Source organism: Phascolarctos cinereus, unplaced genomic scaffold (genome assembly GCF_003287225.1).
Source record: "Phascolarctos cinereus isolate Bilbo 61053 unplaced genomic scaffold, phaCin_HiC Scaffold_5;HRSCAF=322, whole genome shotgun sequence".
NCBI lineage: Eukaryota > Metazoa > Chordata > Mammalia > Diprotodontia > Phascolarctidae > Phascolarctos > Phascolarctos cinereus.
The window spans coordinates 179,485,575-179,557,663 of NW_027555958.1; the positions used below are offsets into that span (position 1 = coordinate 179,485,575).

Genomic DNA, 72,089 nt, shown 5'->3' on the forward strand with positions numbered 1-72,089 from the left:
AAAAAATTCAGAAACTGTGGAGAATTATATGGCTTATCTGGGGTGGAAAATATGATGATGAACATGTGTTGTATTCAGGCAACTAATGTATCAATGAATATTCTTAGTTAGCCCTTAAAGGCATCTCATGTTTGAAGGGTCCAGAACTCACATTTCAGGGAGATACTGTGTTTAGCTGCTTCAACAGACAAGAGTGAAGAATCAAGTTGTTTCTTTCAGTTATCTCTTGGGCAAAGAAACATATGCCCGATGCACAAGCTTAGATTGATTATTTCTATTTAAGATCCATCATTGAATGTTTTATGGAATCTTTTAAACTCTTCTTTGTTTTTTTCCTGCATTGCTGGTTAGAAAAGGGACACTTGTTCAGACAAATATCCTTCGGATTATAAACAAGCTATCTGAGATTCCACAGAGTTTAGGGACTATATCTAAGGAAGTATAGTCATAGTTTTTTGGTTTTTTCAAATGATGTTGTTAAGGAGCTTTGATAAAAAGGATTTTTTTTTAACTTAAGCAAAGGGAAAGGAGTGAGACCTATGCTAAGATCTATACATCTGCCTATACATCTCTTTGAATCAACATTGCCCACTGCAATACAATATTTTGTAATACAGCTTGGATTTTGGGGAGATTTGCAGTGAATATCTGGTTTGTCAATTTCCTCAATCAATTCAGATAGACTGCTAATAAATAATTTTTAATCTAAGAAACTTCCCTGGGGTCAATCAATCAAGAATTTATTAAGTGAAAGAAAACATAGACAAAAAAAAAACTCAAGAAAAATAAGATTAAAAAAAGTATGCTTCAATCTATATTCAGACACCATCAGTTCTTTCTCTGGGGATGAATGGATAGCATTTTTCATCCTAAGGTCCTTCAGAGTTGTCTTGGATTGTTGTATTGTGAGAACAGTTAAGTCATTCATGGCTGATCATTTTACAATATTGCTGTTACTTTGTATCCAGTACCTTTCACTTTATGTTCACCTATGCAAGTCTTTCCAGGTTTTTTTTTTCTGAGAGCATTCTGCTCATCATTTGTTATAGTATGATAGCATTTCATCATAATCACATACCACAACTTGTTCAGCCATTCCCCAATTGATGGGCATCCCCTCAATTTCTAATTCTTTACCCTCAGAAAAGAGCTACTATAAATATTTTTGTAATATAAAATTCTTTTTCTTTTTTTATCTCTTTTGGGATACAGACCTAGTAGTAGTATTACTAGGTCTAAGGGTATGCATGGTTTTATAGCCATTTGGGCATAGTTCCAAATTGCTCTATTGAATGGTTGAATCAGTTCACAATTCCACCAACAATGAATTAATGTCCCAATTTTTCCACATTTCCTCCAACATTTGTCACTTTCTCCTTCAATCATTTTAGCCAATCTGATACATATAAATAATATTTCAACTTTGTTTTAATTTGTATTTCTCTATCCATAATTATTTACAGCATTTTTTCATATGACTATAAATTGTTTTGATTTCTTCATCAGAAAAATACCTATTCATATTCTTTGACCATTTATCAACTGGGGAATGATTCATATTCTTATAGAATTGACAAAATTCTTTATATATTTGAGATATGAGATCTTTATCTGAGAAATAATCTATAAAAATCTTTCCCCAATTTTCTGCTTTCTTTCTGATCTTGGCTACATTTGTTTTATTTGTACAAAACCTTTTTAATTTAATGTAATAAAAATTATCTATTTTATACCTCACTCTGCTCTCTATCTCTTGTTTACTAATAGTGTACCTATCCATAAGTCTGATAAGTAATATGTTCACATTTTTTGTGATATGTCTCTTTATATCTAGGTCATACACCCATTTTTACTTTATCTTGGTAAATGGTGTAAGATATTGGTCTATGCCCAATTTCTGCCACACTATTTTCCAGTTTTCCAACACTTTTTACCAGATAATGTATTCTTATGCCCTTAAGTCTTTACACTTGTCAAGTTTAAGGTTACTATATTTATTTGCTGTTGTAAATTGCATACTGCCCATCTAACACATGGAACTTCAGAAGTTAGCGTTGTGCACTATGACTCAGGGCTCTCTATTGTGTGGTGAGGAAAAACCCTCTAATTGGCTTCAAAGCTAGAAGGACTGATGACTCAGAAGGCACAGTGCCAGAACTGAGCTCAAATACAAAAAGGATTGATCTGTCCCTCCTTAAGCTTGTGTGTGTGTGTGTGTGTGTGTGTGTGTGTGTGTGTGTGTGTGTGTGCGCGCATGTGCGTATTCCTTCCTGGAAGCGAAGGAAGCAAGAATTGCTTTGAGTGTTGGATTTTAGGAAGATCATCAGATGACCTGTCTCCAGCCAGTCACCATGTGTGTCTGTGAACAACACATAGTGTCTCTGTTTCTCTTGAACTTATTATTTCCTGATATTAGGTGGATAAGTATTCTAAGAGGGGAGTACCCAAGCAACTGGTGAGAGTAGGTGATCCATCACAAAATTCCTGCTGGTTACCAGAATACTTAGCAATAATGAGCCAGGGAAACAGAGTGACCTGTGACTGAGCTGTGGTTTGATTGACTTATCTGCTAAAAGGCCAAGCCCAGCAATAAGTCAGCCCAGCTGAGCACAAGACTGCCTCATTCATTGTTAACACCATGATCCAAAGTAAACCTATAGAGACTCCTCAAAGGGAAAAAAGAATTCCCAGGCTCAGAAGATATGTTACACCTCAGCCTCTTGTGTTCTCCACACATGTCTGACTATGTTTTCACCTTGTGTGTATACAAAGGGAGAATGTACCCCTGTTCTGGAGAGGGTTATTTTGTGACTATCAAAAATGCCATGCCTTTTCAATAATTTTTTTTTTTGTAAAAATTAGTTCATATCACCTGTTTGGTTGATATTGGAAATTAGATGGGGGTTTTTAAATTACAGTACTAGAAGTTCTAGACTCTCAGCATTATCCCTAGAATTCTGAGGGGAATTCTACTCTCTGGAAACCGAGTAAACACTTGCTTTGACTCCGTCTCTAACATAGGAGATAGTCTTGTTTATTGACACCAGTACTATAAATAACGAGTGGTAAGATGGGGGCAAGGGGAAGGTTCTACAATATTATGAAATCTTACTGTGAGGCAGGAAGTATGATATATTCAGAGTATAGTTGACTGGATCATAGCTCTATTCCACTGGTATAACCAATGTGTGTCTTGGATTTTGGGATTCAGAAGATCCTCCACCCTCTTCCTTTAACTCTCTTTGAATTCAATTCATGGCTTCATGGGCGTTTGGTGAAAGCATTGAAATGTATTACCATGTTTTAACAGTCATTATCCTCTGTGATCCCAGGATGCTATAGCATGATGGCCAACTGGGCAGAGAGAACTTGCCTTTGGCTTCTAGTACCCATTGATACCAAAGTTATTGTTAACCCACATTCCATGAACTTCCAATAAATACATAGTCATGCACTAGTCACTTGCTTCTAGTCACAAGAGGTATTAGTAAACAGAAAGTCATTTGAAGTTTCTGTCTTATTTTGACTGTGCCCAAAGTGAGGCTTTGATGGGTAAAGACACACAATTAGGTAATTTACTCAATAACACTGTTGTCTGAAAACTTACTAATGTCATGGAACTCTAAAGGCTTTTATCAAATCTATACTAGTTTGTTCACCCCCCCCCGACGTATGTCCTGACAACTATTGGATTTAAGAAAGAGGGAAAAATATGTATCTCTACAAATTCCCAGTTAATTAAAGGTTCTGCATGACATGAATAATATCTCTCAAACAGACCTATAATGGAAAATAGGTAAAAAGGAGACTTGTTGGCAGATGGTTTTCAAAAAGCAAATAAGGGTGAGAAGGGAAAAAGTTGGAAATAAATTTTCCTGATTTCTGTCTTTGTTATTTTGCTCTATTGTTCCTCACCCCATTGCTTTAGAAATAGATAAAAGGACATGATGAAATGCAGTTGTGAGAATTTAGTGACTCACAGAAGTCTGGAGAAAGAATCCAACTATCACATTTTCAGAAAAGTGTTTCTTTTCCATTCCTTCTTTCAGGATGTTTTTGTCCCTCACTATTTCATTGCAAACATCAATCACAAAATTCAAAGACAATGAAGAAAATCTCTCTCTCTGTGTCTCTGTGTCTCTGTGTCTGTGTGTGTGTGTCTCTCTCTCTCTCTGTCTCTCTCTCTCTCTGTCTCTCTGTCTCTCTCTCTCTGTCTCTCTGTCTCTGTCTCTGTCTCTCTGTCTCTCTCTGTCTCTCTCTCTGTCTCTCTCTCTCTGTCTGTCTGTCTCTCTCTCTCTCTCTCTCTCTCTCTCTCTCTCTCTCTCTCTCTCTCTCTCTCTCTCCGTCTCTCTCTCTCTCTCTCTCTCTCTCTCTCTCTCTCGACTTGCCCAGAGTCACACAGCTAGTAAGTGTCTGAGGCTGGATTTTAACTCAAATTCTCCTGACTCCAGAGGTGGTGCTCTGTCTACTATGTCACCTCACTGCCCCAAAGAGAAAAATTTCTTGCAATGGTATTTGACTGTGAGGTTTGGGTGAGCACCAAATTAGTTCTTCTGTCTGTAACATTTTGCCAACATGTTGCTCCTTTACCTGGGGAACAAGTGATGTCCTGAGGAAGAAATGGAAGCTGAATTGGTGTGACTGTCAGCAGTTGTGATGAAAAGAAGGTTTGGGGCATCTGTAAAGAGAATATTCAAGTAGACTATCTCTTGAAAAAGGTTCTGTGTTGCCTGTCTTTATGAGATGACATTTAAAGGAAAGTACTGGTACATTTTGGGGTTGTTGTTTTTTCAGATCTCTGCATATTAAAAGGCATCTCAAGGGATGGATGGTGTGAAGGACAGAAAAATATGTCTGTGGTACAGATGGAGAAGTTGACAGGTACTGTGCACTGAAGTTTGTAGAATATCAGTAATATTGAGGGGAATCCATCACTTTGGTATTGTTGATGAACTTTCTATCTCTACTTAAATACACTATATAAAATAGCCTTTTTCTTAGCATTTCAAAAAAAGTCTATGAAATACCTTTCTGTATAGTCACATAGAGCATTTATGCTAAGAATATATGCAGATTCTCATACAGTGGAAAAGAATGGAGTTTCTGGGACCAAAAGACCTGAATTCAAATCCCATCTCTGATATTTGCAACCTATAGGACCTTGGGCAAGGCACTTAATCACCCTAGGCTGAGGTCCTTTGAGCTCTAAGTATAAGATCTATACAGTGAGCCTATGTATTCATATCAGATCATAGATTTACTGATGGAAGGGATGTTAAGTACAATATTATATAATATATTATATTTATATATAACATACTATATTATAAACAATACACACAGTATATATACATATACGGTGCATATATTATATAATATATTGTACATATAGTATATATTGTACAAATATAATATACTATACATAGTATATAAAGAATATATATTTTGTTATTGTATGTATTACATTACTTCGTATTTATATTATGTATAATATATTTATGAGATATGTGTATATACATGTGCATATATACATATTCATACATATTTATTTATATATTCATATATGTATATATTTGTGTGCATATGTATGTATGTTTGTATGCATGTATGTGTGTATGTATAGTCATGAGAAGCACTGGACTTGAAGTCAGGAAGACCTGAAATCAAATCCTGCCTGAGACACTTACTAGCTATGTGACCCTGAGCAAGTCATACCTTCTCTGTTTCTATTTTTTTCTGCAAAATGAGAGTTTGGGACCATATAGATACATAATATATAGACAAAAATAATATTCATTAAACATATTATACATAATATATAAATACACCGATACATATGCATATATTTATGTATATTTTAACTGATATACAGCTTAGAACTAAATGTAGCATCCTATGTGGCAAATGCATTTTAATAAAGTTTCAATGGAAATGCATTATAGGAGGCTCTGTTTTAATTGGGTGACTAAATTTTTTTTCTTCCCTGAACTTATATATATACATATATGTATATTTGCATAATATATATATATATTCATGTAGACATATGTATATCAAGATTTGATATGATACCTGCTTTCCAGGAGTTAAAGTCTCACAAGAAGATACAACATACACATATGAAATAAGTAAGATTTCCACACAGAATGTGATAAATGCCAGAATGCATACAAAAGATGATGCATCAGTCATTATTAGACAGCTAGGTAGTACAGTGGGTAAGATTGCCAGACTTAGTGTCAGGAAGGCCTGGTTCAAATCTTGCCTCTGATACTTATTAGCTGTGGGGCCCTGGAAAAACCATTAAACCTTTTCTAGCATTCGTTTCTTTATCAGTAAAATGGGGACAATAATAGCACCTTCCCCACAGGGTTGTTGGGATCCGATAAAGTAACATAAATTCACTTTGCAAATTTTAAAATGCTGTATAAATGCTGTCTATTATTATTATGGAAAGGGGTGTGGACTGGAGTAGTAGGGGAAGGTTGGAGGAATGTCATGGTACTTGAACTTGTTCATTGTGATGGGTAAATTTAAATAGCTAGCAAGAAATGGTATAAGGAAGTTTCAGATGGGGAAAGGATGCCATAATAATAATAACTCATGCTTTTATACACTTTAAGCTTTACAAAGAACTTTAAATATATTGTATCATTTAAGCCTTGTTAACAACCCTGCAAAGTAGGTATTTTTATAATCCTTCTTTGGCAGATAAAGCAACTGAGTCTCCAAGAGTTTAAGTTATTTGCCCAGGGAAGCAGAACCATAGATTGGGAGTTGGAAGATTAGAAAGTCCAAATGTCTCATTAAAGGGAACAGAGCTAGAGAGGTTGTAACTTGCCCAGGGTCACATAACTAGTAAATGTCTGAGGCAGAAGTTGATCTCATGTCTTCCTGACTCCAAATTCAGTGCTTCTCTAATCAAGGTTTAGTTCTGGTGTGAACACCCTTTATAAGGGAGCAGAGAGGTTGAGACAATGATAGTAGCCTGGCTGGAATGGAAGGTTTATGTTGGGACAGAGTGGAAGATAAATAAACCTCTTACTGATAACATTCTGAAGGCCTCTTAACTGATCTCTCTGCCTCCAGTCTATTCATTCTCTCATTCATCTTTCATACACTATCAACATAATTTTACTAATATGTAAATTTGATAACATATTCTTCATTGAGTGTTGTCAATGAATGTGTGGAAGAGACATTCAAGGTCACCTATTCCAAACTTTTATAGAGGGGAAACTGATGCTCAGAAAATATAAGATAGATGGTCCCAAAGCTGGTCAATGGCCTAACCAGAACTTGACTCTAGTCTCCTGACTCCCAATCCATTGACTTTCATTATATCATATTATACCTCTGCTCCAAACCATTTAGTAGCTATAGAGTGAAAACACTAACTTGTTAAACAGTCATTCAAGGCCCTCCATAATTTGACTCCAGTTTTGATTATGCTACTCTCCTTTATGTATGTCAACATTCAGCAAAACAGGATGTGTTGTTCAGTCATTTCAGACTCTTCATGACGCCATTTGGGGTTTTCTTGGCAGATACTGGAGTGGTTTGGCATTTCCTTTTCCAGCTCATTTTACAGATGAGGAAAACAAGGCAAAGAAAGTTAAGTAATTTGCCCAGAGTCATACAGCTAGTAAGTGTCTGGGACTAGATTTCAACTCAGAAAGAGGAGTCTTCTCAACTACAAGCCCAGTGTTCTATCCACTGCATCACCTCGCTACCCTAAAACAGGACTAACTACCTCCCTATTCTCAGTCTGCCCTCTCCAGCTTCTTACATTTGTGGAAGTCATCCCCTCAGCCTGAAATGCACTCTCTCCATGTCTTTGTTAAAATATCTTCCTGTAAGTCTTAACTGAGGTACCCCTCCTTCTTCAAGTTTTTCAGCTAGAAGTGATACCACTACTGAATTATCTTCATTCCTCTTCTCTGTTCTTACTACTTTTAAGCTCATTACCACAAGTCTTATCTCCCTATTAGATTGTGGATACAAGGTCTGTTGTTATTTCACCTTTGTATCCATACTACCCCACAGTGTCTTGCATATAGTAGCCGCTTCATGGATCTTTGTTGAAATAAGCAGATGTGAACCCAGAATGATTTCTTTAAGTATGTCTGTGACATTATAAGAAGAGATGGATGACCCAGAAAATTGCTAATGTTTTACTGATTTCTAGAAAGTCTTTTCCCTTGATAGAAACTAATTCTGAAACTCTTGTGAAAGTCTGTCTCTGTCTCTATCTTTTCTCTGGATCTATCTCTTGCTGTGTCTGTCCTTCTGTTTCTGTCACTGTCTTTCTGTCTTGTCTCTCTGTGTCTGTCTCTGTCCTGTCTCTGTCACTGTTGCTCTGTCTCTCTGTCTCTCCCCTCTCTTTTTTTCTTTCCCTCTCTTTCTCCCTCCCTACCTCTCTTCTCTCTCTTCCTGCTCCCTCACTCTCTCCCTCTCTACCATGAAAGATGAGAAATCTCATTCTTGGGAAGCAGAAGGAAATTTGACAAGTTAGCAGGAGCTTTTAATTTTAAGAAGAATTATTTATTCCTATGTTTAATAGGAATGTATATGTACAGCCTATATCAGATTGCATGCCATCTTGGGGAGGGAGGTGGGGAGAAAAATTTAAAACTCAAAAGCTTATGGAAGTGATTGTTGATAACTCAAAATAAATTAATAAAATAAATTTTAAAAAGAATTATTTATTCCAAATTCAGAAAGTTTCTAATACTTCAGGTAGAAGTCCTCTTCTTTCTGTACATTAAAGATAATCACAACCAAGCATGACAAATGCAACTTCTATGATAGTAAAATAAATGAATACATAAATTTACTACAGGAAATAACCGCACTGTGATCAAATAGTAGGGTCACAAACAGCATTTATAATGAGAAGGGGGCTTTCTTTTATTGGATCTGTTGAGAAATAGAGGGGACATATATTGTGAGCCAGAGGAATGGAGACATTATTACAGTATGTTTTAATGCCATACATTGCCTAATGTGGTTCATTAGAGCTCATCAATGGTATAAATAAAAAATGTTGGCATGGTGGCCATAGCAAAAAATGAAGAATGAAGACAAGGGAAATTTTCCAGGGGCCCTCAGAGGCTGTGCTATGCAGGTGTTTCAGCCAGTACCAAATAGCAGAAGCTACATGTGCACAAAGTGCAGGCTGTTTTTTCTACTTAAGAGAAGGCAAAATGACAGGTGGAACATCTCTGATCTCCAGGTTGTCAAGCAGAACAAAGTATCACTTGAAAGAATAGGGGAAGCACATGATAGACTCAATGAAATCATAGATTTAGAACTGGAAACAATAAGTAAAAATCAAAGAAGAAAAATAATCTAGAGGCAGAGATGCTAACCTGTGTCGAGAAATTAGGGAATATCAGAAAAGGACTAATAAACATGCAAATCTACATAATAGCTTCAAAGCACTTTCTGTAGGTGATAAAAATATATTCTCTTAGAAGGGAGCACCTTCATTGATAAATGATGAGTGCACAGGTGACAACAGGAAAGAAGCCATCCAGAACTAGGAAGAGGAAAAAGAAATGAATCATGTGGGTAGTGACTCCCTGCCAAGGGTTATTTAAGCAGTCCTGTGTCACACTGATGCAATAAGTAGAGGGTAGGCACTCTTTCTGACACGTGTATACTGTCTCATGATGCTTGTCAAATCTAATGACTGCTACCAACTGCTATTGATCTGCCTGGGGACAAATTATGCCAGCTGAAGTACTGGTAGAGATTATGAAGCTCTGGACAAGACTCTGAAGTACTTAGGTGCACAGGCAGAGTTTTCACTATTGCTGCTGATGAAATATAAAGACTCTAGCAAGAAAAAGCAGGTTTGAGAGGCTAATACCTGATTTAGAATATCATGTCTTAGAGGAAAATTTGAATTTCTATTGTTCAGTCTTTTCATTTGTCCAACTCTTTGTGACCCCATTTAGGGTTTTTTTTGACAAAGAGACTGGAATGGTTTGCCATTTTCTTCTCCAATGAAGAAACTAAGGCAAACAGAGTTTGTGTGACTTGCCCAGGGTTCCACAGCCAGTAAATATCTGAGGTCACATTTGAACTGAGGTCTTCCTGACTCCAGACCCAGCACTCTGTCCATTGTTCCTCCTAGCTGCTCTTGTACTGTGGTATAAAATATAGGAATTGTGGGTCTCAGTCAGATTCAACAAAGTCCTAGAGACTTCATGATCTTATCAAAGGGGTTTTAAACCTAAAGTAGAGGAGACAGACTACTCACAAACCTTTATCAAGACAGGTGCCAAAGAAAGGGGAAGGGATTATACAGAAAGAATAGCAGTGCAAAGGACTAGCAATTCACAGATGTTCTCCCAGAAAAAAACTCAGTAATAAAAACCCATGGCTATAGAATGACTCTAGACATATGTGCAGAGCATGAGTAATAAATGAGATGACCTAGAGAATTTAACCCAAAGAAGTACACTAGACCTAACCAGTATCAAAAACAACAACTTGATAGGACGTGATTCTATTAGAATATAGCTTTGGAAGGATATAATGGCTAACATTTATATAGTGTTTTAAGGTTTGCAAAGTGTTTTATGCGTGTAACACATCTCACTCCTCCCCCAGGGTTCTCTGGTACCGTTTAAGGGCATTTAGGGATGTCTAGGCTCTTTGCCATTGGCTTCAGCCCCCACCAAAGATGTTCCTTCAAGTGTAGGGAAGTCCCCTATACCCCAGTTCCATTTCAATCAATCAATAAATATGTATTAAGCACCTACTATGTGCCAGGTGCTGTGATAAACACTGGGGATATAAATAGAAGTAAAAGACAGACCCTTCCTTCAAAGAGCTAATAATCTATCCACTTAATAGTCACATTAGCTTTTACAAAAGACCATTTACCTGAAAGGTAAATAAGAAATATACAAATTCCCCGACACAGGTAGGACATAATCTGCCCCCACTGCATCTCACCTCATGTCTCTGGGGAAGGGAAAAAGATTAGGTTCAAAGCTTAGCTCAGTTCCTATATATGACAGTTCCAAGTCCAAATCCAAAATTCCCTTGAGCTTGAGTCTCAGGAACACTTCTCAGGGCTTCCCAGCTGGGCTGGCTGGCTCTAACATCCCACCTGTAATACTAGCTTCAAGGAAACTATGGCTCCAACTCCTGTTATCTGGTGTAGATTATTGCCTGCATCTAAAACTGAGGACAAAAAAAAATAGAAAAGAAACAGAAACTCCGCTAGCCAAAGGACCTAAAATGAGAGAGGGATCACTCCTTCCCCCTCACCAGTCCAGTTCATGAAGCTGTGCTACAGAGGAACTATGATCTTCACTCTCTGAACTCAGCAGGAAAGAATACATAAGAAAAAGAATGAGATTAGCCTAATTTGGCAGTTTTAAAAATAAAGCGTGTTTCACATATACTCAGTCAAAGAAGGCTATTCCTACCAATAGGGTAGGAGAAGATAGAAAAGCAGAGTGCCTCCATATTAGGTGATATGGACATGTTCCAAGGCTCCATTCCATTTTATATAGACTTTTATGTTTATTTATATATGTATATGATGTGCTGTTCTCCCACAAGAATGTAAGTTCCTATAGGGGAGAGATGATTTATTTTCTTGTCTTTGTATCCCAGAATACCTTGCACATAAGTGCTTAACAAATATTTGTTGAATTGAATTGTTGGCTTTTCCTCCTTTCCTCTATTTAGGTAAGCTACTTTTTTTTTAATTGCAAAACTACCTAGAAACTACACCATTTAAAATCAACCAAATCCTACCAAAAATCATATTATGATATTAGAGAGCAATGCCTCCCAGCAATTGTAAACTGGATTGTCTATTACTAAAGGGTAAACAGAGTTTTACCGGTTACTGGTATACTAACTTTCTCCACAAAAACTAGCAGATTTGTTGTTGTTGTTGTTGTTGTTGTTGAGTGGTTTTTCAGTCATATCCAATTCTTTGTGACCCCATTTGGGGTTTTCTTGACAAGGATACTGGAGTGGCTTGCCATTTCCTTCTCCAGCTCATTTTACAAATGAGAAAACTGAGGCAAAAAGGGTTAAATGACTTCCCCGGGATCACACAGCTAGTGAGTGTCTGAGACCAGATCTGAACTCAGGAAGATGAGTTCTCCTGATTCTAGGCCAGCACACAATTGATTATGCCACCCAGTTGCCAAGCTAGCTGATGAATGCTAAAAATAGTCACAGTGAATGACATCTGTGGTATCTGGGCCATTTGGTATGCCCTAGGCCATAAGACATCCTGGCCACATGCCATTAGAAATCTATAATTGGAAAGTATCAAATACATTTTTTGCTTCAAGCATTTTAGGACTATCATGATATGATATTTTAGGACTATCATGCAGAAAAGGGATTACCCTTTTTCTTGGCCCCAGATTACAAATCTCCCAAGAGTAAAAGTTACAAAGAATCAGATTTGGCTCAGTAAAAGAAATCATTAGATTTCCTAATAATTAGATCTATCCAAAAATGGAATGGACAGCTTGTCCATTCCACAGGACTTGCTTTCCCCCCAGTGGAGCTCTGAGTAGAGGGTGGATCATAACTTGCCATAGAAATTATTGAGGGGATCCCAGCTAATGAATAAGGTGAAATAGATAACATCTGAAGCCTTTCCAATTCCTGAAGTTCTGTGATTCTGATAAGCAGACATGGAAGGAATTCAAAACAGTTGTGGAAGATGGAGAAAAAAGTCAGAAATAATTCTGATTTTTTTTTCAAGCATTCATGTCTACATGAGTGGTGACACTAAGTGGAAAGAGCAGCCGTCAAGAAGAGGAGCAGGTTTTGAGGAAAATTAATAAGTTCACTTTGGAGAAATCAGTCAATATTCCCCACCAATGGGAAATTGAGTAGGTCTAGGTATCCATGGATTTGGGGAAAAGATTTCCCAAATCTCATAGAACCACTCAAAGTAACAATGTATATATTGGGTATAGAACAATTTTTATTCCACCTCATAGAAGGTGAACACACAACCTAGAGGACTTATAGTAACCTATAAGTACTTGATTAATTTCCCCTTTTCCCTCTGGTAAGTCCCACCTTCCTCCAAGAGCCTCTGGAATCCTCCTGGTTTACAGCACCACCTTGTGATTAAAAGGGGGAAAAATACTTGGGTTTGTTAAGGCAGATAGTCCTCAATTAAGTTACTTTTGCATCTCAAAGATCAATCCAGGAGTCAAATCTTATGATACTGCACTGAGGATATGGACTATTCCAATAATGAAAGGCACTGGAGAACTACACAATCTGAACAATATTCAGTAATAAAAGAAAGTAAGATGCAGATCTTTTGTTCCTCATATCATAGCTTAAATTGTTCCTCTAACTCTGGGAGCCAAATTTTCAGTCCCAGTAAGTGGTTGTCCAGTCTCTGCCCGAAGCTGGAAGTTCTTTGTATTCTGACCTATGCTCAAAACAATGAAAAAGGCAAAAAGTCAAGTCTCTAGTAAAGATTTCCTCTTATATGTCTAACACAACAGAGTAGCTTCTTAGCAAGACTCCACATAACCAATTCATCCCCAATCACCCATCCTCCTTGAAACTCCAAGAAACATGTCCAAACCTACCATAAGAAAAAGTACCACACAAAGGCATACCCACTCTATCAAGTATCAGGAAACTACCTTGAGCTATACTCTCATATGGTACTACCATATAGTACTACTAGGAAAGATCAAGAACCCACCCACTTTGTAGCCACAGGCCTGGAATCACAGAACTAGGGTCTTCTTCTTGCTGCAAAAACATGTCATGGGTATTCCTAACTCTAACTCCTGGCAACACAACTGACTTAAAGAAAAAGAAAATTGGAATTCATGCACTGGAAAACTCAGCTTATATAATACTAATGTGGTCATTAAAATGGTTATTAAATCATGAACTATGTTGAACATTCAGCTCCTTCTCTCTCCCCAGAGTAAAGCTTTAGAAAAAATGTAGTAATCGTTTATCTGTTCTCATCTTATTAATAAAGCAAATAAATGTGAGAGTTTACTGCCCATTTCTTGAGTGATAGCTGCTTTCGGTGGTGGGTAATAGAATGGTGGTGCTGCCAGAATTCTATCCACCCACACCAAACACTTTCCTATGCTGCCACCTTTTGCTGAAAGTTGTGCGCTGTCTCTGATTTGTTCAGTAAATTAACCAGTTGAGGGGGCATAATAAACTATTTGGCCACCAGATGTTATTAAGTCTACCAACAAGTAGTCTATTTCCCCTTTCTACTTCCTCTGCTCCCTCTGCAGTATGCAGGTGGCAGAGCTGCCTTCTCAGGTTCAGTAGAGGCCTAGAGACAGGATCTTGAATATACCCCAAAATTACCAAAAATCTTAAATACCTCTCATCTCTGTTCTTCAAGTCTATATCTCATGATCTCATTCTTTCTCCTGCCTTATTCATATCCCCCAATTCAAAAGATTTAACAGCTTACTCTTTTTAAAACTGTTTTACTGATTTCTTTTGTTTATATTATAGACATTTATTACAACTGTTAAGATTGCAACCCTTGTGACAAAGAAAAATAATCAGGTTAAAATATCTAATACAGAAGCTTTATTTAATCATGTAGATGGTCTTCTGTTATGAAGACCCCTATTTTACTTCTCTGAGGGAGAAATTATATTTTGAAATCTCTCTAGGACCTCGATTGGTTTTTCCATTACTCAGAGTTCAATTTCTTTTATGAGATTTTTAATTTACATTTTATGGTAATGGCAAATATTGCTCTCTTACTTCTGCTTTTTCCCCCCTCTGTATCAATTCATACAAATCTCCCCATGTTTCTCTGAATTCCTCATCTTTGTCATTTTTCCCTAAACAATATTCTGTTTCATTCATCTATCACAATTTTTTCAGCCTTTCTCCAGCAGGAATCCTTAGTACAACATACTTGACAAGTGGTCACCCAGCCTCTGCTAGATCTCCAACAATAGAGAACTTGCCATCTCTTGAGATAGCATTCCACTTTAGGAAAAAGCTTAAATTGGTCAAAAGTTGTTTTCTGTTTCCTATCATCATGCTTAAATTTGCTTCTTTGACTTTGCTGAACTTGGATGAAATCTCAAAGACCAAACTGAACAAACCTAATCCCTCTACCATATGACACACCTTCGGGTCCAACTCCCTCATTTTGTAGATTCAAGAACTGGCCCATAGGACTGATATGACTCAACCACTGAAGTTTAAAGACTATCTGGGACTAGAACCCAGGTCTCCTGACTTCCTCATCCAGTGATGTTGTTGGTTTAACTGCACCATGATGCCTCTCATTTTTTGTCTTACAGTTATCCCTTCCACATCACAGGGGGTCGGGGTGCAGTGACCCCACAATCTGAAAAATCCACATAAAATGTTTTGGCCCACCCTTCATACCAGAGAATAAGTATGAATTATTATGGTATTAAAAGATAAATTATGTTGATATTATACAACACTATAGATATATTTTATGGATTTCTGAGTTTCTTAACTTTTTCTGTGTCATCTGCTGGCCTCCACGTGTCATCTGTAGCTTCCACAAAACTTCCAAAGAACTCTAATTTCATTTCTTATGGTGACCTGTGATGTACTGAAACTGAGATGGGGAAAGTCACAATGTGGAAAAGATAACTCTATTACAATATTCATTATAACAATTCAATCCAATCTGACATGAATTGGTAAATAGCTTATAATATGTGAGGCACTGGACATAAAGAGAAGAAAAACAGCAGTATCCCTCAAGGATGGGATACCAGCAGAATACTTTGTACACAGAAAGGAATGTACATGGCAACTGAAGGAAGAAAAAGAGAATATTAATAAACAGGGTGATCAGGAAAGGCTTCCTCCAGAAGGTGGAAGTTAGGCATTTTAAGAGGTGCAGGTGAAAAAGGAATGAATTCCAAGACATGGTAGCAGAAAATGAAATGTTGAATTATGGGAACAACGGGCAGGCTAGTTAACTGGAAAGTCCTGTGAGTGAAATGTTACAATACAATAACAAGCTTAGTTCAGGAAATGGCTTTTATTTTTGATGCAAAGAAAAAAGTTAAGAGCTCCTAGCTATTTTCTTTCTAAGCTCCAGACCGTTTTCCATATCTTTTTCTAGTTTATGACCCCAGAACTCCCATGTCCATGACCCAAAAAAGGAACAATTTTATTATCTTATCAAGTATCTAATTAGAATCATAGAATCACAGCATCAGAGACCTAGAGCTAGAAGGGACCTCAGAGGCCATCTAGCCCAGCTCCTTCATTTAACAAATATGGAAACTGAGGCTTAGATTGGTTAAATGAGTTGTCCAAGGCATACAACTAGTAAGCATTTGATCAAGACTTGGACTCAGGTCTTTCTGACCCCAAGTTTAGCATTCTATCAGCTATGCTTCTACCCACTCTGCTTGGATATCTCTGGGAAATTTATTTTGCCCAGAGGGCTATAACATTAACTAATCAATAGGCAAACAAACATAGCAGCATGTTTTGTTTTGTTTTGTTTCAGTGACCTCCCTGAGGAAATAAAAAATGCAAAACAATTGCATTATTACATATATATAATATATATATCATATATACACACATACACACACAAATACATACATATATATATATAATATATATACACATATACACATAAATCATTAACCTAGGTGACTATTTTTTTGACCAAAACAATTCACTGAGATGGACAAAAAGTCCAAGAAACATAGCTTCTGGTTAATTACTAATCAATTTATTAATTGTGGCCAGCAAATAATAAATAAGTTGAGATCAGCAGTTTCTCTCTATGACCAAAGATGCCCCCTGGAGAACACTAAATGCTTAAATGTCTTTGGAAAAGAGGGTGTTCCTGAGGGTGGAAATCAACTCTGGTTAATAATCATTGAGGGGGTGGGCATATTAATGAGGTGATGGGCAAAAAGTCTTTAGTTACTCCTGCTGAGAATGCAACCTGATTATGAGATTCAGCCACCTCTAGCAAACCGGAAAAAAAAAGAATCCATATCTAACCAGACTACTGTACTTGGATTTCCCCTTCATAAGATGGGTCACCCTAAATTCTAATGAATTCTAATGGAAAGTTCCAAGTATGGGCTTATTTCCCAAGGGAAGGAACCTGTCTAGACTGGATTCTGTTTGTAAGGTCTCCTAGTTGGGTAGGGTCCCACCCAAGATCAAGAAGCATGTACCCAGAAGATTTGGACAATCTCATCTATCTGCAGGGTCCTCAGAGACTGGCTGAGTAACCTATAGGGCTGGTTTCTGAATGAGAAAATAGGAAGGGAAAACTTTAATCCTAATTTAATAATTGTTTAATAATAATAAGAGAAAAATAATCATTTCTCATTAAGAATCCCAAGTAGCAAACAAATCCTGGGGGAATAAAAGTTATATATAGAGGAAAGTTAAAGGATGCTTTCTATTTTAACCTATTAAAATTTTATTTTGAAATTTTATGTTTTCAATACTCATCCCTCCAAACAATGGAAGAACAGACCACTAGTTAGAGACAGAATATGGAATAGTTGTTCTAATTTAAGATCCATGTCTCCTTTTATTCCCTTTATAGCAAACATTCTTTAAACAACAACAACAACTTTGTTTTAATCTTACAATTCTCATATACTTAGCTTCCCATGACTCACTTCACCCATATTACACTAAGAAATGAATACCCACAATTCCTCTTTCTTGGAGATGGCAACAAATCTTAAATGTACGAATGCTATCTTTCACTGCAGCCTAAGATGTTTGCTCTCTTAACTCCCATACACATTGTTAACTTATTGAGCTTGTAGTCTATTAAAATAATAGCTAGCAGTTATATAGCACTTTAAGGTTTACAAAGTGCTTTACATATCTTATCTCATTTGATCTCACAACAACCCTGTGAGATAGGTGCTATTAGCATTCCCATTTTACAAATGAGGACACTAAAACACAGACATGTTAAATTACTTGTCCTGGATCACACAGCTAGTAAATATCTGAGGCAGACTATAAACCCAGATCTTCTGGACTCCAAGTCCAGTATTCTATGTTTTACACTGCCTAGCTATCTAGAAAAAGCTAATCTTTAAAAAAAAAGTGCTATATAGCCATATGTCTTCTCAGTACCAAAAGGACAAGAGAAGTAAGACACTTTCTGTGAGCAAAAATAACAGAAGGGTATTCCTTAACCTAGAGGCAGCCCCAGGCAGAAGGAAGTATCTCCCTCCAATTCCTCCCTCTCCTCAAGCAAAAGCAATGTCTGTTATTTGTACCAAAAGAATAGAGGATGGCCAAGAAAAAGGATATACCAATAGAGTCTAGAGCAGAAGTTCTCAAACACATTTGGCCTACCACCTCCTTTTAATAAAATTACTAAGCACTCCCCTGGAAATCTACTTTCTTTTTAACTCTTTAATGTTCTTTTTAAAATTTGCATCATTTCAAAATATATATAAAATACATTTTTAAAAAACAAAATTTCTTAAATTTAACAATTTATTGTAAATTTGTGGGTTCTTTTCCTTCATTGAAATGTTGATGACACAATATTGTGTCATGTAACCGTATAGTATCGTACCATAAACAAGTCGTTACATGCACAAATTCCTGCTGATGCATGCCGGACTTCCTGACAATGTGTGACATATTCGCCTGCCAACACTTGTTTGTTAAGACTTCTCGCCAGGCTTGACCAATGGTTGGTTATAACTTGCCTTTTGTGCGCTTATTTGGAAAATAATATAATCACTACTACTTCAGCTCTGATATACAACTAATGAAGCATGTACAAATGGTTTTTCAAAATTTTCTTATCTTCTCTTCTTTCCTTATGCTCCCACCACCCCTTTATTTTTATTCAACATCCCCCCCCAATTGCACTAGAGGCTACTGCCATTCCCCTAGATCATTCCAGTCCCTCCCAGTGGGAGGTATCACCCACTTTGCAAACCTATAGGGAATTCAGAATTAGTACAATCCCTGTGTTGGTTGCCAAGGAAAATTTTGATTAGTGTACCGTACTAGAGTATGGAGGTTGATCAGGAAGGTGTGCTAAATGAGCACATTAAGGTTTAACATTCTCCAATATAAATTCATAAGGCTGTTCCATGTCAGACTTCTTGTTTCTTGGCCTGTGAGTTTGGAGGTAATTGCTCTAACTTCAGTATATAATTCCTCTTTTGGTTTGGTTTGGTTTTGTATTGCTTTAAAAGTTAATGGGGACTGGAGAAAATGTTCAGTTTTCCATCTTGTTGGTCATGTGACCACAAAATCCAGCACATTTTTAAAAATCTTAGACATGAACTTTTATAAGGCATGCTATTCTTCCTACAACTACTCTACCTTTCTAGGAATACAAATCCTATACCTCTATTAAGTCTCAATTCATTTTTTAAATTTTATTTGCTTACCCTCCCATTCTTTAATGATCCTTTTCTTTGGTAACACTTACATACCAACCAAAAACTAGCACTTAATCTCATCTTGCTTTGTAGTCTTCTGTAGTAGTTTCACATATAACAACAATAATAATAACTCACATCTATTGTTGAGGGCCACTCTTAAAAGTCCAATCTGGGTTTAAGATTCAGGACAGTTTGACCTTTGGCTTAAACCCAAAGGGCTCAATCAGTTAAGAAGAAGGGCTCTCCAAATTTCCCCCTGCTAGGAGGCTCCTGAGACATTCCTTCTCACTCTTTGAACCTTAGATTTATGTATTCACTCCTCTATACAGGCACCAGGAAAAAGCCTTGGAATTTACAACCCTATCTAGGAACTCTGATAATGAGGAAATGTATGTTGTCACATCCTTAGCAGATGTTTCGGGGAGTGTGTCACGGAAAGGATTCTTTGAAGTTAAGTTATATTTTCTCTATATATCCTGTACCCTCAGATGAATAAACTGAGTCAGTCTCTACTGCTCCACCTGGCCCACATCTCACATTTATTTCGCACCTTTCCATTCAGTGTACTATCTGCTTACTGGCAGTAATCTATATCATGCCTGAAAGTTTGCAAAGCCCTTCATCCATGTAACTTGCAGGTGTTGCTTGTAGAAAGCAAAGTTGACTGACCAGTACTTACTCCTCTCTGCCTCCTTCCAAGGAAGGCAATTGAATGGAATCCTAGACCATGCCTTTCTCCTCCCATTAGAGCCAACTGGAGTTGGAATTTTCTCTTCTGGTGCCTTCTAATCAACACGCATATGGAAAGAAGAGAGAAATTGGAGAAAGTGAAACCTTCTTAATCTTCTGATCTTCCGAAAGGGACTGTTCAGTTCATCCATCTTACTCATGATCAGAAGCTCAAACCACAATAGGTGAACTTCATCATAAGGGGTAGCGTCCCTATTTTTCTGATTACTCTCATGCTCTTCCTTTTGTCTTCTCCTGTGATGCCAACAAGGGGAAGTCTCAGCTATTATCACTGCTGCTGCTCAGCATTCTTTCCTCTGTTCTACTTCAAAAGTCCTCTCTCTTCCAGACTAATTTAAAGACGATTGCAGATCAGTATAATCTCATCCATCTCAGACCAATCCAATTTGTATGATATTTCTTTCATCTTTTCCCAGGTTAGGAAAAGGAGAAAAATGCTAGAAGTCCCAGGTTGCTTAGTGTAGACCAAAATCATGATCTCTATTCCTACAAGAAAAATCAGTCTAAACATCTGTTACATGGGGTATTCCAAAAGTCTTACTCTAGTTTTAAACAATTAAAGCTAAAAACTGCACTGACACTTGTGGGACACCCTATATATACATTAACTAATTTGATGTTCACAACAATCCTATGAGGGAGATACTTCAATCATCCTTATCCCTGGATTAAAGATGACGAAACTAAGCCTTAGATTGTTGCTTGGTCATATGGCTTGGTCATTTAGCTAGAAGTATTAGACTACAAGTTTCTCAAGGCCAGGGACTGGTTTTTTGTTGTTGTTGTTGCTGCTTTGTTTTGTTTTGTTTTGCCTTTTCTTTGTATTCTCTGTGTTTAGCACAGAGCCTGGAATATAGTAGGTGCTTAATAAATGCTTCTTGACTATCAGAGATGGAATATGAACTCATTTATTTCTGATTCCAACTCATATTCTTTCTCTAATCACATGTATATCTTGTTTCCCATATATATGTATATTTTTCCAGCATACAGTTTCATATATATAGTATGTATATATGTCATATATATATGTATATATATGTATATATATATACATATATATATGTATATATATATATATGTCTGTATATATGTGTTTGTGTGTGTGTGTGTTTCCCATGTATCTGATAAGATACTTTCAAAATTTTCTAGGTCAAGACCATCAAATTATTCAGTTGGCAAACAGTAGATGGCTAATAAATGGTCTTGCACATGTCAATTTCATGAAGTATTTTATAGTGGAAAGCATGTTATATTTGGAGCCAGAGAATTTTAGTTTAAATCCTGATTCTGCCACTTGCTACCTCTGTGATTTTGAGCAAGTTGGTTAATCTGTGCGCCTCAGTGTCCTCATCCATAAAATGAAGGATTGGACTAGATGATTTCTAAAGTACCTCCAGCACTAAATCTATGATCCCAAGGATCTGATTCATTGCTATGCTTATGTGTGTAAACTGTGGGCAGAGTGTCCCAAAAATCTTAGTTCAGTTATAAGTTTTAATAATGTCAGAAGTATAAATGCTAAAAATTTATGAAATATGTCATTTGAAAGTTTAATTATTTAAATTTTTACTTATTTGATTTTGTGAATTTCAATAATAAATGGCAAATTTTGACAAATTGATTTATGCTGTCTGTCATTATGCATTGCTCACACAACAGTTTCTGGTTGATACTTTTTCAGATCAATGACTCACTAAAGGAGTTTCTCTTGATTGGTCACCTCAGTCACCTGGTCTTGCTCTATTAGAATTTTTCTTGTGGCATGATGTTAAAATTACCATGTATAGATAAAAACCTCATTCTTTCCATGGTCTTAAGGCTAGGATTATAAATGCAATCCTTTCAGTCACTGAGCAGTAATAGATTAAGTTTTTACAAGGTTTAAAAATTGACTATAGCAATGTCTAGAACAAAATAGTGGTAATGTTGAATTTAAAGAGTCCCATTGATATTATAAAAATATAAACAATTAACCTTTTAAATGTGGTTTTTGTAAGTTTGTAGCATTTATATTTCTAAAGTTATTAAAGCTTAAAATGCACTAAGATTTCTGGGATGCTATTTTGTTCTTAACTGTTCTACCCTCCCCCTTTCAATACCTGTGGTGCCCATTAGAGTAACTGACACACAACTGGATTGACTGACCACTTAAAGGAGCTAAATTTGGGATGTCTAGGGAAAAACCTCGTACACTGGAAAAATTTTGAACTGCAGGGTTTGTATTTGAAAGAGCGAAGATTTCTGGGAAGATTTCTCAAGCTCACTCTATGTACCCATGTACACCACTTAGAAAAGATCAGACACTTTCCTTTATCAGACAACTATTGTATAGCTGTCTCACATCTCTATGGCCTGAGAGGAAACACAGCTGTAGATATCTAATATGCAAAGAACAATTAATTGCCCTAACACAACCTTATGCATCTGCAATATTATTACAGACTTTGGATGTTCTTAGTTGCTAAATGCTCTCTCTCTCTCTGTCTCTTTGTCTCTGTCTCTCTGTCTCTCTGTGTCTCTCTCTGTAGGTGTGTCTCTATCTCTGTCTCTCCCCCCTCTCTGTTTCTATCTGTTTTTTTACCTTTGAATCTGTCTCTGTGTCACTGTCTGTTTTTCTATCTCTGTGTAGGTGTGTCTCTCTGTCTCTGTCTCTGTCTTTCTGTCTGTCTGTCTCTCTGTGTTTCTCTCTGTAGGTGTGTTTCTATCTCTGTCTCTTCTGGTTTTTCCCCTCTGAATCTGTCTCTGACTCTGTTTTTCTATCTTTGTGTAGGTATGTCTCTCTGTCTCTCCTTCTCACTCTCTCTCCCTCTGTGTCTCTCTCTCCCATCTCTCTGTCTCTCTCTTCCTTCTGTGTCTCACCTACCCCCGCTGTCTGTCTCTCTGTCTCTCCCTTCATCTTCTCTTCTGTGGCTCTTCCCCCTCTGTGTCTCCCCCACCCCATGTCTTTCTTGTCTTCTCTCTGTATTTGTCTCCATCTCTTTCTGTCTCTCTCCCTCTCCCTCTCTCTGTCTTTGTCTCTCTTTCTTCTTCTCTCTATCTGTGTGTGTGTCTTTATCTCTCTTTCCTCCTTCCCCATCCTTCTCTGTCTCTGTCTGTCTCTCCCTCTGAATCTGCCTGTGTCTCTGCCTCTGCCTCTCTGTGTAGGTGTGTCTCTCTTTCTACTATTCCTCCCTGTCTCATATATCAGCTTGGGAGTAGTGAGTTACTATCTGGGAAATTAGGACTGTCTTCTTTAAATAAAGAACCTGATTCCTTTATTTCTTTTTTGGTGAGGCAATTGGAGTTAAGTGACTTGCCCAGGGTCACACAGCTAGTAAGTGTTAAGGGTCTGAGGTCAGATTTGAACTCAGGTCCTCCTGACTCCAAGGCTGGAACTCTATCCACTGCACCACCTAGCTGCCCCCATAAATGTTTTCTTTTTCTTTTTTCTTTTAGGCAATTGGGGTTAAGTGACTTGCCTAGGGCTACACAACTAGTAAGTGTCAAGTGTTTGGTCTGAGGTCACATTTGAACTCAGGTTCTTCTGACGTCAGGGCCAGTGCTCTATCCACTGGTCCATCCAGCTGCCCCCCTTTATTTCTTTCCAGTAGCATATTTTATTTATTAATTTATTTTGATTTATCAACAATCACTTCCATATGCTTTTGAGTTTAAAATTTTTCTCCCTCTTCCTCTCCACCACCCTTCCCAAGATGGCTCAAAATTTGATATAAGCTATACATTTACATTCCTATTAAACATATTTTCACATTAGTAAAGTTGTAAGTAAAAATTAAAACCAATGGGAGGAACCATCAGAAAGAGGAAACAAAACTCAACAGAAGAGGAAAAAAAAGACAGCGATTCAACTTTCACAGTTATGGTTACTATCTGTGTCTTTTTCTCCATCCTTTTCCACCCCTGTTTGTGCTTTTCTTTCTCCTCTCTCCCTTCCCCCACTCACCAGTACTTTGCTTTTGACCACCACCTCCTTCAGTCTCTCCTCCCTTCTATTATCCTTCTCTCCTCTCTTCCCCTTTACCCCCACCCTTTCCTCCCTCCCTTCCATCCCCCCTCCCTTTTCTTTCCCCTTTTCCCTCCTACTGCCTATGGGGCAAGTTAGATTTCCATACTTAACTGATAATGTTATTCCCTTCTTGAGCCAAATCTGTTGAGAGCAAGGTTTAAACAATGCTCACCCCCCTCCCTTCTTTCCCTCTGCTGTAATAGGATTTTGTGTCTTTTCCTGTAATGTAATTTACCCTTGCCTGCCTCCTCCTTTCTCAGTAAATTTTCTAAGATCAGACTAATCCACTTACTTGGATTCATTTAACTCACTTGATTAGATTTTTTTTATCATTACATCAAAGTCAACTAATATCCACCCTATTTATATGTATACTCCTTCAACATGGTATAATAACAATACAGTTCTCAAGAGTTGCAAGTGTCATCTTCCCTTATAGGGATGTAAACAGTCCGCCCTTATTAACAACACTTTGTATCTTTCTGTCCCATTTACCTTTTTATGTCTTTCTTGAATCTTGTACTTGAAGATCAAATTTTTTGTTGAGCTCTGGTCTTTTTATCAGGAAGATTTGGAAGCCCCCTATTTCATTGAATATCCGTCTCCTCCCTTGAAAAATCATGCTCATTTTTGCTGGGTAGTTGATCCTTGGCTGCACTCCAAGCTCCTTTGCCTTTATGGAATATTATGTTCCATGCCCTGTGGTCTTTTAATGTAGAAGCTGCAAGGTCCTGTGTAATCCTGACTGTGGTTCCATGATATTTAAATTGTTTCTTTCTGGCTGCTTGCAGCACCTTCTCTTTCATCTGGTAATTCTGGAGTTTTGCTATTATGTTTCTTGGCATTGTCAATTTGGGATCTCTTTCAGGTGTTGAGAGGTGGATTCTTTCTATGGTTATTTTACCTTCTGGTTCTAGGACTTCTGGGCAGTTTTCCTTTATGATTTCCTGAAAGATACTGGGAAGATTTCCAGGCTCTTTTTTTCATCATGATTTTCAGGTAGTCCAATGATTTTTAAATTGTCTCTCCTGGATCAATTTTCCAGGCTGGTTGTTTTACCAATGAGGTATTTTATGCTTTCATCCATTTTTTTCTTTTTTTTTTCTGTTTCACTGATTTTTGCTCTTTCATAGAGTCATTACTTTCCATTTGTCCAATTCTAGTTTTTAATGGATTGTTTTCTTCTGTTAGTTTTTGTACTTCTTTCTTCAATTGGCCAATTGTATTTTTAAGGGATTTGTTTTCTTCGGTGTACTTTTTTCCAGTTTGCCAATTGTGTTTTTTTAGAGACTTGTTTTCTTCAGTGTACTTTTTTTCCAATTGGCCAATTGTATTTTTTAAGAGCTCTTCTACCTCTCTCATTAGACTTTTAAAATCCTTCTTGAGCTCTTCCAAGAAGGCTTTTTGGGCTTCAGACCAGTTCATATTCCCTTTTGATGTTGCAGATGTGGGTTTGTTGACAATGTTGTCATCTTCAGAATTTCTGTCTTGATCTCCACTCTTTTTATAGTATGAATCTATGGTACATTTCTTTTTTACTCATGGTTTATTTATTCCCTGGCCTTTAAAGAGATTGAGCTATCCTGCTGGGGAATAGCGGGCACTGACCCAAGCTTCTTGTGTTGGGAGCCTAGGTCTTGGTCACTAGCTTTGTGTGCTGGGGCCTCTTATGTTGGCAATTGGAGACTGTAGGGTTTTGGCAGCTTACCTCCTGTTGGGCTGCAATCAGCAAGGCTGGAACTTTCAGGCAATTCTAGGTTGCCTGCTTTTCCTTTCCTTTAGCTTTCTTCAGCTCCTTTTAGATGGGTGGTACAGAGTGTTTATCTGCCTAGGGCCCCTTGCAATGCGGCCTCCCTGGTTTCTGCTGATGCACTAAGAGATTCCTTTGAGGTAGAGTGCTGAGGGACTTGGTGGTTTTCTGAGCTGGTTTCCACCGGTTCCCCCCACCCTCACTGAGGCACTCTGAGGTCCAGGTGTTGGTGTTTGCCTACTCTACCACTTGGGCTTCAGGATCTCTTCCTGGTGTTTTGACAGCTTACCTGTTGTTGGGTTGGAATCAGCAAGGCTGGGGCTTTAGAAAGGCTTTAGGTTGCTTTCTTCTGCTCCTTTCAGATGAATGCTGCAGGGTGCTTATCTGCCTGGGGCCCTTTGTAGTGCTGCTTCCCTTAGTTTTGCTGAGGCACTGGGAGACCTGTTTGCTGGGCTGCTGTACTTCTGTTCCCTGTCTTTCTTCTAGTTCAGCTGTTCCAGGGTTTTTTTTTCCTAGGGTGATATTTTCTGGGTTTTCAGAGGTTGATAGGGGAGGGTGAGAGCAACTACCTTTTTACTCTGCCATCTTGGTTCCGGGAAGCGCCCCCCCCCACCTTTATTTCTTAAGAAATAAAAATGGATAGGTGGCACATTTGGATAGAGCACAGGCCCTGAAGTCATACGGACCTGAGTTGAAATCCATCCTCAGACACTTGACGCTTAACTAACTGTGTGACTCTGGGCAAGTCACTTAACTCCATTGTCTAGCCTCCCCCCCAAAAAAAAAAACAAAAAAAGCTGAGTCTCTAACATTTAAATCTCTTCATTTTCTTTACTGTATGATTCAGCTATATCAGCCTACCTGACAATCCCTGAAAACAATGCCCCATTTTCCATCTCTATGCTTTTGTACTAGTTGTCCCTCATGCCTAGAATGTGCTCTCCCCTCAACTCTACCCCTTAGTTTCATTCAAGATGCAACTCAAATTCTACCTTCTGCAGGAAGTCTTTATCAGTCCCCCAGCTACTAATGCCTGCTTCTCTGAGATTACCTTCTATCTATTCTATGTATGGGCAGCTAAGTGGTACGTTGGATACAATGCCAGGCCTAGAATTGGGAAGACTCACCTTCCTTAGTTCAAATCTGGCTTCAGACACTTACAAGCTGTGTGACCCTGGGGAAGTCACTTAACCCTATTTGCCTCAGTTTCCTCATCTGTAAAATGAGCTGGAAAAGAAAATGGCAAACCACTCCAATATTTGCAAAGAAAATCCCAAAATAAGGTAATAAAGAATCAGCCACAACTGAAAATTGACTGAATTCTGTGTATATCTTATCTGTACATAGTTATTTATATATTGTTTAACTCATTAAAATATGATTCTCAGTTTTATCATTTGTAAACTGGTATCAATAATATGTATTCTACCTACCACAAATAACTGAGGTTCACATCAAATGAGATAACATATTTGAAAATGCTTTGAAAACCTTAGCAATCAATATAAATATATTTCTCCCTCCTTAAAAACTAAATGCCATTTTCCAACCCTGTCTCCTACAATTTTCCATAAATTACTATCATTAGCCAATCTGTATTAGTCATTCCTGAAGAGTTATCCATGATTTGTCCCCAAATTTTCCATCATTAAACCAGAGTGATTTCCTTTTAAGGAACCCATTAGGGTAAATTATAAATTATTAAAAAGTTGTTAAGAGGTTCTATTACAAATTTTTATTTTTTTCTGGACTATTATTGACCTGTAGCTGTACATTTCCCTTTCTAATATCCAGTATGAATTACTTTTCACATTCAATAAAACATTCCCATTACAGAACTGTAACAATGACTAGCCACATGGAGTATGATTAGATTATACAGCCCCTCCATTGTGTGTATAATCTGTGAAGATGCCTTCTTTCTTTTGCAGAGGGCTTTGCAAAAGGGGAGAAAAGAACTTCCCAGCCAAAATGGCTACTTGAATACAAATAGAGTAAATGTCTCATCTACTCCAACAAAACTCTAAAGTTTTTTGTTTGTTTGTAAAGATTTTGCCCCAGTTGACTGCTTCCCTAGATACATTCATTTTGTTTGAGAAAAACCTTTAAATTTCATGCAGTTATCTGTTTTATATTTCATTGTTGTCTCTAGTCTATGTTTAATTAAGGATTCATGTACCATAATAGCTAAAAGCTGGCATTTATATAATTCAGTGAGGTTTAAAAAGTGCTATACAATTATCTGATTTTATCCTCATAACAACTCCCATTTTCCATATGAGGAAATTGAGGCAAGCAGCAGTTAAGGGGCTTGCTCAGGGTTACACAGCTACAATAATATGATGCATGATTTGAATTCCGGGTCTTCCCGATTCCAGGCTCAGCACTCCATCCACTGGATTACCTAGTTACCAATAAACTAATGGTATAGCACTTTATGGTTTGCAAAGAAGCTTTGAGATACATTTATTTATTTATTTACTCATTTATTTATCCATTTATTTATTTATTCATTCATTCATCCACTTATTTATTTAGTTATTTGCTCATTCATTCAATTATTTATTTATACAATTATTTACTTATTTATTTGTTTATTTATTTGGCTAGGCAATGGGGTTAAGTGACTTGCCCAGGGTCACACAGCTAGTAAGTGTTATGTGTTTGAGATCAGATTTGAACTCAGGTCTTCCTGAATCCAGGGCCGATGCTCTATCCACTTCACTACCTAGCTGTCCCTGAGGTACATTTATTATCTCACTATAGAACTGTGAGTTGTCAATTGTTCTTACATCCATTTCAAAATAGGAGTCCTAAATTTTCTGGGACATCCCTTAGGTCAAGCCAAAGGAACCACCCCCTTGAAATTTGTTTGGAGTCCCTCAGGTTCCACACGCAGGAAAGAAAGCACGTTCCACATCTCTAACTACCTTGTAATTATATAGGCTATTCCCCATATCTGGGAATGTTCCTCCTTAACTCCACTTCTTAAAATCTCCTGTGTCCTTCAAGGGCTGACTCAGGTTTCATTTCTTATGAGAGGCCTTTCTGATATATTTAGTTTGTAGTCTCTCTTCAGCAGAAAAATTAATTCAATTTTGCTTTATATGTATTTTTCCATGTGCACATCTACACATGTTTTTTTCCTCCGGGTAGAATAGAAGCTTCTTGAGGACAGGAACTAATTTTTTTTAAAAGCCACAGCACCTATATCAGTACATTGAGTCATTTGAACATACTGTATGCTTAATAAGTTCATGCTAAATGGAATTAAATGAAATAGTGTTCATGTCTATGCTTCTAAGCATGTGTTGACTAGGCTACTACACATGTTATAGGGGAAAAGTCTTCACTCAGGCTAAAAGATGTCATTTGAACTTTTTTTTTTAGAAACATTCATAAAACCACTCAGCTCTTGCAAATGTGAACTCAGAAGGATGAATCTATTGAAATGAAAGAAGTAGGATGTTCTGTAGCCCTTGATATAGTTTGCTGAAGAAAATGTGATGATTCAAAGTGTATTCTTAGAAAGAGGCTTCTCACTGCGAGACTCCAGGAACTGCAATCTAAAGCTATTTCAATTTCAATACAGCAAACATCTTTTAAATGCTTACTATATGAAACACACTAACCTCAGTCCTGGAGATATAAAGGCAAAATGAAAAACAATCCCTGTCTTCAAGGAGCTTATTATATCCAATGGGGGGAATAAAACATTCACAGTCAGCCAGTTAATATGCATTTATTAAACACTTACTATGTATGAGCAGCTAAGTGGTGCAGTGGATAGAATGCCAGGCCTAGAGTCAGGAAGACTCATCTTCCTGATTTCAGATCTGGGCTGAGACACTCACTAGCTGTGTGACTCTGGCCAAGTCACTCAACTCTGTTTGCCTCAGTTTCCTCACCTGTAAAATGAGCTGAAGGAAATTGGCAAACCCCTCCAGTATCTTTGCCAAGAAAACCTCAAATGGGTTCATGAAGAATTGGATATGATCAAAATGATTTAACAAGGAAAAACCTCCTGCAGAAGGTAGGATATTAACTGAGACAAGGGAAACCAAGGAAGCCAGGATATGAAGATTAGGAGAGAGAATTTCTGGCATGGAAGACACGAAGAGACTTTGAGAAGGGGAAAAGCACTAATCGGGAGACAGGATCAGGAAAAAATTCTCTCTCTCTCTCAAAGTATTTGATTTTAATCTTTAAGAAAGTTAAGGTTTATAAAAGGTAGGTTTGAGAAGGAGTACATTCTGGGCTTGTAGGACAATCTGTTTAATGTAAGAAATTGAAGACTAGATTCTGGGAAAAAAAAAAGTAGGCAATACATGACTGCTATGTAGAGTGCATGAAGAGGAATAATCTGAAATAAGTCTAGAAAGGCAGGGTAGAGGCATACTTTAAAAGACTTTCAATGCCAAGATGAGGACTTCCTGTTTTATCTTAGAGGCAATAGGAAACCCCTGGAGATTCTTGAACAGGGAGTGATATGGTCAGATGTGTTTTTTTAAAAAAAATTTTAGGCAGTTGAGATTAAGTGACTTGCCCAGGATCACATAGCTAGTGTCAAGTGTTTGGTCTGAGGCCAGATTTCAACTCAGGTCATCCTGACTCCAGGGCTAGTGCTCTATCCACTGCACCACTTAGCTGCCCCCAGATGTGCTTTTGAAAGATTATTGTTATGAGTGATTACATGATTAGAGAAGGAAAGAGTGGTATAAAGGAGACCATCTAAAAGGATCTTGCTAATAATTCAGGTAAAAGGTGATGAGGCCCTAAACTAGAGAGGTGATCTTGTGGAATGAAGAGAAGGGAATAGATGTGAGAGAGGTAGTGCAGGTAGAAAGACAAGACTTGGGAACTGACAAGACATGAGGATGACTCTGGTTTGAGTCTGGTTGAGAATGATGGCAACCTCAGTAGAAATAAGGAAGTTCAAAGTAGGCACAGGTCTAGAGGAAAGGGTTTTGACTTGAACAAGTTAAAGTTGAAATACCTATGGGATATTCAGGTGGAAACATGCAGGCTACATAGACTGGATAGAGCTCAGGAATGAGATTGGATATATTGATCTGTGATTCATCCTCATAGAAATTCTATAACCAAAATTTAGAAAGAAGCACAGAAAAGCAGGGTAGCTTTGAAAATATTGTGTAGTATTTATTACACATTTTTTTTTCAAAAATGAGTAAACAGTATGATATGGAAATTTATAGTTTTATATTGAATCCTCTATTTATGTTGTTCTGTGTACATGCAAATGGTTTTTTTCCTCTTTCTATATTTTAAGATTAAAATGAATAAAAAAAATTTTTTTAAAGGAATTCTATAACCAAAAATGAAAGGAGAGAGAGAGAAAGAGAGAAGTGAGAAGAACATAGCTATTCAGAACATACACAGTGATTGGGTAAGACCTGAATAATGATTGAGCAGGGAAAGTTCAGCTAGATAGGAGAAGAACCAGGAGAGAACAGATTGTCATGAAAGCTGAGGGTGGAGATAATATGAAGGAGGAGGAGGAGGAGGAGGAGGTGTTAAAAAGTGTCAAAAGCTGCAGAGATATCAAGAAGGATGAGGACTGAGAAATGGATAACATCAGGAACAGAATGAACAGGGAAACAACAAGACATGCTTGGACAACACAGAACACTCCATTTTTTTTCTGGGGAAGAGTTTGAGTGATAAAGCTTAAGGGCAAAATTATGGATGACATTGAATAACAGGAAAAGAAAATGGAAAAAATACAATATCAGTCAATCTAATGGAAAATATCTTTTCTCAATAGTAAAATTCAACTAGCAATGTCAAATTTTTTGAAGAAATTAATTGGTTGCTCTTCCTCTTTCAAATTTCTCTGACTTAATGAATAGAAAGATGAAAGAGAGAGGGAGACAGAGAGAGACAGAAAGAGACAGAGAGAGACAGAGACAGAGAGAGAGAGACAGAGATTACACATCATTGGCTAAAAGTATAAGTACACGAACTAAATTGTAAGCTCCTTGAGGGCCAGGACCAAGTCTTAAACTTTTTACCTCCCTTAGCACCTAGCATAGGGCTCTATATATAGTAGACATTTAAATAAATGCTTGTTTACTTATTTGTTGGTTATTAAACTATTGAGTTCCAAAATAATACAGGGCACTTAATCTTTGGAAAGTATTTTTTCACTTACAGTACTTTACTGAAAGAAACACATTTCTCGGGGTGTGTGTGTGTGTGTGTGTGTGTGTGTGTGTGTGTGTGTAAAAGAAAAAAAAGAATTAGACTTCTTCTTCTCTCTGTCTCTCTCTCTCTGTCTCTCTGTCTCTCTCTCCCCCCCACTGCCTCCCTCCCTCTCCCCCTTTCTCCCCCTTTTCCTTTCTCTTTCTCTCATTCCCTTTTTTCTCTCTTATTTTCTCTCTTTCATATTTAACAAGGTAGTGACTTTTTTCTTTTGATTGTGACACCCTTCTTTGTTTTCTTGTGTACATAGCCCATATTTTCATGATGATTGCACATTACTCATTTTTACACCACTTTACATTCTAGACAAAATAGACTACTTTCTGTTCCCTGTATCTCCTGCTTCTATGCCTTTGAACAGACTGTACCCCCACTTGCTGGAATCTTCTAGGCTCTTTCAAGATTCATCTTAAGTACCACTTCTATATTCTTAACCCTCCACTTGCTTACATCTAGACATTACTTTGTATTTACTTTGTACATATTTTTTTGTTATTCTTATATCCCCAAATCCTAGCACAAAGCACAGAGTGGGTACTTTATAAATTCTTTTTGAATGAATGGATAAAGCACACCCAGACTATTGACCACTATAAAAGCCCATTTTAAAAAATATCAATAACATGGGAAGTGAGCCAGTCATGTATCAAGTCTGAAGGAATGAATGAGTGAAAAAAGAGTTTGTTGAGTACTTTGGTGCCAAGCACAGGGAAAATAAATACAAAAGTCAAAAAAGCCCCTGCCTTCAAGATGCTTATATTCTTATAAAATATAGATGACCTTGATATATGGGCTAGCTATATATAAAAAATGAGAAACATGAGATAGACAATCCAGGTGCTACATTGGTACTTACAAAATATTATAAGAATTAGGGAAGACCTCCATCATGATGGGCACAAACTCTATGGAGAATATAAGGAATAAGAATCACATGGGATGAGGGATTATTGTCTGGTTGGTGGAAAATACAAACCCAACATAGGATAAAGAATTGAATCAGGAGAACTTGGATTCCCTCTTGGTTTTTATACTCGTCAAAATTCCCATCTTAGATGGGGGATGAAATCTTTCCCCTCCCTTCACCATTCCATGAAATTCTCCAGTCTACTTGAGTACAGAATTGAGCCTTACTCCCACTTTATCATTCTCCCTTTTTTTTCATCTCACCTTTTTCCCCTAAGGTACAAATCCCTGACCCAGTGAATTTAAATTTGATCATCCCCTTATCTTTCTTCCCACCACAATGTAAAGCTTTTTTTTTCTTTCTGTCAGAGTGAAGGAATATAATTCTAATGTTACTACCCACTTCATATAAAATCATTCCTCCTGAATGAACTCTCATTCACAACTTACATGTAGGAGTCACATTTGCACTGTTTCTTTCTGGTCCCAGTATGGTCCTAAGAGTTAGAGTCTTGACTTAGGAGACAAAGTCAAGTGAAAGGCTGTTCTGGTGAATTATTTTGGTCATTCCAGTCTAAAATTGTCTTTCCTCATCTTGGTTAAGTAGTCACAGAATATCTTGGGAATAATAATAATAATACTAATAATAATGTGTTTATATATAGTGCTTTAAGATTTGCAAAACACTTTACAAATGTCATCTTATTTGACTTTAAATAATCGTGTGAGACTTTAAATAATCATGTGAGATAGGTGCTATTACCATCCCCATTTTACAGACGAGGAAACCAGGTCTGAAGAGAGGTTAAGTGATTTGCCCCAGATCACATTGCTAATAAGTTTCCCAGAAAGAATTTGAACTCAGGTATACTAATTCCAAGTCTTGCTTGGAATTTATCCATTATGCCATGCAGCTGCCATACATCATATCATAGGAAATAGGGTCTAACCTTGGATTAGACTTACTTCTGCTGCATATACTCATAGAGTTCAGATTATTTTACATTCATAGTAGGAATGTTCTGTGACTTCAACATTTTGTATGAAATTTACCCTAATGGGACTTTTTAAAAAAAGTTTAATAGTATTTTATTTTTTCCCAATTATATGTCAAGACAATTTTTAGCATTCATTTTTACAAGATTTTGAGTTCCAAATTTCTCTCCCTCTCTCTCTCTCCTCCCCTCCCCTATTCCCAAAATGGTAGGTAATTTAATGTGGGTTATGCTTGTGCTATCATATAAAACATATTTCCGTATTAGTCACAGTTGTGAAAGGAGAAACAAATCAAAAGAAAAAAACATGAAAAGGAATAAAGTGAAAAAAGTGTGCTTTGATCTGCATTCGGAGTCCATCAGTTCTTTATCTGGATGTGGATAGCATTTTTCTTCAGGAGTCCATTGTACTTGTCTTGGATCATTGTGTTGCTGTGAAGAGCTGGGTCATTCATAGTTGATCATCACACAGTGTTGCCGATACTCTGTACAATGTCTTCTTGGTTCTGCTCATTTCACTTTGCATCAGTTCATACAAATCTTTCCAGATTTTTTTGAAATCTGCCTGTTCAAAATTTTTTATTGCACAATAGTATTCCATTATGTTTATATATCACAGCTTGTTCAGTCATTCCCCAATTGATGGGCATCCTCCCCACCCAATTTCCAATATTTTGCCACCATGAAAAGGGCTGCTTTAAATATTTTTGCAAATGTAGATCCTTTCCCCTTTTTTATGATCACTTTGGGATATAATCCTAGTAGTTGTATTGTTGGGTCAAAGGATATGCAGAGTTTGGTTGCCTTTTGGGCGCAGTTCCAAATTGCTCTTCAGAATAGTTGGATCAGTCAGTTCACAACTACACCAACAGTGCATTAGCGTCCCAATTTTCCCACATCCTTTCCCACATTTATCATTTTTCTGCTTTCCTTCTAATCTTGGTTGCATTGGTTTTGTTTGTGCAAAACCTTTAAAATTTAATATAATAAAAATTATCTGTTTTATATTTTATAATGTTCTCTATCTCTTGTTTGGTCATGAACCTATGACTCACTTAACTTCTTTATGAATTTGGATGCTATATCACTTGGTACACATATATTTAGTATTGATATTACTTCATTGTCTATGTTCACCTTTTAGACAGATGTAGTTTCCTTCCTTATCTCTTTTTTTAAGGTCTATTTTTGCTTTTGCCTTGTCTGAGATCAGGATTGCTACCCCTGCTTTTTCTTTTTTCTTTTTCTTCAGCTGAAGCATAATAGATTCTGCTCCAGTGCTTACCTTTACTCTGTGTGTGTCTCTGTGCTTCAAGTGTGTTTCTTGTAAACAACATATTGTAGGATTCTAGTTTTTGATCCACTCTGCTATCTGCTTCCATTTTATAGGAGAGTTCATCCAATTCACAGTCATAGTTATGATTGCCAGCTGTGTATTTCCCTCCCTCCAATTTTTCCTCCTTTTGTCCCCTCTCTCTTTTTACCCTCTTCCTCCTCAAATGTTTTACTTCTGTCCATCACCTACCCCAATGTGCCCTCCCTTTTGCCAATCCCCCTCCACTTGCACCCCACCTTTACTTAATCTTCTTGCCTCTAGCTTTCCTATTGGGAAAGACAGATTTCTATCTTCAACTGATGGTGTATATTTTTCCCTCTTTGAGCCAATGCTGATGAGAGTATGGTTCACTTGATACCCATCACACACCCTCCCCTCTTTCCCTCCATCATAATGTTTTTTGCACTTCTTCATGTGAAATAATTTACCCCATTCTAACTCTTCTTTCCTTCTGCACCCAGTGTATTCCTCTTTCTCATCTCTTAATTATTTTTTATGTTATTCCCTAAAATTCCCATTATACCTGTACCCTTTGTCTATTTATATTCTTTCTAGCTGTACTGTAAGTGGTACAATTTTTAAGAATTATAAGTATCATCTTCCCATATAGGGTGTGAACAGTTCAGCTCTATTGAATCCCTTATGTTTTCTTTTCCCTTTTTCTTTTTTTAGGCTTCTCTTAGGTCTTGATGTTGGAGATCAATTTTTTGTTCTATTCTGGTCTTTTCCTTATGAAAGCTTGAAATCCTGCTATTTCACTGAATTACTATTTTTCTTTTCCCTTGAAGTATTATGCTTAATTTCACTGAGTAGGTGATGCTTGGTTGTAGTCCTAATCCCTTTGCCTTCCAAAATATCATTTCCATGACTTCTGATCCTTTAATGTTGTAGCTGCTAAGTTCTGGGTAATGCTGATATTGGGCTCCCCCAATATTTGAATTGTTTCTTTCTGGCCACTTACAGAATTTTTTACTTGACTTGATAGTTCTATAATTTGGCTATAATGTTCCTTGGAGTTTTTATTTTGGGATCTCTTTCCTGAGATAATTGGTGAATTCTTTCAAGGCCCATTTTGCCCTCTGATTCCAGGATATCAGGGCAGATTTCCTTGATATTTCTTAAAAGATGCTTGTCCAGGTCATCCTTTTGATTATAGCATTCTAGACCTATTTTCCAGGTCAGTTATTTTTCCAATGAGGTGTTTTACATTTTTTCCTACTTTTTTCATTCTTTTGAATTTGTTTGATTCTTGATGTCTCATAGAATCATTAGCTTCCACTTGCCCAATTCTAACTTTTAAGCAGTTGTTTTCCTCAGTTAGCTTTTGTATTCCTTTTTCCAATTGTACTTTTTAAGGAATTGTTTTCTTTAGTGGATTTTTGTATCTCCTTTTCCATTTGGCCAATTCTACTTTTTAAGTAGTTTTTTTTTTCCAAGCTGTTAATTCTTTTTTCATAATTCTCTTGAATCACTCTCATTTCTTTTCTCATTTTTCTTCTGCCTCTCTTATATGATTTCGACCTCCTTTTTCAGCTCTTCCATGAGTTTTTTCTGAGCTTGAGATGACTTCCTATTTTTCTTTGGGGATTTATCCATAGGTGTTTTGACATTGCTGTCCTCTTCTGAGTTTGTGTCTTGGTCTTCCCTGTCACCATAATAATTTTCTATTGTCAGATTATTTTGTTGTTGTTTTTTGCTCATGTTTTTTGGTCTTTTTTTCCTTTCTTTTAAATTTGAACTCTGCTCCTGGGATGAAAGGGGCACTGTCTCAGGCTTCTTGTGCCAGGGACTGCAGGTCCTAGCTGTTAACCTGGTGCTTCACTTATGTTGCCCTGAGGCCCACAGGGGACCCTCATGTCTGACTAATGCTGTGCTGACAGGGTGTGATAGGGAGTGGCTGGTGTTGGAGGCCACAGATGTCTGGTAGCTTACCCAGTTCTGAGCTAGTGTCTGTCTGACATGTGCTGAGGCCAGGGAGGTGTTTCTGTGTTTCCTCAGGGCTACGCTGAAGCACGTGGAGTTCTGGCTGCTGAAGGATACTTGTTTGCCTGAGGCTACAGTGAAGCATGTGGTGATTCTCAGAGCTAAAGTATGCCCATTCCCCTGGCTATGCTGAGGCATGTGAGCAGTCCTGGCATTGGCATTTGACTGCTCCACTGCAGTGGGGCTCAGGATTTCCTCTGGTTTACTGAGGTGGGGCTTGCTGCTGGCTTGCTAGGATGCTTCCTGTCCTTTTTAACCCATGTGACACAGACCTTTCTTGCTATCTTCCAAGCTTCTTGGGCTACAAATTTTTTCACCCCATCTTTTTGTGGTTCTGCTGTTCCAGGATTTGTTTTGGGGCACTATTTTATGGTTGTTTGAGGTGGACATGGGAGAGTTATGGTGATTTACTGCTTACTCCATCATCTTGGCTACCGGAAGTACTTCTACCTCACCTTATCTTCTTATTCCTTAATGGAACTTTAAAGAAACTTATATTACAACATTAAGTTGTTCTCTTCCTGGACCCTTAGAGGCCTTTTACTATCTCCCACTAATTTACTAGGTATGAATCCCTTCTTGTTTTCACAAACCATGGAATTATACAATGATAAATCTACAGATGAAAGGAATCTGAAATTGTCATTTTCCTCTATTTTCAACATTCGTGGTTCAAAATATACCCATGTGAGATAAAAATCCTTTCTTAGAAAGAATGTTGTCTCTGAGGAGCCCTTGCTTCATTCAGTTTGCACCATGATAGTGAAGCCATCAAACTTCTGCCTTTATGCACAATTAAAAAAGCCAATGGAATCAGATATACTTCTCTGTTTTCACTAATTATTGAAAAATAAAAATCTTGCCTCAAATCACTTTTGACATGTTTTATTATTGCCTCCAACTATTCTATTTGACAGTGGGGTTGCTTTGGAAGCAAAATAACATGTGTACTGAGCTGATTCCTACATTGAAGATCTAAAATGAAATTTAATGAGGGACTGGCATGTGAGCAGAGGAATGGTGATGAAACTCCCCATGTAGGCAAAGCTAAAGACCCTGCCTCTGGGAGAGTCATGATAATATGTGATGGTAGTGACTTGGAGAGTTTTTGGTTCATATATAGATATTCCATAACTGCTTCTAGACTGCTAACCATGTGATGGTTGTTGTTGAGTCATTTTTCAGCTGTGTTCAACTCTTCATGACCCCATTAAGGGTTTTCTAGGCAAAGATCCTGCAATGGTTTGCCATTTCCTTCTCCAGCTCATTGGAGAGATGAAGAAACTGAGGCAAACAAGGTTCAGTGGCCTCCTCAGGGTCACACAGCTAGTAAGTGTCTGAGGCCAGATTTGAACTGACAAAGAGGCATCTTCCTGACTCTAGGCCCAGCACTCTATCCACTGTGTATCCTAGCTGACCAGCCGTGTGACGAACAGCAGCCGTTGTGATTGATTATAGTTACAGAGCTGGAACTGGGCGCAACTTCAAGAGCTCTTAGTTGGCCTCAAACTTCTCAGTGGATTACTGATCTTGGTTTGATTCCTTCCCTGATGACTTCTGAAGAGAGATAATATTACAAAAGGAAGAGATCATAGGCTTTCTCACTCGGAGGTCGATATGTGGCCACATGAAAAGAGTCCTAAGTCCTTTGTCGTGGCATTTGTTCTTCCCTTTTAAGTGAAGAAAGTTGGGAGCTATGAAACTTAAGAGTTTGGAAAGGTCAGGAGAGCAAGCCACCCAGGTGTCCAAGGAGGCTGGATAATTGGACTACTGCCACTCATCTTCAAAATACCATAGAGCATGGAAGAGATGCCGTAAGACTAGAGAAGGAAAAATGCTGCCCTCACTTTCAGAAAACGGGAGAGGAGCCAGAGAAAAGATTGCTGTGTTCATCGTATTAAGTAACAATGACTGGACTAGAAAGACAAGAAGGAGGGCACCACTGAGGGGGAAGCAGTATTGGTTCCCTGGAATGTTACCAATTCCCTGATGCATTTGGGGACTAGAGCAATGGCCAGCTACAGACATACACATACACACACACACACACACACACACACACACACACACACACACACCTCTGAGCAAATAGGAGTTTTTGCATTTCTTGAAAGAACGTAACAGATGCAACTGCAGCTGGACTTCCTGACAAAAAGGAACTTTCATAGCATAATTCCAAATTGCTTTTCAGAACATTTGGACCAATCCACATTTCTTCTAACAAAGCATTAGTGTTTCTTCCTTTTTATATTTTAATTGAGTCTCTAAAAACAGCACAGTAAAGCTGAGAATAATGAGGTATGGGAATTCCAGTCCATAACATAACAGTTTGCTAGGTGGTGTGGTGGATAGAGCACCAGCCCTGAAATCAGGAAGACCTGAGTTCAAATGTGGCCTCAGACACTTGACACATTTTAGCTGTGTGACCTTGGGTAAGTCACTTAACCCCCCAATTGCCTAACCAAAAAAAGAAAAGTAATAAACCTTGGAGACACACAGTATATATTCATTGAGGAATCAGAACACCAACCAAATTAAAAATGGTGAGGAAGCATAAAAAGAGAGTACAAGACCAAGCTCACAAAGTTTTTGTGAGGATTAAATGATAACACATGTAAAGCCCTTTGCAATCCTTATTGTGTTATATAAATGCTTATTATTATTACTATAGTGAAATAATCTGATCCATTTTAGGAGGAAAAACCTGGGTTCAGGACTTCTCTATGTGATCTCTGATATGGCAATGGGCCTTCCTTTTGAACCTCAGTTTCCTAATCTGTGGCTTGTAGTGCCTATATCATAGAGCTGTTGAGATGGATGACTAAGGACATTTTATGTGTGGGTATACATATGCATATGAAATCTATATGAATATGCACATGAACATATATATGCATACTTATACATGTATATGTGTGTATATATATATAAATACATACATACATACATCCCTTGCTTGCCCTGCAGTAAATCAATGTGCATTGTTACTGTCTCTTTTTTAAAGTTTTTTTTTACTTAAAGAGCTATTTTTTCCTTTCTTTTTTTTTTTTAACATTTAACTAAAATAAATTTACCTAACAGTAGGATGAAAAACATCTCCAGCTATGATACAGCATCAGTTCAGGTGGACACAGCTCCCTTTCATTTCCAAAATAAGACAAGTGTGTTGACTCACTTTGAAACCAGAAACCTGTCAAGCCAGAAGAGTTCTTCTTTGTGGTGTGAGTTTGTAATGCCTTGAATAATTAGGAAGCTGTGCTAGTAGTTTGAGCCATAGTTCCCTGGACCAATTAGATTCTGCTGCCACCACCACCACCATCACCATGGCAAAAAAGAAAAATTTAAAAAAGAAATCCTTGGAACAAATATACATAGCCAGGTAAAAGAAATACTTGCATTTGCTATGTCCAAAAATATATGTATTGTCTGCACCTTGAGGGAATTGTGGAAATTGAGTAAATCATACTGACTCTATCTTGTGACTCAGTCCCCTTTCTGTTCTAATTTCTATCTTGTGAGAAAACTTTATTACATTATTTGAACCTACCCCCACATGGCTGGGAAGCTGAGCCACCTCTACCCTTAACTAAGTACCTAGATTAAATCTGAAGATTGATGCAAGGAGTTTTCTCACAAGTATGTATCTCAAGCAATTCATATGTCTTATCTGAAAACTGGCCATGTACTGGTCAATCAGTTACAGTTTCTTTGTTCTTTTGATCGAATAAATATACTTTGGGGTAGGGGGCAGTGAGACACCTCTTTTTCTGACTTCAGGGAATTGCACCTATGCATTTTCTTCCCTTCCAACTCTCAAAACTACCAACTTGGAAAGCTCCTAATCTTCCTCAAATTCGAAATCAGATTGCCTAATCTTGTGTCCTGGTTTACTATTAATTGTTTGCTTTTAATGTATAAAAATCTCTATTTGGGGTCCAATGCCAAGCTGAGGATGCCTGGTCCCAATTTGTTATTCAATTGACATGCATTGCTTAATAAATCAGTATGCTCAGATGCTCAAACCTATGTTCCCTCAGTTATTTCAGATTTCATCCCCCACAGTTTTTGGCAAGCCAGCCAAATTAAGAAAAAAACTCCATCCCCTGGGACAGCATTTTAGCTTCATGAAAGACTGATGCAGAGGTAGTACTCCCCACTCCCTCTCCCCACACTGCTAGGGAAGGTTCACCTACCCTGTTGGGGCATGATTTATTCTGGAAATAGTAAAATACTGGAGAGACACACCTTTTCAAGGAACTATGGGTCCTGATAATAGTAAAATACCAAAGCATTTTTCCTTGGATGAAATTTTCTTTTGACATGACACCAGGGGAAGACCACACTATTAAATTGACTTGCTCTCAGGGAAATTCTTATCGGCCTGGAACTTCCCGTATAGGAGTGGAGGGGATGACTAAAAGATAAAGTTCTCAAATTATGCTAAAATATATAAAAATCAAAATGGGTCCCAAAAATGGCCTGGAAAAAGAAGTTTTTATTACTGCAAATTTTGGGAAATCGTTCACATTAACTTTTTCTGTCTTAAAATTTTGTCTGTTTTTTTTTGTATCTTTGTAAAATGCTCAGAAAATGTTTATTGTTATTTGTAGATTCTGCTCCCTTGAAATATTTTACAGGAGAAAATAGAGCCAGCCATAAAAAGCTGCAGCCAAAGATTTTAGTATGCTGGGGAAGATTGATGAAGTTTCATACCTGAAGCAGTTCTCTGACCTTTCTGTAATTTGGTGCTAAACTCTCTATCCTAGTAAGCAGGACTAACTCCCACTATAAGCTTTCAGCAAGAGAATAGGTTAAGGAAAAAAAAATCCTGCAAGATACTTTCTGTCATTTCACCCTGGCCACATTGGGATTACAGAGATAAAGTCAGATAATAAAAAGAAAAAGGAAAACTTTTCCCTGGCTTGTAGGAAATTTGTAGGCATTGTAAATAAATTAGAGATTGCTTAATAAATTGACATGCTCAGAAGTCTGAACCTTTATTTCCTCACTTATTTCAGATTTCAACAGCCACAACCTTGAATTCATTCTCTGTTCAGGGGTCAAAGTTATTTGGGGATACAAAAACAAAGCAAAAACAATCTTTGACCTTAGGAAGACAACAATCAAAAAAACTATGCACAAACAAGATATGCGTAGGATAAATGGGATAATCAATGGAGAGAAGGTTTTTTGTAGAAGGCTTTTTGTAGAAGGTGAGATTTGGGCTGGAATTTGAAGGAAGACTGGAAAGTTAAGGGGCAGGGATAAGGACAAATAGAATTCTAGGCATGGGGGACAGCCAGTGAAAATGCACAGAGTTGGGAGATGGAGTGTGGAACAGCAAGTAAGCCAGTGCTACTGGATCACATATTATAAGTGTCACAAAATTAGAATGATAGGAGAAGGGTCAGGTTTTGAAGGGCTCTGAATGCCAAACAGAATTTTATAATTGATTGTGGAGGTGATAGGGAGCTACTGGATTTTATTTGAGTATGTTTGGGAGAGAGAAAAAGGTGATATAATCAGACCTTTGTTTTAGGAGAGATGTGACAGGCAGGCCAATAGGCAGACTATTGTAATAGTCCAGGAGTGAGGTGATGAAGGCCTGTACCAAAGTAATGGCAGTGTCAGAAGAGAGAAGAGTGTGTATATGAGAAATAAAATGAAAGTAAAATAAAAAAAAGTAGTCTAGGTTAACTGGAACATAGAACAAGTCTCAATAGTTTTGTGAAGATCTTTGGGTTTGGAACATTAAATTTTATTCATTAGGCAATAGAGAGACACTAAAGTATTTGAGTAGCAGAATGACATTATTATAAGGGCAGATTAGTGATAATAACAACTGACATTTATATGCTTTGAGGTTTGCAAAATACTTAATATGTGTAACAGGGACTAAAACCCACATTACATGTAAAGGGATACATAGGCTCTCAGAAGATATCTCACAGTGTGTGCGCCTGAGCTCCCCAGGCAATTTCTAGGGCATGTCTGGGTGGTCCCTTGTTTCCCTTGCTCTTTAAAAGTGATGAGAAAGAAGGGTTCCATTAAAAAGAAGTGGAAGCATCCATCTCATTCTCTTCCTTTGATTCTCTCATTTAAGAAGAAGCCCTCCCTCACTAGACCTTCACAGAGGGCAAGGGAAGAGGTGACACCCTTTCCCCCAACTTGGATAGCATGGTAACTGCTCCTCCACGGCAGCTTAGGGATTAGGCAAGGTAGATAGACTCTAGTCTTCTGATTCCCTCTTTTGATTTGTGTTTCTTTGCCATTCTGAGATTACCCTTTTGGGAAAAGGCCTTGGTACCTCAGGAGTTTCTGCATTCCTAAGTTGGTGTGGGAAGGGCCATCTTTTCGTTGACTACAGTGATTCTTGACGCTGAAAGGAGATTGAGCCCAAGCCCTAACCTGGCTTCCCAAAAGACATAGATATGCAAGCAATATTCTGGGGAGTATAGAGATAAGGTAAAATGTAAAATACTTATTTGGGAATCCCACAAACTGCATCCATGTCTTGATGTTTTAAGTATTAACCTACTGGGAGACAATAGTAATACTTGTGAGGTATTGCTTCTTGTTTATGGGGTTTTGTTTGTTTGTTTGTTTTTCAGTCATTGAACTCTTATAGATCTCATGTGTTTTGAGCACATCTTTTGGGTAAAAGAAAAAAATAGATGTCCTATACCTGTTCTACATTGTACATTAAGTTACTTTCTACTCCCTGCTTTTTGGGGAGACTTTAGATATGGATAAAAAAAATCTAAGCTTTAAGTAACATTTTCCTTAGGACTCCAGGATTGGAATGTAAAAAACCAAAGAGTAGTTTTTAAAATAGCCTGACCTTCTATTTAGGTGGCCAGCTTAGCCCAGACTGAATCCAGTTTGCTCAGATATGGGATCAAGCAAGGGCTCCTCTCTTAGAGGTGAGGAACAGAGTTCAGTGCCATAGCTCCATGGCCATATTGGATATCATGGCAAATCTCTACTACTCCTTTCCTCTCTTTGCTACCATCTATTGAATTTAGGTGATATCTCTAGATAAAGTGCTTCCTCTCCTTCTCACCTACATAGCTTAGAGTGGAGCAAAGCTTTAGCTCTTTTAGAAAGGCTGGACCCTAAAACATCCAGTCATTGTGCTAGGGAAAGGGGGAAATGGCTTTCTCTCCGTAAGGTGAAAAAGATCTGTCAGCTTAAAGAGTGTCAGACCCCAGAGGCCAAGCTCTTTTGAAACAAAAATTAGTCAATTGTGTAATTTGAATAGAAAGGTAGCTAGTATTCCTTCTTTCTGCTGGCATGATTGATAGCTCCAGACCAACTCTCTTATCTGACTTAGGGATAGGCAATCCTTTTAAATTCTGTTTAATCTCTATGGGAATCTTATACCCCCCAAACCCATTTTAGGATCCTTGGCCCAAAAAAAACTACTCATAAGAGCTACATGCAAACTGGGCTTCTTTTGCCCCCAATATCATCTTTGGATTGTCATACAAACAGACCTAAGCAAGAACAAAACTAAGTGAAGGCAAGTCCTTTATCCTCTACCCCACTGCTCCCCACCCTCCACTCTTACTATTTTGTATATGTGTCCTTTGGCAATGAATTTCTCAAGTTTTAAGCTGTTTTAAACCTACATAAATAAAAATTAAAAATAACAAAAGGTTAGTAGAAACCATTCTTCCCAAAGGGAGAGATTGCCCGAAATTTTCCTGGTACATCCTATTACCTAGAAAGAAATGAAAACTACAACAGAATGATTTTGTAACTAATTACAGTCAAAATGCACACATTATCACAGATAAGAATTATGCTCGTTATTTTTTATATTGCTGATGGGCTGTGCATGTATATTAATCTATAGAGTATTGATTGAGCATGATGCTGTATACTAGGGAGACAACAAAAAATATAAAATATAGTCCTTGATTTCAAGAAACTTTCTGAAAATAATTAAATGATAAATTGTGTGACACTGGTTAAGTTCACAACCGATGGAAAGTTTGCTGAAGATAAATCCTGCATGTATGGTTATGTAATCAAATAAAAAATAAGTATATCCTTTAATGGGGGAGAGTGTGGGAAAACTGTAGAAAACAGGAAAATAACATCCAATTCTCATAAATTTGGAACTGAACATGTGGCCAGCTTTTGACATCATTGAATAAATGATATCACCAATTATTTCATTTTTGCCACATTTAATTTGGATCTACTAGAACAGACACTAGTAAATAATATATCACATAATTGCATGAACTATGGAAAAGAGTGGCATGAGATGGAAAGGACATTGTACTTGGAATCGTTGAGGTTTAGGGGTGTTGGGACCACGAAATCACAACACACAGGTCATGCCTGCATGAATTCAACCCAAGCCTTCTTCCAGCCAAAGACAAGGATTATTAAAGATAACACCATATTGGCCAGACTCTTAAGGAATCCAAGCATTTGTATCGCTAATGCAAGTGGCCCAGATTGTAAAGAATCTAAGCACTTGGCTAGATTCTTAAGGAATCTGAGCATCTTAATGGAGACAAGATGGACCTTATATACAGAAAGACTGTGGGAGGGATCTAGGATTAGCCAAGTAGTTTGAGGTGACTGGAAGAGGGGTCTGGGAGAAGGGGTATCTTGATGGGAGTAGACAGTAAGCTGGGGTACCTGGAGGAGGGGTCCAGGGAGGATCTTGATGGGAGTGACTGGGAGGTCAAGAATGTGGTCTAGATAGGATCAAGGTTGGGAAGTAGGGGGGCATCAGGAGGTAATAAACAATGGAGGGCTGGGTTATGTTAAGGGCCACAGAGAATTGGGAGATTAGGCATAGGAGATAAGTGTAACAAGACTTATTCTGCATACAAACAAATAATGGGCTACTGGTAGGATGTTTTAATAGTAGCTCAAATATGTATAGTGCTTTAAAGTTTATTTAAAAAAGTCCTTGCTGGATTTGGCAGCCAATTCAGAATCAGTGCCCTGAGGAATGAGGAGCAACCTTCAGAACCTAACCCAGCAGTAGCTGAGCCAAGGCCTCATCTGGCAGTAATGCCACATTTACTCACTAACTTTGTAGGACCAGTACAATGTAGAAATTACATTAAGCCTGAGCCCACTTTCCCCATGTACCAAGGCAGTATCTGGAGTATTGTGCCACTGAGGTGCAACATGGTAAAGATGGTTATATCCTGACCTTTCTGTGACTTATAGTGCTAAAAGAGACCAATGCACCATATATCTAGAACTAGAAGCCAATTTTTTTTAAACTTTTAATTGAAGATAACAGTTCAATTAAAAGATGGGATAAAGGATGGAATGAGAAGAAGAGTTTTGTCTTAATAAAGTGATATGAAAAATGTATCATCACTGGCTATTTCATTTTTAAAGATAATACTTACGAACTTGTGCTTCGGGGAGCCAAGATGGCAGAGTGAAAAGGTAGTCACTCTCACTCTCCCTATCAACCTCTGAAAACCCAGAAAATATCACCCCAGAAAAAAAAACCTCTGGAACACCTGAACTAGAAGAAAGACAAGGAGCAGCAGTGCAGTAGCCCAGCAAACACAAGGGGCCCCAGGCAGATAAGTACCCTGCAGCATTCATCTAAAAGGAGGTGAAGAAAACAACCTAAAGGCTTCCTAAAGCCTGGGCCTCGCTGATTCCAACCCAACAACAGGTGAGCTTTAGGAGCTCTGAAGCCTCCAATTGTGAAGAAATCCTGAAGCCCAGGTGGTAGAGCAGGCAAACACCAACACCTGGACCTTGGAGTGCCTCAGTGAGGGCAGGGGCGTGGGGGGCGGGAACCGGTGGAAACCAGCTCAGAAAACCACCAGGAGTCTCGGCACTCCACCGCAAAGGAATTTCCCAGTGCATTAGCAGAAACGAGGGAGACAACACTGCAGGGGGCCCCAGGCAGATAAACATCCTGCAGCAGCCATCTAAAAGAAGCTGAACAAAGCTAAAGGAAAGGAAAAGCAGGCAACCTAGAATTGCCTGAAAGTGCCAGTCTTCCTGATTCCAGCCCAACACAAGGTAAGCTGCCAGAAACCTACAGCATCCAATTGCCAGCATAAGAGGCCCCAGAATGCAAAGCCAGTGACCAAGACTTAGGCTCCCAACACAAGAAGCTTGGATCAGTGCCCTCCACTGCCCAGCAGGAGAGCTCAATCTCTTTAATGGCCAGGGAATAAAGAAACACCATGAGTAAAAATAAATGTACCATAGATTCATATTATGAGAAGAGTGAAGATCAAGACAGAAATTCTGAAGACGACAGCATTGTCAACAAACCCACATCTGCAACAACAAAAGGGAATATGAACTGGTCTGAAGCCCAAAAAGCCTTCTTAGAAGAGCTCAAAAAGGATTTCAATAGTCAAATGAGAGAGGTAAAAGAGTCCTTCAAAAATACAATTGGCCAGTTGGAAAAAAAGTACACTGAAGAAAACAAGTCCCTAAAATATACAATTGGCCAATTGAAGAAGGAAAGACAAAAACTAACAGCTGAAGGAAACAAGTCCCTAAAAAGCACAATTGGCCAGCTGAAGAAGGAATTACAAAAACTAACAGAAGAGAACAATCTGTTAAAAACTAGAATTGGACAAATGGAAACTAATGTCTCTATGAGAGAGCAAGAATCAGTCAAACAGAAACAAAAAAATGAAAAAATCGATGAAAATGTAAAATACCTCATCAGTAAAACAACCGACCTGGAAAATCGACTCAGGAGAGACAATTTAAAAATTATTGGACTACCTGAAAATCATGATGAAAAAAAGAGCCTGGACAGTATCTTTCAGGAAATCATAAAGGAAAACTGCCCAGAAGTCCTAGAACCAGAAGGGAAAATAACCAAAGAAAGAGTCCACCCTCAACACCTGAAAGAGATCCCAAATTGACAACGCCAAGAAATATAATAGCAAAATTCCAAAATTACCAGATGAAAGAGAAGGTGCTGCAAGCAGCCAGAAAGAATTTAAATATCATGGAACCACAGTCAGGATTACACAGGACCTTGCAGCTTCTACATTAAAAGACCACAGGGCATGGAACATGATATTCCATAAGGCAAAGGAGCTTGGAATGCAGCCAAGGATCAATTACCCAGCAAAAATGAGCATCATTTTTCAAGGGAGGAGGTGGATATTCAACAAAATAGGAGACTTCCAAACTTTCCTGATAAAAAGACCAGAGCTCAACAAAAAATTTGATCTTCAAGTACAGGACTCAAGAAGGACTTAAAAAGGTAAATGGGACAGAAGGATACAATATGTTGTTAATAAGGGGGGGACTGTTTAAACCCCTACAAGGGAATATGAGACTTGCAACCCTTGAGAACTGTATTGTTATTACACCTTGTTAAAGGAGTATACATAAAGAGGGTGGATATTAGTTGACTTTGATGTAATGATAAAAAAAAATCTAATCAAGTTAAATGGATCCAAATAAGTGGATCAATCTGATCTTAGAAAATGTACTGAGAAAGGAGGAGGCAGACAAGGGTAAATTACATTACAGGAAAAGACACAAAATCCTATTACAGCAGAGGGAAAGGGGGGGAGCATTGTTTGAACCTTACTCTCATCAGATTAGGCTCAAGAAGGGCATAATATAATCAGTTAGGTATAGAAATCTAACTTGCCCTATAGGCAGTAGGAGGAAAAGGGAAAGAAAAGGGAGGGGAAAGAAAAGGGAGGGGGGAAAGAAGGGAGGGAAAGCAGTAAGACTAAAGGGGAAGAAAAGGGAAAGGGATAATAAAAGGGGGAAGGGACTGAAGGAGGCAGTGGTCAAAAGCAAAACACTAGTGAAGGGGAGAAAGGAAAAAGGAGAAAGAAAAGCATAAAAAGAGGAAAAGGATGGAGAAAAAGACACAGATAGTAATCATAACTGTGAATGTGAATGGGATGAACTCTCCATAAAACGGAAAATTGCAGAATGGATTAAAAACCATAATCCTACAATATGTTGTTTACAGGAAACACATTTGAAAAAGAGTGACACATACAGGGTAAAGGTAAAAGGCTGGAGCAGAATATATTATGTCAGTCAGCTGAAAAAAAAAGCAGGGGTAGCAATCCTGATCTCAGACAAAGCAAAAGCAAAAATAGATCTAATCAAAAGAGATAAGGAAGGAAACTACATCCTGCTAAAAGGCACCATAGACAATGAAGTAATATCATTACTAAATATATGCACCAAATGGTATAGCATCCAAATTCTTACAGGAGAAGTTCAGGGAGTTACAGGAAGAAATAGACAGCAAAACTATACTAGTGGGGGACCTGAACCTCCCCTCTCGGCACTAGATAAGTCTAACCACAAAATAAACAAGAAAGAAGTTAAGGAGGTGAATAGAACATTAGAAAAGTTAGGTATGATAGACCTCTGGAGAAAACTGAATGGGGATAGAAAGGAATATACTTTTTTCTCGCAGTACATGGCACATACACAAAAATTGACCATGTACTAGGGCATAAAAACCTCACAATCCAATGCAGAAAGGCAGAAATATTAAATGCATCCTTTTCAGATCATGATGCAATAAAAATTATATGTAATAAAGGGCCATGGAAAGATAGACTAAAAAATAATTGGAAACTAAATAATCTAATCCTAAAAAATGATTGGGTCAAACAACAAATCATAGAAACAATCAATAATTTCATTCAAGAGAATGACAATAATGAGACAACATACCAAAACCTATGGGATGCAGAAAGCAGTTCTTAGGGGAAGTTTTATATCTCTAAATGCTTACATAAATAAAATAGAAAAAGAGGAGATTAATGAATTGGGCATACAACTAAAAAAACTAGAAAAAGAACAAATTAAAAATCCTCAACTAAACACCAAATTAGAAATATTGAAAACCAAAGGAAAAATTAATAAAATTGAAATTAAGAAAACTATTGAACTAATAAATAAAACTAAGAGCTGGTTTTATGAAAAAACAATAAAATAGATAAGCCTTTGGTTAATTTAATTAAAAAAAAGAAAGAAGAAAACCAAATTACTAGTATCAAGAATGAAAAGGGAAGCTACCACCAAGGAAGAGGAAATTAAAACAATAATTAGGAATTATTTTGCCCAACTATATGCCAACAAATTTGACAATCTTAGTGAAATGGATACATATTTACAAAAATATAAATTGCCCAGATTAACCGAAGAGGAAGTAAAATACTTAAATAACCCCATCTCAGAAAAAGAAATTGAACAAGCCATTGATGAACTCCCTAGGAAAAAATCTCCAGGGCCAGATGGATTTACATGAATTCTATCAAACATTTAAAGAACAATTAATTCCAATACTATATAGACTATTTGGGAAAATAGGTGAAGAAGGAGTCTTACCAAATTCTTTTTATGATACAAATATGGTGTTGATACCTAAACCAGGAAGAGTCAAAATAGAGAAAGAAAATTATAGACCAATTTCTCTAATGAAATAAGATGCAAAAATTTTAAACAAAATATAGCAAGTAGATTGCAGCAACTTATCACAAGAATAATACACTATGACCAGGTAGGATTTATACCAGGAATGCAGGGTTAATATTAGGAAAACTATCAGCATCATTGAGCATATCAACACAAAACCAACAGAAACCACATGATCATCTCAATAGATGCAGAAAAAGCTTTTGATAAAATACAACACCCATTCCTATTAAAAACACTAGAAAGCATAGGTATAAATGGAGTCTTCCTTAAAATACTAAATAGCATATATCTAAAACCTTCAGCAAGCATTATATGTAATGGGGACAGGCTAGAAGCATTTCCAATAAGATCGGGAGTGAAACAAGGATGTCCATTATCACCACTGTTATTCAATATTGTACTGGAAACCTTAGCTTTAGCAATAAGAGAAGAAAAAGAAATTGAAGGCATTAGAATAGGCAAAGAAGAAACAAAGCTATCACTCTTTGCAGATGACATGATGATATACTTAGAGAATCCTAGAAAATCAAGTAAAAAACTACTTGCAGGCTATAAAATAAACCCACATAAATCATCAGCATTTCTGTATATTACCAACAAAGCCCAACAGCAAGAGATAGAAAGAGGAATCCCATTTAAACTTACTGTAGACATTATAAAATATTTAGGAGTCTACCTCCTGAAAACCCAGGAACTCTATGAACACAATTACAAAACACTTTTCACACAAATAAAATCAGATCTAAATAATTGGAAAAACATCAGTTGCTCATGGGTAGGCAGCTAATATAATAAAAATGACAATCCTACCTAAGCTAATTTACTTATTCAGTGCCATACCAATCAAACTACCAAAAATTATTTTATAGAGTTAGGAAAAATAATAATAAGATTTATTTGGAAAAACAAAAGGTCCAGAATATCAAAGGAACTAATGAAAAGAAATGCAGGCAAAGGTGGCCTAGCAATTCCAGATCTTAAATTGTATTATAAAGCAGTAATCATCAAAACTGCTTGGTATTGCCTAAGAAATAGGGAGGTAGATCAGTGGAATAGGTTAAATATGCAAGACACAGTAGTCAATGACTATAGTAATCTATTTTTGATAAACCCAAAGACCCCAGCTTCTGGGATAAAAACCCACTCTTTGAAAAAAAGAAAGTGCTGGGAAAACTGGAAAAGAGTATGACAGAAACTAGTCATAGACCCAAATCTCACACCATATACCAAAATAAAGTCAAAATGGGTTCATGACTTAGATATAAAGGCTGATACCATAAGTAAACTGGGAGAACAAGGAATAGTTTACCTATCAGATCTATGGAGAACAGAAGAATTCATGACCAAACAGGAGATAGAGAACATTATGAAAAGCAAAATGGATAATTTTGATTACATTAAATTGAAAAGTTTTTGCACAAACAAAGCCAATGCAACTAAGATTAGAAGGAAGGTAGAAAATTGGGAAAGAATTTTTACAACCAGTCTCTCTGATAAAGGCCTCATTTCTAAAATATATAGAGAATTAAGACAAATTTATAAGAACACAAGCCATTCCCCAATTGATAAATGGTCAAAGGATATGAACAGACAGTTCTCAGATGAAGAAATTAAAGCCATCTATAGTCATATGAAAAAATGCTCTAAATCATTATTGATTAGAGAAATGCAAATCAAAACAACTCTGAGGTACCACATCACACCTATCAGATTGGCCAACATGACAAAACAGGAAAATGATAAATGTTGGAGAAGATGTGGGAAAATTGGAACACTAATACATTGTTGGTGAGTTGTGAAATGATCCAACCATTTTGGAGAACAATTTGGAACTATGCCCAAAGGGCTACAAAAATGTGCATACCCTTTGATCCAGCAATAGCACTTCTAGGGCTATATCCCAAAGAGATCAAACAAATGGGAAAAGGACCCACATGTACAAAAATATTCATAGCAGCTCTTTTTGTGGTGGCAAAGAATTGGAAATTGAGAGGATGCCCATCAATTGGGGAATGGCTGAGCAAGTTGTGGTATATGAATGTAATGGAATACTGTGCTATAAGAAATGATGAACAGGCTGACTTCAGAAAAACCTGGAAAGACTTATACGGTCAGATGCTGAGTGAAGTGAGCAGAACCAGGAGGACTTTGTACACAATAACAGCCACATTATGCGATGACTAATATTGTTAAACTGAACCCTTCTCAGCATTACAAGGATCTAAGACATCTCCAGAGGCCTCAGGATGGAAAATGCTGTCCACATCCAAAGAAAGAACTATGGAAATTGAATTGCTATCACTTATTTTTACCCTCTGTTGAGTTTTGTTTCATCTTTCTGATGGTTCTTCCTATTGGTTTTAATTTTTACTTACAACTTCACTAATGTGAAAATATGTTTAATAGGATGTAAATGTAAAGCCTATATCAGATTGTACCATCTTGGGGAGAGTGGGGGAGAGGAAGGGGGAGAAAAATTTTCAACTCAAAAGATTATGGAAGTGATTGTTGATAATTCAAAATAAATTAATAAAATTTAAAAAATTAGAATGGAGCAATTGGAAGCTAATGACTTTATGAGAAATGAAGACACTGTAAAACAAATTCCCAAGAAAAAAAAAATAGAAAACAATGTGAAATATCTCATTGGAGAAACAACTGACCTGGAAAACAGATCCAGGAGAGACAATTTAAAAATTATTGGACTACCTGAAAGGCATGATCAAAAAAAGAGCCTAGACATCATCTTTCAAGAAATTATCAAGGAAAACTGCCCTGATATTCTAGAACCAGAGGGTAAAATACAAATTAAAAGAATCCACCGATCACCTCCTGAAAGAGATCCTCAAATGAAAACTCCTAGGAATATTGTAGCCAAATTCCAGAGTTCCCAGGTCAAGGAGAAAATATTGCAAGTAGCCAGGAAGAAACAATTCAAGTATTGTGGAAACACAGTCAGGATAACTCAAGATTTAACATCTTCTACACTAAGGGACCAGAGGGCTTGGACTATAATATTCTGGAGGTCAAAGGAGATAGGATTACAGCTAAGAATCACCTACACAGCAAAACTGAACATAATCCTACAGGGGGAAAAATGGATATTCACTGAAATAAAGCACGCTTGATGAAAAGACCAGAGTTGAATAGAAAATTCGATTTTCAAATACAAGACTCAAGGGAAGCATAAAGAGGTAAATGGGAAAGAGAAATCATAAGAGACTATTAAGGTTGAACTGTTTACATTCCTGCATGGAAAGGTGTTATTTGTAACTCATGAGACCTTTGTCAGTATTAAGGTAGCTGGAGGGGAAAAATTTATATGTGTATAGAGATAGATAGAAAGATAGATACAGAGAGAGAGAGAGAGAGAGAGAGAGAGAGAGAGAGAGAGAGAGAGAGAGAGAGAGAGAGAGAGATGGCTCAGGGTGAACTGAAGTTGAAGGAGTGATATCTGGAGAACAAAATTAAGGGGTGAGAGAGGATTATACTGGGAGAAGGAGAAAGGGAGAAGGAGAATGGGGTAAATTATCTCACAGAAAACAGACAAGAAAAGGCTTTTACAGTGGAGGGGAAGTGGGGGAAGATAAGAGAGAATGAGTGAATCTTAATTTCATCAGTTTTGGCTTAAGGAAGGAATAACATGCATACTCAATTGGATATGGAAATCTATCTTACCCTACGGGAAAAGGGGAGAAGGGATAAGAGAGCAGGGAGATGATAGAGGGGAGGGCAGATTGGGGGAGGGAGGAGGTAATCAGAAACAAACATTTCTGAGGAGAATAGAATAAAAGCGGGGTGGGATAGGATGAAGTGAAATATAGTAACTTTTTAACAATATGACTACTATGGAAGTGTTTTACATGACTACACATATATAACCTGTATCGATTTGCTTGCCTTCTCAATGAGGGTGTGTGGGGAGGGAGGAAGGGAGAAAATTTGGAACCCAGAGTTTAAAAAAAAAATGTTAAAAATTGTTTTCACATACAACTGGGAAATAAGATATACAGGCAATGGGTTATAGAAATCTACCCTGCCCTACAGGAAAATAGAAGGGGAAGGGGATAAGAGAAGGGGGGAGAGATAGAATGGGGGTCAGATTAGGGGAAGGTATATTCAGAATGCATCCCGATATGAGGTGGGGGGAGGGGTGAGATGGGGAGAAAATTTGGAACTCAAAAACTTGTGGAAGTAAATGTTGAAAATTAAAAATAAATAAATAAATTACAATTAAAAAAATTGAACCCAGAAAGATGAGTCTTCCTGACTCCCAGCCTGGCATTCTATCCACTGTGCTACCTAGGTGCCCTTATATTTTGGGTTGGGAAACACTACCTTGGGGGAGGGAGAAAGGAATATACACATGCACATGTACATGCATATGTATATGTACTCACACATGCACACATGTATGTATATACATATACCTGCATATATACATATGTATATGTGTGTAAGTTGAGAAATATAGATATAGATATAATCAGCCTATAAAATGTTTGACTTGGATCTTAAAGTAATCATTTTAATCAAAAGGTAAAACCTAAACATCCTAGCTTCATTGGGTCTTATTAACCTCTTTTCTTTCCTATTTGTTACTAAAACTCAATGTGTTTCCCTAAAAGGAGCACTGACTAGAGTCAGAGGACATTGATCTAACCCTGCCTCTGCCTCTTACTACCCATGTGACCTTGGGCAAGTCTCCTAACTTGTCTGTTTCTGTTTCATAATCAATTAAGGAAGGGGATTGAACTAAATGGCCTCAGAGGTCTCTTCCAGCTGTAGGTTTATGATCCTATGGCTTGGAGTTAGGAGACTTGATATAAATGCTGTCCCTGATAGCATTCATTGCTGCAGTACTTTGCAAATGTAATAGAGACTGTTTGTTATTTTCTATATGAGCCCAAGGGCCTTCAGGCAGGAGATATACACTCCAAAAAAAAGGTCTCTAATGTGGGGAAAGATTGTGCAGTGTAAATGAGTTTACTACAGCACTGCTAAGAGAGAACCTCAGGCCTTAAAGTCTGTTAGCTCACTGGTTCAGTGAAGACTGAATCTCTAAAGCTACTAAGCAAAATTGAATGTCTGGACTGGGAAGTCTACCTCTCAGAAACAACAAGAAAAAACCATTTGTGATGAAAATGCAAGGGGGTTACCTCCCAAGTCTATTTCTTATTCTCTCTCCACAAAACAATTGGGCTATTTTTTTTTAAAGTCTGATCTCAAAGGGCAAATCCTCCCAGCTTCATCAGAAAGAACAGTAATGGAATAGTTACAGTATTTTTAGCACCATGTCATCTTGGAGAAATACTTCCCTTGCTCTGTAGGAGGAAAAACATATGCTTCAGCCCACACCTCATGTCCAATTACTGGTTCAGGCTGTTTACATCAGCACAAGTGCTTGATCTGTAGGGAAAGGAATGTCACATGACAGAATAATTCCAGCCATCACACAGTAGAGAGGGATATAATTACTCACGAAGAATATTAGATAGCAGGGCCGAAACACAGGTGTCTCCAGAACTAGATGATATCCATTATCTTCTGAACTGTCATAGAACTTCTTAGGATGGCAAGAAATTATTATTGTCTTTGCTACCAAAAGGTTTAAAATGTCTTTCTGAAAATTGTTTTCTTAAGGGATCACATGGATAGTTGGAGAAGGGGTTTCATGGGGGCAGTCAGAGTCTCATGCTCTCTCTGCCTCCCCCACCATCTCTGTCCCCCATAGTATCTAGGTCATTAACTTTGACTTGCCTTGCTTCCCATACTATTTAGAATGCATTGATTTCCAAGTGATTTTTGTTATTTTCTTCTCTTTGTCCATCCCCTTTGGGCACATAGTGATTTGAAAAAAATGGAAAGGGACAGAGAACATAGATAATTTTGTTATTCAGTCACATCTGACTCTTCATGACCCCATCTGGAGTTTTCTGGGCAAAGATACTGAAATGGTTTGCCATTTTCTTCTCCAGCTTATTTTACAGATGAGAAACTAAGTCAAATGGGGTTAAGTGACTTGTCCAGGGTCACACAGCTAGCAAATGTCCAAGGCCAGATTTGAATTCATGAAGATGAATCTTCCTGGCCTTCCCAGCAAGATTAGTGTAAAACAAGGATGCCCATTACTACCAAGCCCAGTGCTCTCTCCAGTGTGCCACCTAGATGCTGCCCATCTAGATAACATATTTCTACATTTTTCCCCTTGTATCCTTAGGATTAGATAGTTCATTTCCTAAAGTGCTTGAAGAGCTTTTGTGATTGTTTCTTAATCCTGTACCAGTTACCTCATAAAACATCCAACCTAGTCCATGATGAATTTCTAGTGTCTAACTCTCTTAACATAAAGGATCCAAATACTCTTTTTTTTTATCCCCCAGTTCTCTCGGCTCACAATCCTTACCTAGAGGACTTGGGAAAACATATGCATGGTACCTCTTAAAATATTGAAATCTCCACTTAAAACCATGAATTTCACCATATCAGAGGAGTTGTATTGAAAACAAAACATGAATCAGTGACTATTAATTTCAATGCTTTACATTTAAACATACATAAGCCAAAATTTGAATTCCTCAGAGTTATAGCTACAAACATGGGGATGCCTATGATGAAGACCCTACCTACAAGTCTTTTCTCTTTCAGTCAAAAGGAAGAGAGAAACTCACTCTATCTTCCCTTCCTGTGCTCTCTTCCCTGTTCGCATTCCTGCCCTTCCTCACCCCTCTAGGCAAGCTGATTTTAATCCTCCCCAAATAGAGTTAGATTGATCCTTGGATGACTGACACGCAATTCATCAACAGACCCATACTCATAGCCTTTCCAGCATGGTGTTATATAAATATTTGTGCTGCTTCCACAATTTGAGTTCTGTTAACATAGCCTTTGAGAAACCAAGCTTGTCCACAATGAAGCATCAAAGCAAGACTTTAGTGAAGAGGTGGGAAAGTAACTGAACAATATTCCAAAGAAATTTCTCATGCATATTATAGAGAATATAGGGTACTGTAGATAATCTGTTAATGATCTGAGTAACTTGAATCTAGAGTTACAGTGAGAATTACATTCAGATCATCAACATGAGGCACACCCTACAAAGAGTTCAAAAAACTAATTCTCACTTTTCCTTTGTACTTACTGTGTCCTCCCTTTTCATAAAGGTTAGCTGTACACATGACTCATTCTCATTATATTGAGAGCAGAGTCTGAGTTATATATTGTATTCCCAACACTTAGCACAGTGTCTTGAACATAGTAGGGCTCAATGTTTGGTATATTCAATGGAACTGAAATTCTAAAATGGGATATAATAAAAATGTCATCTAGAAATTTGCAGGAAGTATATGTTTTGATTTGTTACAGAGATTACTCGGGACAAGAAAAAAATAATGAATTTTTTAAATTTGCATTCAAAGCCTATGGAATTCAACCAACGTGAAATTCAAACCAACAGCCAGAACCTCAAATCAACAACTAAATTCAGCCAACATAAAATTCATAATAAAAGTTGATAAAATATAAATAAAATTATATGGAAAACATAAAATTCAAAATTTGTTATCCTTTCTATAACGTTCTTTAGGGTGTCCATGAAAGCTTTTGAGGAAGAAAGTTAAAGGGGAAAAAAAGTGAGGGAGAGGATCCTAGTTGCAAGTAACCATACATTAGTTATGGCCTGGGTTCTACATGTCCAATTTACCTCCAAGGAGGTAAATTCATCGTGCCATAGGAAACCAGGAGAAGGAAGAGAAGCAATGGAAAACCAAAGTTCAACTCTAGATTCTTTCATAGCTGCGTGATCTTAAGCCAAGCCATAACTAGGGCAGTGTGACTTAGGCTCTGATAGGCTCTGGGAAGAAGAGAACTAAATTTATAAGGTATTGCTCGTGCTCGTAATTCTTATTCAGCAGTATAGAAGCAAAAGAACCAGAATATAAGGCAAGGTTAGTGAAGGAATAATATTGACACAGAACAGTAATGATAGAACAGCTATGTGGCACAGTGGATAGAGCTGTGGGCCTGGAATTAGGAACATCTGGGTTCAAATCTAGCCTCAGACACTAGCTGTGTGACCTTGGGCAAGTCACTTAATGCTGTTTGCCTCAGCTTCCTCATCTGTTAAATGAGCTGGAGAAGACAATGGAAAAGCACTCAAGTATCTTTGCCAAGAAAACCCCAAATGGGGTCACGAAGAGTTGGACGTGACTGAACAACAACAACAAGCTTAATCAAGCAACAAGTGTTTTTATTTGTTTTGGGTTTGGGGTTTTGGGAGGTTTTTTTGGAATTTTTTCATATACATAGAACTGTGAAAGATGGTTTAGGGGACATATGCAATTGGATGTGATTCCTACCCTTGGAGCTAGTAATAATAACTAAGATTGCAAAGCATTTTCCATAGGTTCTCATTTTATCTAATAATCCAGTAAGGTAGATGCTAATATTATCCCTAATATTAATATTAAGATTCAGAGAACTTAAGTGACTTACCACACGTTCATATATCCAGTGAGTGTCAGAGGTTGAATTCAAACCCACATCCTCAGAACACCAAGACCAGCATTTTTTCCATTACAAAACATATACAGTTTTGCATTGTGATGGTAAATGTTAAGCACATGCCCTCCAGAAGAATAAAAAATGTGCACAGGACACACGTTTTGTTTAATCTGCCTCATTCACATTTTCTCTATCACTTTCTTAAGTCTAGACAAGCAACAAAACAATAAAGCAAATGATTTGTAGCATTTGCTGATCTCTGAAATATAAATGCTCACATTCAAAATTTAACAATCAGCTAAGCTGATGTAATCTGACTCCAGCACACCTCTCCAGCTACCCCCTAAAAAGATAGCTAACAGCATATGAAAGGTACTATAGGAGTAGGAGCGCATGGAACAATAGGAGATCAGAGGAAAAAGAGATCACTAAAATCCTTGTGGTCAGGGTAAACTTTAGAGGAAATAAAAGGCTCGAACTGAATTTGAAGAAGTAAAATTTTGAGAGGTAGAAAGGAGAGGGGAAGGATTCCAAGTAAAAGCACTGATTATTTTAAAGACAAAATCAAATGACAGAGAAATAATTCTTTTTTTGTGTTTCTGCTTAGGTTGGCAACAGGGTGATTGACCTTAGCTAAAGCCAACCCAGACAACATGACCCCTTTTAAGTCCTATCTCTCACATAACATCTTCTTCCTGATTTATCTCCCCAGAAGGATACTGTCATGTTGAAATATGACACCAGGGGGTTGAACCTCTTATGTACCTATTAAAATAAGTCATTTCTATAGATTTTGTAGGAGGTTGGAGGGTGTGTAGTGGAGAAATATTCTCATTTCTGCAGCCTTTTCCTAAAGTCCCTCCCTCCCTCCCTTACAGCAGTCTTGCTATGATCAAGGAGGCTGGTGAGTCTGTATTGCTGTTGTGGTTTTTAATAAATGTAGCATTTTAGTATTTTACAACATTTTAGATATGTTCTCTCAACTCTGGATCTGAGAATAAGACATCCAAACTCCTCAGGCCACTGAGTCCTGCATCTGTGTAGGGGTGAGCTCATGGAAGGGGAACCTCAAGCAGGCGGCTACTGCTATATCCACTTCCTTGCTTCACTGCTTTTGTATAGCTCTTGAAAATTCAAGAGGCAGCCAGAAACAGATTCCCTCCTGCAACCTGAAACACCTCGGTATGAATAGAGAATTTCTGTGGACAAGGAGGAATAGCCTTTCTCTTCCACAGCCTCCGAAGGCAAGCTGTCCTTCTCACCCACTCAACCTCCCTCCAGGGAGAAGAGGGCAATGAAAGTCTCCGAAAAGGAAATTTCTATATAACAAATAAGGTTAGCTTTTAATTTGAGCTTGGGAAATTAAGGAAAAATTAGATTTTAGTTTAAGCAACGAATGCTTTGTACAGAAAAGGGGGGTTTTTATGAGTACGTATTTTTTTTTAAATTTTATATTTATAATATTTTACCAAGATGACGTACAGAATCAGTTGCCCTTTCTGTAACATGGAGATGACATTCAGTCTTCTAAACAGGTTTAATTTAAACATTAACATGCACTATCAAGCTTGACACTTCCAAATTCAGAAGATAAAATATCTGCCTCAAGACTATATTGGAAGTTAGATTGCCTTCCCTTGTCCCACTAAAGACGGGCACAATATACTCTGAAAGCATTCACATGGAGGAAAAATCTGTGAACCTGTAAAAGCAAAAAATGGATGCAGTCTAAAGAAGTAGACCACTGCTTTCAGCAACAAGGTCAAGTTCTTTTTCAAGTACATCTCTAATGGGGTTCTCTGGTCTATTGTGATTCCTACAAGTGGTAGCTAGGGAGCTAATTTCATTTTCATTTCTCAGGGAATGGAGCAGGGGAGACTTTGAATCAATAGCAAGTAGGTGAAAGCTTCTGTAGAGTTTACCACTTATGACAGACATCACTTATCCTCCGTGGGCCTCAGTTTCTTCATTTGTAAAATAAAGGAATTGGATGAGATCAGGAACTCCTAAACTCTTTTTATGTCTTGCACACATTTTGGCAGCCTGTTGGAGCCAATGGGTCCCTTCTCGGAACGATGGTTTTTAATTCGTGAAATGTACAGGATTACAACAGAAACCATCAGTATTATATAAGATGAATTAGTGATAGAAAAAACAAAAGATAGCAACATGCTCACCTGCCAACACTTGTTTGTTAAGACCCATTGGTGGACTTGACCACTGATCCATTATAACTTGCACTTTGTGTGTTCATTTGGAAAATAATATTATCCCTACAACTTTAACTCTGTTGTGCTACAGATGAAACATGTACAAATGGTTTTTCAAAATTCTCTTCTTCTTTTCTTATGCTTTCACTGCCTCCTCATTTTTATTCAACACCCTCCCAAGTGCACCCGAGGTTACTACCGCCCCCCCAGGATCATTCCAGTACCCTGCAGGAGGCAGTATCATCACTTTAGGAACCTCTGCTCCAAACAGATCTAGAAAATTCATGGGACCTAATCCTAAATGGAAAATTCAATAAAAAGTCATCATTTGCATCATTTTTTTTCAGCCCAGGTCAGCACAGGGAGAAAGACAGAGAGGTCTGCAGACACTGAGGATGGGGTCTGACCAGAATCACATCACAAATGGAGCACTCCAGTGCATAGGGAGAAACTGTGCAGCAGAGGACCCAGGCCTATACCTTGATACCCTTATGCTCATACTAGGGCACCAAAATGAGGACAAGTGCTAACTGGCAGCTTTTTAGCTTACTACTAAATTCTAGGTCATAGATGCAGGGTGCACTAAGGAGGAGACAGGTACTCAGGAGAAGCATTCTGAGGTAGGGAGTCATACTGAGAAGCAAGTTCAAAAATGAGAAGCAGTGGTATGACTCAGATGCTAGAAGGAGAGTAATATCTCAGTTCCAGCTTCTAATCTAGGCTGAAGTATACATAGGAATAACTAGGTCACAAATTCTAGACCAAAAGGGAGTTTACAATTCTATCCCTTGAACCAAAAAAAGCTTCCCAGCTGGCTGATAAGGGCTGAGTCTAGCAGTAATATGTTGTTGCTCAGACCCTAATCTTGGTTAGAAGCTTGCAGAGTTCAGAGCAAGAGGGGGTAACAATCCAACTTTGCCCTAGGTCAAATCATTTTTGAAATATATTCAACTTGAAGTCCCCATCTTAGGCTGTCGGATCCTGATACCTTAAAATAACACAACATTCAATTCCCCAAGAAAGCATCAGAATGACCAGCCAAGACCTTCCCTCCAGAAGAGCACAGAGCCCAGCTTTAACACCAAGTGAAAAAAAGTAGTCCTGAAAAATGAGCAAACAAACAAGAACCCTACCATAGAAGGCTGAAACCCAGAAGAAAAGAATGACTCCAAAGCATCTGCAAACAAAGCCTATAACAAAAAAACATAGCTTATACACCAACTTAACCAGAAATCTTAGAAAGGATGAAAGAAGTGAGGTTTTTTTAAAGAGTTAAATATGGTGGGTTCTTTTTTATCAATGAAATGAGAGTACTAGAAGAAAAATATGGAAAAGAAATGAAAGCTACAGAAGAAAGAATTAGGAAGGGAATTAATAGCTTGGCTCAAAAGGTATAAACCTTGTGAAAGCAACAAACTTCCTGAAAATTGGAATTGTCAAATTAGAAACCACTGACTCTATGAGGCAACAAGAAATCTTAAAATAATGTCAAAAGACTGGGAAAAAAGTAGAAGAAAATATAAAATATTTCATAGCATAAATAACTGAACTGGAAAATAGATCAGGTAGAAAAAATTTAAGCAACTTTGGCTTATATGTCCATGATGACCAAAACAAAAAAGACCTAGACATTATATTTCAAAAATCTTACAAGAAAATCACCCATGTCTCTTAGAATAAGAGGGCAAAGTGGAAACAGAAAAGATCTGCCAGTATGAAAGAAAGAAAACCCTAAATGAAAGCTCCAAGGAAAATCATATTCAAAAGTGAGTGCTTTGGGCCAAAGAAAAAGTACTGTAAGCAGTCAGAAGGAAAGAATTCAAATACCAGAAAGCTACAATTGGATCACACATGATTTAGCAGCAGCCACCATGAATGAGTAGAAAGCCTGGAATATAATATTCCACAGAGTGAAGAATATGGTCCTATATCCAAAAAATAACTTACTTGGCAAAACAGAATACAATCCTACAGGATTAAAAAAAAAATGAATCTTTAATGTGATGAAAACACTGGAGCTGCATTAGCAACTTTAAAAATTCAAACACAAGAGTTAAGAAAAGCATAATAAACACAATCATGAAGAAATAAACAAGGATAAACTGCTTATATTCAAATACAGAAAGTTGCTATATGTGCCCCTCTGAATGCTATCATCATCAAGAATCATAGAGGGAATCTAATTAGACAAGGTCTGGGAATGGTTCTATTATTTCTTTTTTTATATACTTTTTTTTTATTTTAAACTTAAATACAAAATGACAAAAGGGAAAAATATTGCCATGTACACAGCAGACCATAACAGAAGATTCAATACGAAATAATAACTTTCCATTTCAAGAAAACTTATAATAAATACTACATTGTTTTCAAAATTGCCCAGCTTTTGTTTGCTTCCTTGTTGGTTTTCTTTTGTTCTCTGCTGTGCACTTTTTATTTTATTTTTTCCCTTCCCTCCCTTTGCCTACCATGAAGAAGGCTACAATTAAGCATAGACATATATAGATATAGATATAGATAATTATATATATATATATATACACATATACATTGATATCTATAAACATACACATATATAAACTCATACATATATATGTAAGACCATACTACGTTTATTTCCTCCTATCATCTGTTTCTCTGAAGGTGGATAACAAATTCCTTCATAAGTCCAAGTCTTTCCATGTTTTTCTAAATCAACCAGCTCATCAATTCCTACATCACAGACATATTCCAACACATTCACATCCTATCTGAGAGATTACCTATAAAAGTTTTGTCTCAACTTCTGCATTGCTTGTGTTCTTGGCTACATAAGTTTTATTTGTACAAAAAAAATTTAATTTAAAATAATCAAAATTATCCTTTTCACACTTCAGCAATTCTCTTACCTCATAATATAGTTTAAGGTCTGATAAGGCTAAATCTACTTCCTTTATATCTTTTTTTCCTGGTTTCTTTGAAGTTCCTGACATTTTGTTCTCCCAAGTGAATTTTATTATTTTTTCTGACTCAGTAAAATCTTATTTTAGAACTTTAATTGAGATGACATTGAATAGATTAGGTGAAATTGTCATTTTTTAAATTATATTTGTTTTACCTACCTATGAACAATAAATATTACTTCAATTATTTAGATCTGAGTAAATTTGTACAAAAAATGTTTTATGTTTGTGTTCATATAGTTCCTGTGTCTCTTTTGGCAGGTATACACTTAGGTACTTTATACTATCTAGGTAGTTTAAGTGGCCTAGAACAGTACTGAACAATGTTGTTGACACATAGCATAGTTTCTCTATGTTTTACTTTTGGTTAAATCTAATTTAACTTTAGCTTTATCTGAGATCATGTTTACTATCCCTGATTTTTTTTTCATAATAAATTCTACTCTTGTCTTTTATTTTTTTGTGTGTGTGTATCTATCATTTTTGTAACATTTCCTGAAAGCAACATATTGTTGAATTCAAGCTTTTAATCTGCTGTTTCTATTTTATGGGCAAATTCTTTCCATTCACATTCTAAGCTACAATTGCTTGTTATGTATTTTCCTCCTTCCTATTTTTCCTCACTATCCTTCTCACCCTATTTACCCTATCCCTCCTCATTCCTCCTCTTTACTTCTACCCCCTACTTTGCCTTTCTATTCCTTAACCTACCCACCCCTCTAAGATTCCTTCCCTTACCCTCTCTTCCCACCCTATCCTTTTGCCCTCTTATTTCTTTCTGAATTGAGACTTTTATACACACACACACACACACACACACACAACACACATATGTATATCTTGTTCCTTATTTAACCAATTCCTGATGAGAATAAGGTTCTGGCACTACTCACCCTTTCTCCTATTAGGTTCTTATGTATCAGTTTTCCCTTTTGTGCCTCATTTGTATGAGACAATTACTCTTTTTATCTCTCCCTACACAGTTTTTGTTTTAGAATCATCACTGTCATACTCAGCTCACCCCACACCTTTCTTTCAAACTACCCAAATAATGACATTCACAAGAGTACTGCTAATATTTTCATGCAGGAAGTAAACAGTTTGACTTTATTCAGTCCCTTATAATTGTTTTTTAATATTTATCTTATATTTCTCCTCCATTTACCTTGTATTTCTCCTGGATGTTATATATTGAATTTTCTCTTCTGTTCTGGGAGTTTTTGTCACAAAAATATGAAAGTCTTTGAGTTTGTTAAGTGTTCATTTTTTTGTGTGTAGGATTATATTTTGTGCTGGGTAGGTTACCCTTGGTTGTAATCTCAGCTCTTTTGCTCTATGGAATATAATATTCCAAGACCTATGGTCCTTCAACATAATAGCAGCTAGGTCTCATGTAAACCTTATTGCATCTCCATGATATTAAAATCATTTTTTTTGCCTTGTTGTTGCCTTATTTTCTCCTTAACCTGGGAGTTGAAACTTGGCTATAGTATTCATGTGAGTTTTCCACCTAGGATCTCTTTCAGGTGTTGGTCAGTGGATTTTTTTTTTCTACTTTGCCTTCTTATTCTACAACTTCAGGGCAATTTTCCTTGATAATTTCTTGTAACATTGTATTGACTTTTTTAATTGTAATTTTCAGGTAGTCCAACTATACTTATATTATTTCTCCTCAATCTGTTCTCCAGAACAGTTGTTTTTCTGATGAGATGTTTCACTTTCTCTTCTATTTTTTCATTCTTTTGGCTTTGTTTTACGACTTCTTGGTGTCTTAGAAAATCATTAGCTTCCCCTTGTCCAATTGTAACTTTCAGGGAATTATTTTCTTCCTTAAGTTTTTGATTCTCTATTTCAGTTGTTTGACTTTCTTTTCATAATTTTCTTGATTTTCTTGGATTGCTCTTAACTTTTTCTCATTTTTCTTCTATCTCTCTTATTTGATTTTAAAGTCCTTCTAAATTTCTTCCAAAAACTATTTTTTGGGCTTAGGACCATTTGCCACTTCTCATTGAAAAAGGAGTGACTTTTTAAAGCTCCATTATCTTCCTTTGAATGTGAACCCAGATCTTCTATATCTGCTTAGTGAATATCTATGGTTGGGTTTCACCTTTGCTTACCCATTTTTATTTACTTTTTTTGTTTTATTTCATTTTTAACATCTATTAGTATAGTTGTAGCCCTAAGGTATGGGAAATGATGCCCAAGCTGCCGGTCCTTCTTACTGTTATTTTCAGAGGTCTGTCTTGGAGCCCAACTTTGGAGTCTCTATTCCTAAGCCATGGCTAGGGCCCCCAGCCACACTGTCCCACAAATTATCTAGCTCCCTGCAGTCCTTCTCTACTGCACTCACCAAATGTGTGCTGGCTCCTTTTCCTTGCAGAAACAGCTTAGGATAGTCTGGTCAGCACAACTGTGCTTGGGCATCCCTCAATAGGCAAAGGTCCTTCAATCTTTTCCTACTCAGCCATCAGAGCCCCACACTGTCTGTGAAATGAAAGTGAAATGTGCCCTAATTAAGTCCATGGGTGAACAATGAAGGGAAGATTAGTCCTATAATTTCTTAGTAAGAAGAAAGACGATAGGAGGATGATAGAGGTGGCAAAGTTAGGGACTGAAACTGGGAGGAAAAAGGGGGGAAGGTCTCAGTCCAATGGTAAGAAAAGGTCCAATTGAAGAGGCTGCCTCTCAATCCAGCTGCCCCCTGGGCTTCTTTGTTGATTATGCAAAGTCAGCCAGGAGGTGTTTCACTTCACTCAGGCTGAACCTGTGCCTCTAAAGTCTTTTCTAGAGTCTTTTCAAATTGTCTTAGTAAGACAATTGCTTTACCTCACATTTATTCCTGCTACTCTGAGGCCACATTCTGTCTTATTTTTGTGGAGGAAATTTGGAAAGCCAAAAGTTTTCTAACCTACTCCATCATCTTCCCAGAATGCTCCAATTCTATTATTTCTTAATCATTTTTAGAGAAAAATGGAAAGAGAGGGAAAGTAAATACAATGAAGGAGAGAAGAGAGGGCCAGGAAATGAGAAGGAAAATGAAGAGAGAGAGAGAGAGAGAGAGAGAGAGAGAGAGAGGAGAGAGAGAGAGAGAGAGAGAGAGAGAGAGAGAGAGAGAATGGATACTGGGATATATTTCACTCCACAGGGAAACAGGAGGGAAAGGGGAAGAAGGTAAATTAGAGGGAAAGTAGATAAAGAAAATGGTTAGTCCCAAGCAAAACACAAATATTTATAATTCTTTTTGAAGTGTCAAAAAATAGGAATCTGAAGAAGTGTCCATAAATTGTGAAACAGCTGGGAAAGTTGAGGTATATGAACCTAATGGAATACTATTGTGCTGCAAGAAATGATAAAGGAGATGGTTTCAGAGAAACCCAAGAAAATTTGTACCAACTGAGGCAGAGTGAAGTAAACAGAACCAGAGAGATACAATGGTAGCAAAATGGTAAAGGCAAACAACTTTGAGAGAATTATCAGTGTAATGATCAATCACAATTTCCAAAGGACTAATTATAAAACAAGCTACCCAACTCCTGAGAGATGAGTACAGAACGAAACTTTTTTTAAAAATATAGACAATGTGGACATTTGTTTTGTTTGTCTATACATGCTTATAACAGGGGTTATGTGTTTTTTTTTCATTTGCAATTGAGGGAGTGGGGGAAAGAAGGAACATTTTTACTTATATAACTTAAAAATCTCTAATAGAAAAGGAATTCAAATAACACAAGGCTATTTGGCACCAACAAAAACATGGTCATTCAATAAAAAGCAGCATTTTAGGGATTCCTATCTCTCCCCAGAAAAGGTAGAAATAAGCAAACTATTTGTCTTGCAAACATTCTGATCAGTAAAAACACCAAGAGACCAATAAATACACATACCAGGGAGAGAATAAATAATGAAATAAGTTGCTCCACCCCTACAGACTATTGAAAGGAAAGGGGAAAAAAAGACACCTATTGGGTTAAAAAAATCACAGAGGGACAATTAAGAGATTTCTTTTAAACAATACAGCAGGGGCAGCTAGGTGGCCCAGTGGATAGAGCTCCAGCCTTGCAGTCAGGAGGACATGAGTTCAAATCCAGCCTCAGACACATGATACTCACTAGCTGGGTGACCCTGGGCAAGTCATTTAGCCCCAATTGCCTTCGGGGGGGGGGGGAAGAATACACCAAGGGATAATTAGGAAAGAATCTAAAGAAATAAGAGAAGTGATGGTATATGAGCAGTCCTGAAACATGATGAACTAAATCTCAAACTTCTCTTATCAGAGGACTAAAGTGCAAAATGGGGAGAAGAAAGGAGGAAGACTACATGTTATGTGCCTTAATTAAGTCCATGGATGAACAATGATTAGTCTTATAGTTTCTTAGTAAAAAGAAAGACTATAGGAGGATGATAGAGGTGGCATAGTTATGGACTGAAACCAGGAGGAAAAGGGGGGAAGGCCTCAGTCCAATGGGAAAAAAAGGTCCAATTGAAGAGCATTCCTATAGAGGCAGAGGGAATGAAAGATGAAGACCTTAAAATGGGTTTAATTTTCAAGTTCATACACAGGGAGATCGCTTGTAACAAGATAGTATTATAAACAATATTTTGCATTAGGAGAAAAGAAATTGTAGCTCCTAGGGCAAGAAGCACTAAGGAAATAGGAAGGAAAAATATGGACTCAAAGAAGAGACTGCATGGAAAAGAGGAAAGAGAATGATTATAAAGTGTCAAGATATTAGAAGATACTCTGTTTCTACAGCTAAGGCCCCAGAAATCAAGCTGTGCCCTGAGTTTGGCATAACAACAATCTTTACACTCATCCTCTGGCAAAATCACATAATTATTGTATTGCTTTAACCAGCACCAGATATTTTCTGAGCTCAGATAAGTTCTTGTTATGAAGCCTTGCTACAAATCAAACTTCTCTCATTGTTGCTGTTACCCCTCATTGTCAGGGCTACACAATTCACTGTGTAGCCATTGGTAGCATCAAGGTTTAGCCACACTAAAGCAGGTTCCCCCCCACCACCCCCGCCATCTAGGGCTTCCTTACAAGCCATTCTCTCACTTTGAAATTAAATTTCTATTAGATTCCTGGCTCTCCTGTCTCTAGCCTCCTCTGTCCAGCTCCAGCCACTTACAGGTTAGAGGCTGGTTCACTCAAGTTGACATTAAAGAGCAAGGGGTGAAATTCAATTGTATAATTTGAAACAGCGGGAAATTTCTACCAGGGAACCTCATTACTTTCTTCATTAATTGATACTTCAAAGAGTGAGTAACAACAGAAAAGACAGTGAAAAGGCAAAATGTATAAAAACAATAATACAAATATTGGTTAGAAGACAGGAAGCAAATTTTGTACTTTTTCTTCTGAAGTACCAAATTATTTTGATATTTACAGCTTTGTAGTATAGTCTGAGATGTGGCACTACTAGATTCCCTTCCTTTTCATATTTTTTCACTTATTCCTTTGGTACTCTCAACTGTTCCTCCAGAAGAATTTTATTATTATTTTCCTAGCTCTATAAAGTTTTTATTTTAGTACTTTGATTGGTATGGCACTGAATAATTAAATTAATTAGGTAGTATTGTCATTCTATTATGTCAGTTTTGCCTACCCATGAGCAACTACTATTTCTTCAATTACTTAGATCTATCTTTATTTGTGCAAGCAGTGCTTTATAATTTTGATCATATGGTTCTTCTCTATCTTGGCAGGTAGATTCTCAAATATTTTATGCTATTTGCAGTAATTTTAAATGGAAATTTGTCTCTTCATGCTGAGTTTTGTTGGTGTGTGGAACTTTGCTGAAGTTGTTGTTTCAATTAGTGTTTTAGCTAACCCTAGGGTTTTCTAAGTAAACCATCATATCATTAGCAATTAGAGCTAGTTTATGATTAGAGATAGTTTATGCTTTCATTTCTGTGCCCATCACTTAGCACAGTGGTGGACACATAGTGATTAAGAAATTATTGAGGTTCTGCTTCCAGGAACCAAGAAGGTGGAGTGAAAAGGTAGTCACTCTCACTCTCCCATATCAACCTCTGAAAAGCCAGAAAATATCACACCACAATAAAAAAAAAAAGCCAGGAACATCTGAACTGGAAGAAAGATGGAGAGCAGCAGTGCAGCAGCCCAGCAAATGTATCTCAGTGCCTCAACAAAAATAGGGGAAGTGTCACTACAGGAGGCCCCAGGTGGATAAGCACCCTGTAGCATTCATCTAAAAGGAGCTGAAGAAAACAACCTAAGGTCTTCATAAAGCCCCAGCCTTGCTGGTTCCAGCCCAGCACCAGGTAAGCTGTCAGAACACCAGGAAGAGATCTTGAAGCCCAGGTGGTGGAGTGGGCAAGCACCAGCACCTGGACCTCCCTGTGCCTCAGGGTGGGGGAAATGGTGGAGGCCCGCTCAGAAAACCACCAGGTGCTGCAGTGCTCTACCACAAAGGAATCTCCCAGTGCATTAGCAGAAACCAGGGAGGCAGCATTACAAGGGGCCCTAGGAAGATGAACACCCTGCAGCACCCATCTAAAAGGAGCTGAAGAAAGCTAAAGGAAGGGAAAAGCAGGAAACTTAGAATTGCCTGAAAGTGCCAGCCCAACGCGAGCTAAGCTGCCAGAAACCTACAGCCTCCAATTGCCAACATAAGAGGCTCTAGCACACAAAGCCAGTGACCAAGACCTAGGCTCCCAACACAAGAAGCTTGGGTCAGTGCCCTCTGTTCCCCAGCAGGAGAGCTCAATCTCTTTAATGGCCAGGGAATAAAGAAACACCATGAGTAAAAAGAAACGTACCATAGATTCATATTATGAGAAGAGTGAAGATCAAGACAGAAATTCTGAAGAGTACAACATTGTCAACAAACCCACATCTGCAACAACAAAAGGGAATATGAACTGCTCTGAAGGCCAAAAAGCCTTCTTAGAAGAACTGAAGAAGGATTTTAATAGTCAAATGAGAGAGGTAGAAGAGTCATTCAAAAATACAATTGGCCAATTGGAAAAAAATACACTGAAGAAAACAAGTCCCTAAAAAACACAATTGGCCAATTGAAGAAGGAAGCACAAAAATAACAGAAGAGTACACTGAAGAAAACAAGTCCCTAAAAAACACAATTGGCCAGTTGAAGGAAGTAAAAATAACAGAAGAGTACACTGAAGAAACAAGTCCCTAAAAAACACAATTGGCCAGTTGAAGAAGGAAGTACAAAAACTAACAGAAGAAAACAATCTGTTAAAAACTAGAATTGGACAAATGGAAACTAATGTCTCTATGAGAGAGCAAGAATCAGTCAAACAGAAACAAAAAAATGAAAAAATAGATGAAAAATAAAATACCATCAGTAAAACAACACCTGGAAAATCGACTCAGGAGAGACAATTTAAAAATTATTGGACTACCTGAAAATCATGATGAAAAAAGAGCCTGGACAGTATCTTTCAGGAAATCATAAAGGAAAACTGCCCAGAAGTCCTAGAACCAGAAGGGAAAATAACCATAGAAAGAATCCACCTCTCAACACCTGAAAGAGATCCCAAATTGACAACGCCAAGAATATAATAGCAAAATTCCAAAATTACCAGATGAAAGAGAAGGTGCTGCAAGCAGCCAGAAAGAAACAATTTAAATATCAGGGAACCACA

General features: G+C 37.5%; 1 long non-coding RNA gene across 1 annotated transcript; it reads left to right on the forward strand.

Moving 5' to 3' along the window:
- The first annotated feature begins 3,008 nt into the window (after positions 1 to 3,008).
- On the forward strand, positions 3,009 to 58,278 carry LOC144457918 (uncharacterized). The gene is made up of 3 exons (XR_013487521.1): positions 3,009 to 3,065; positions 4,795 to 4,881; positions 58,163 to 58,278. It is a non-coding gene; the product is annotated as an uncharacterized LOC144457918 (long non-coding RNA).
- Positions 58,279 to 72,089: the final 13,811 nt, after the last annotated feature.